The following is a 60948-nucleotide window of genomic DNA, read 5'->3' as shown; positions in this document are numbered from 1 at the left end:
TTTCATTCCCTAAACCCTTGGGGTATTAGGGTAACCTGAAAATTCAGGCCCACAGGTAAGCCAAACTTATTCTATCTATTACATCCACTACACCCATACCTTTCCACCGAAAACTTCTCTCACAAGAAGTCCTAAAATTGAGGTTTTTGCATCACTTTTCCTATACCTGCCTCCTGTTTCATGTTTCTGGGCTACAAGGGAAACACTGAAAATCTGCAGAAGTACGCAAAGGAGCCAGAAAGGAACAAATCATAAACTAAATGTGTGATTTATCCCCAACATAGATCGCAGAGCAAGTAGAATTCAGAATAAGCTAAAGACAGAAGTTTAGCATTGCTTCCATGGTTGGTTGGTCTCTTCTTCTTCCAGCATCTCTGTTCATGCTCTTCAGTGAGGCTCCATCCATCTACCTATTTATCCATCACCAATCCATCAATCCCAACCAGCAATGCATCATTGCATCCATGGAAAGTACATCCCCCTCCCTTTGTTTAGAATGTGATGGGTGCTGTGGAAGCAAAAACTCACACACAAGACTCAAGGACTCCTGGTTTAATCCCCGTAAGAAAACCAAGCTCAGATTCTCAAGAGAACAAAAAACAGTTTGACCGGAAGACGACTTATTCATGGATGACTTGGAAGCCACAAACACCTCATTCCTGCCCTCAGAATTCAGAGGAGACAGAGAGAGAATACTGAGGGCTGTTGAGGGAGGAAGGAGAACTTGGCTATCTCTGTCATCATGGCATCCACCACAGGGCTCCCAGAACATGTCTGCCCAGGAGGAACACCGGGAGAAGGGAGGTTCAGAATGGAAGGACAGTGGGATGTGTGTAAGTAAGCAGGAGTGCGTTCCAGGACTGCGTAGAGCAGCAGCCAATGCTGCGAGTGCCAGCTGTTCCCAGGAGGCCAGCCCACCAACGTCTCAGCCCCGGTCCATGGTGGAGAGTGCACGTAGCCTCTGCAGCCACCTGCACCAGTTGAACACCACAGAAAGCTGGAGGGTGCCTCCAGTTTCCAGACCTATGTGTCGCAAATATTTCCCACAGAGCGTTGCATTCAACAGAACTCAAGGATGACACACAAAATGAATTGAAAAGCTGTAGACACCTTAATTGAACTCCCTGAAAATGATGAGCACTTTGAGCCAATCCCCACCCTCTGATACCTGAGTCCGCACAGTCTCCAAATAGCTCCTCTCTTGCCTCACATACATGACCTTGTCCCAGAACTCTCCTTTGGGTTCTTACTCTCTATTTCCTCAACTTCCCTCACTCAGATGATTAAGACAAGGTTGAATTTGCCACTCTGGGCTTCACTTAACTTTCATCCCCACTATGATCATACTTGGACGTGTGCACGTGTGCTAATGTGCGGCCCATCTTGAGGAATTTTCTTTTATCCCCATCCTACTGGGTTTGGATGCCAGATGCACGCCTATGATGGACTGAATCCAATATTTCTCTAGGCCTCACTTTACTCATCTGTATAGTGCGCAGAATAATACCTGCCACCTGGGGTTGACGGGGAGGGGTCTTCAATGAGACAAAGTAAATAAATATTAAGTAGGATGTAACACATAGTAAATGTTGAATGAATGTTAGCCCTTGTTTTTATTATTATTGTCCACTTTCTGACAGAGCAGCAAGACCCTCCACTTATTACCACCAACCTGATGACATGGACTCCACACCTTTAGTAAGAACAATGTGTGAGGGGCAGGGCACAACTTGGGGACAAGGACAAGGACCAATTGTGTAGACCAAAGCATCTGAGGGGTGTTCATAGGCGGAAATGACATTTCATCCAGGGCCTAATCACCCCATTGGGTGGTTGCCCTTTTCTTCCACAATCTTCCCTTTTGTAACACCTGCCCACGATGATTCCTGCTCTTGAGGCAATCCTGGGTAGCTCGGGCCCACAGTCAATTTTCCCTATCAATGTACACAGCCATCCATGTCTTTTGGATGCAGACCATGCTCCTTGGAGGAGGCACATAAGCTGAGGAGCATGGAGAGGGCACAGCGTGTGCCAAGGGCTCACAGACACACACACACACATTTATCTTTACATTCATATTTCCCTGTGTATTTACGTGTTTTGTGTGGAGTTTTATATGCTCATTTATCCTTACAACAACCGTAGGAAATGTACAGAGAAGTTAAGTAACTTGCTCAAAGTCACAACGCTGGTTAATTTTTGACACAGGACTCTGAACCCAGGAAATCCTGAACTGGATTCCACCGTTTCTGTAGTGGCTGGATATTACTTTTTGTTCTCTTTACCCATGTCTTTGCTCTTCCCTCTTTCCTTCTCTCTCCTCTCTCACTCTCTCTCTCTCTCTCTGTCTCTCGTTCTGTCTCAGCTTTCTTACATCTTTCTTTGTTTACTTCTACTTCTCTCCCTTTCTCATCTCATTTATCCCTTATTTCTCTTTTCCCTTTTTCCTTCCTTCCTTCCATATTTCTTTGTCTCAAAAACTACCTTGCAATGGCTTAGAAAATGTAGATACAATTTATACTGACACACCTCATTGCACACACACACACATACCAAAATATTGCTGCCCCTCACCTCAGCAATACTGTCCTCCTCCCCAGTACTGCTGCCCCCCACCAAAGAAGTGCAAGACGCCCCTCAGCACACCAAGCAGCCTTGTCAGCCTCCACCCAAGTGCAAGGTGCACTGTGTCCCCAAGTGCCAACACAAGTGCCCACGCCCTCCGCAAGGCCAGAAGTCCAAGCAGAAGTCATCCCTGGCCATGGACTTGAGGCCAAGTTCCCTGGAGACTTAAGACCATGAAGCTCACTGCCCTCTCTCAGCCAGCGAGTTGTCAGCGCCACTCACCCCCAGCTTTTCGAGGCAGCCACGCTTCGGGAAAAGCAGCACCAGGATGGCTGCTTCCTGGATCAAGATTTTGTATTAATTAGCAGCTGCAAGTTCCATCTCAGAATAGGATCTGGTTCTAAACCGTCTAACCTTCTTTGCTGCCTTGTATCAACTTCGCCCTGTCGGCTTCTTGGAAACTTAAACAGCGTGGCCGGACATCCTTTCCAGCACCCTTCGTTTCTACTCCAGTTTTCCAAACTATTAAACAGAATTCCTTTGGCATGAATGTGTCTGTGGATTATTTTGTTATCTTGCAGTTGTTAATTCCTGCAGATATTCTACCCTACTCCTCAACCCAGAGCCCATGGAGGTCTGGGCATGAGGGTTCAGGTAGAGGACAAGGCATTGGGAGATGCACTTCGGAGCTGAGGGACATTCTCCATCGACCTGCCAGGATGAGGAAAGGATGGGCCCTTCTCCCTCATGGGGCTCAAACCTACATCCCTGGAAAATGAGAACAGCCCTTGGAGAAAGGGGGAGATGATGCCCGTCTAGAAAACGTAGGCACAGAAAGAGTAAGGGAAACCCAGCCAGGAGCTAAAGAGTAAAGTAGAGGCAAATAAATGGAAATTCAGAGAACACTCCACGGGCATGTGGTCAAAATGAATTGAGGACCGGGCCTGAAAAACTCTCCCAATGGTACAAGAAAAGACCAGAGTTTCTTCAAGCTAACCAAATGTGTAAGTAGGAGACAGTCTATGTAAAAATCATACATCATACATACACACATTTCCACTGTCAATATTTTATTAAAGTCAGAGCCCCCGTTGTTTCTCCAGCTTAGGGTTCTCCTGGGCAATATTTCTCTCACTGCCCTCTTACTTTCCATTCCCTAAATCCTTGGGGCATTAGGGCAACATGAAACTTCAGGCCCAAAGGTAAGTCAAACTGCTTCTTTCTATTACATCCACTACACACATCCCTTTCGACCAAATCCTTCGCTCACAACATAGTGCACAAAATGAGGGCTTTGCTTCTCTTTTCCTACACCTGCCTCCGGGCTACAAGGGAATCACTGAAAACCCACAGAAGTACTCCAAAGGAGCCAGAACGGAACATCACATAAACTAAAAGTGTGAATTATCCCCAACATAGATAGAAGCCCCTGTAGAATGGAGAATTAGCTAAAGAGAGAAGTTTTAGTGTTGCTTACCTGCTTGGCTGGTCTCTTCCTCCATCATCACTGTTCATGCCTTTCAGCAAGCCTCCATCCGTCTATCTATTTATCCATCACCGATCCATCCATCCCAACCAGCAATGCATCATTGCATGCTTGGTGAGTACCTCCCCTCCCTTTGCTTAGAATGTGACGGGTGTTGTGGAAGCACAGACTCACACACAGGGCTCCCGAACTCTTGTTTCAATATCCATAAGAAGACCAAGCTGAGACCCTCAAGACAACAAAGAACAATTTGTCCAGATGTCGTCTAATTCATTGATTACTTGGAAGCTACAGATACATCATTCCTTTTGGCCAGAATTCAGAGGAGACAGAGAGAGAACACTTAGGGCTGTTGAAGGGAGGAAGGAGAACGTGGCCATCTGTGTCATCATGGCACCCACCACGGGGTTCCCAGAACATGTCTGTCTAGGAGGAACACCGGGATAAGGGGGGTTCAGAATGAAAGGACAGTGGGATGTGTGTAAGTAAGCAGGAGTGCGTTCCAGGACTGCGTAGAGCAGCAGCCAATGCTGCGAGTGCCAGCTGTTCCCAGGAGGCCAGCCCTCCAACGTCTCAGCCCCGGTCCACGGTGTACACCGCACGTAGCCTCTGCAGCCACCTGCACCAGGTGAACACTACAGAAAGCTGGAGGGCGCCTCCAGTTGCCTGACCTATGTGTCGTAATTATTTCCCACAGAGTGTTGCATTCACCAGAACTCAAGGATGACACACCAAATGTATTGAAAAGCTGTAGACACCTTAAGTGAACTCCCTGAAAATGATGAGCACTTTGAGCCAATCCCCACCCTCTGATTCCTGAGTCTGCACAGTCTCCAAATAGCTCCTCTCTTGCCTCACATACATGACCTTCCCCAAGAACTCCCCTTTGGGTGCTTACTCTCTGTTTCCTCACCCTCCCTCACTCAGCAGATTAACAGAAGGTTGAATTTTGCCTCTCTGGGCTTCACTTAATTTGCTCCCCCACTAATAATCATACTTAGGGTGTGTGCACATGTGCTTATGTGCGGACCATCATGCGCAACTTTCTTTATCCCCATCCTATTGGGTTTAGATCCAGATTCACCCCTATGATGCACTGAATCCCATACTTCCCTAGGCCTCACTTTTCTCATCTGTATAGTGCGCAGAATAAATCCTGCCACCCGGGGTTGATGGGGAGGTGTCTTCAATGAGACGATGTAAATAAATATTAAGTAGGATGTAACACATAGTAAATGTTGAATGAATGTTAGCTCTTGCTTTTATTATTATTCCCCACTTTCTGACAGAGCAGCAAGACCCTCCACTTATTGCCTACAACCTGAGGACATGGGCTCCACACCTTTATTAAGAAAAAGGTGTGAGGCGCTGGGCACATCTTCGGGACAAGGACAAGGTCCAGTTGTGTAGAGCAAAGCCTCTGAGTGGTGTTCAGAGGGGGAAGCGACATTTCGTCCAGGACATAATCACGCCATTGTGTTGTTACCCTTGTTTCCAGAAACTTCCGTGTTGTAACACCTGCCCACGATGGATCCTTCTCTTGAGGCATTCTTGGGCAGTTCTGGCCCACAGTGACTTTTCCCTATCAGTGTACACAGCCAGCCATGTCTTTTGGAGGCAGACCGTGCTCCCTGGGGGAGGCTCATAAGCTGAGGAAACATGGAGAGGGCACGGCGTGTGACAAGCGCTCACACACACCGACACCACCCCATTGAAGCATGTCTTTCTCTTCCCTTGAGAGGTACAGCTGAGGTGCAGCAAAGCTCCTTATGTGCTCACAGTACCAACAACTTACACGTGCTGGAGGTGAGATTCGAACTCTTGTCCATAGTCTTTGCAACGTGGCAAGTGCTCTGACCGTCTTAGTGGCTGGAAGAAGCATAAATCCTGGACCCCGCCTTTCCAGAACTTAAAACCCAGTGATCCGTTGGGAAGGTAAAGGCAACACGTTCACACAGTCTCACACTCACACGTGTTTATACAGGGGTACATGCTCATATCAATGACACACACGGGGTTGTTATTCAGCGTAAATTCTGCAAGTGCGGAGACTTCCACTGACCACTGAGAAAAGAAGTTGGAGCAGCGTCCCAGAGGCCCCCGCTGGGACAGGCGTCGGCCTCCCAGCTTCTCCATGCTGTAGGACTGAGTTGGCTGCCTGTCAGGGTGGGCGCAGGCACGCAGGCGGGCAGGGCACAGAGCCTAGGAGCCACCTGTTACAGAAGTTCTTTGAACATTTTAACGATGGAGTCAGCAACACCTGTGCATACCTCTTGACTCTCAGCTCTGTGCACACTCACTCTCGCACACACAAGTTCCTATTCCAACATAGATTCATTCATGAGCCCTCACATGAGGCCACCACACAACACACACTGACACACCATCACATGCTGTCAATCACCCTGAAATACGTCTTCACACACCCACACACACTCACACACACACAGGCACCAATGCACATACTCACATTCTCATTCCTGCTCATGGGCATGGCCCCAGAACATACAGTCCAGACTCTTCGCCAGGCTTCTGGAACATTCCAGCAGATTATCCGCCCATTGACCTTGAGGATATTTGCAAGCACAGAGATCCCTAGATGAATGGCATGATGTTGAGGCCTTCCAAAGAAGTGTGCCTTCCTCAGGGAAGAATATATTTACATCTTCCGAACAAAGAAATTTCCTAGAAGGTAGTATGGCGCAAGATAGAGAACACATACCCATCCTGGAGCCCGGCAGAACTGGGTTCAAAACCTCTCTTCCCTACTTTTTACTTAAGTAACCTTAGCCAACATAAACTTTCTAAGCTATAAAATGAGAATAGCTCATACTTCAAGGACTGAAGTAGAAACTCGAACAGAGACTCTGACAGGCAGGGGAGGCCTGTCCTCCCTCATCCCCCAACGACAAGCACCCTGGGAAAGTGAGGGCATCTCGCACCGACCCAGAGGCTGGGCACATATCGTGCCGTGCCCCAGAGGATCCCCAGAGGGTGATGGATTTCAGCAGAGAGGCTCTAGCTCCAACCACCAGCAGTCCTTTGTCCGGAGCCCTGTCTGTTGATGCGGCCGGCCCCAGAGGGTCAGCTCAGCCTTCCCCTGCATATGTGTGCATGGGCCCCGGCCTGGTGTTCCATCACAGATGCCTGGCACAGAAGATACAGTGGGCTTAGCCTGTGCCCAGGTCTGCTGAGACCTCCTTGGTCCCAATTGTCCCTTTTACCTTAGTGTGTGTGTGTGTGTGTGTGTGTGCGGGTGTGTGTGTTTGTGTGTACATGAGAGATAGAGCTTTCGTGAAAGAGAAAGAGCGATGCTAACGGAAGTCAGGGAACGGTACCATTCCCAATGCCCAGGATAGGTGTTTAGTTGTACCTGTGGCTTCTAGAGGACATGTTCCTTCTCTCCTCTGGTGGTAGAAGCAATACTATGTAATGCATGCTTGAGATAGCAGATTCCACACCCAAAAAAATCTGTTCAGGGTAGTGAGTGCTTCGGCCAGAAAAGATGGACAGGATGTAACACCAAAACTCATGGATCTTCAGATATTCACATTTTCTCTAGTTACGCAGGCATTGCTACTGCCACAACTGGGTTTGAGTTCTTCAGCTAATCCAAGCCAAACCATTGAAAAGTATCTACAGAGTTGGAAGGAGTAGGTGGAGAAGAGGACGTGAAGACGTTTAGGGACCACCGAGGCTCTGGCCCTCCTTGCTGAACACCGTTCCCAGCGCCTGGTGCATTGTGTGAGCTCACTACGTCTTGATGAATTATTAGTCATCGCAGGTAAACTGCCGCATGTGGTCTTGCTTCTCTACTACTAGGGACCTGAGCTGAAGTCCCTCTTCAAGCCTATCAGGGTTGCTTCTGTCAGAGTGACAACAGGCGGAAGGGTTTCTTCTCCTGGGAAGGCTTGGGATACTCTGGGTTTCCCTCGGGGCCAAGCCCATGCATAGCCTGCCCTTCCGGTGAGTCCCAGAGGAGACACCATTGATTTCCGAGGCTGGGTTCTCATGCTGCAGTGTGAATTCCCAAGATCTAAGGATACTGTAGGGCTTTCAGCTGAGCTGTGGCTAAATTCCAGGTGTGAGAAGCAAACGTGCCATCCTCAGGAGTAGCTTGCCGATTTCCATTTCTGTCAGTCAAGGTCTTAGGACACTGGTAGCAAGTGCCACCACTTGCCTTCAAATGTGGACAACGACCTACTCCCTACTTCTAAGAGTGTGCTTTGCCCCGGCTTTCAGAGCCCGACTCCACGGAGCACCCAACCATCGTTGAGCCCTTATTCTCTGCCCAACAGTGTGCACATACTTACACATGTTGTCCAAAATAAGCCTTTCAGCTGACGTGCAGAATGGCGTTATCCTGTTTAGCAGATGAGGAAACTGAGGCTCAAAGATGTTAAGTGCCCAAGGTCACCCAGCTGGTGAAGATCAGAGCCCCAGTCAGAACACTAATTGAGGAATTATTTAAGATATGTTTCATCCTTTGACGGATGTTGTTTCAACCTTTTCAACCTACTCCCTGCCCTGTGGCATCCCTCTTCGTTCTGGAATCTCTAAGCGGAAGGGGAAGGAGGCATCAGGCCAGAAGCCCTGGGAGATCAGATTCCAGGAGCCAGACCGGGTGACTCGTCCAGCAGCTCATGACAGGTCAAAGTTTCGTAGCTCCCCAACCTCTCCACCTCATGATAATCATTTCCCTGGGAGGCCTGCAGTCTGGGTGACTTATACACCTGTAAGCGAGATACGTACTGTCAACTGTAACCGCCCAGTTTCTGTGAATGAAGACTAATGTTTTGCTCACCAAGAGGCAGGACAGAGAGCTGTAGCCCCCATTTTTTGTTTATATTACAACAGGTGAAAAATCAAAGCGGCTTGCCCAGGTTTGTTTCCAGTTCAGGCTGAATGTGGCTCTGAGTCTAGGTTAAGTCAAGGTCCCAAACTTGCTGAGTTTACAGGGTCTCCCAAAGAGCCACTCACCGCTCAGTAGTCGTTTCTCTTACAACAAGGCTCGCTGTGTACGCTGATCGGCCCACCCCTTCCCTAACCAACCGGAATATCCTGGAACATTACTCTCACCGCTCCCACACCCAGCAGTGTCCTGAATGCTTGCTTAGCACCATCCCAGATGTCAAGGTTCTAGGGCAAACGTCAGGAGTGGGTTTGGAAACCCGGGTAAGCCAGGCCTCGTAAAGTGATGGGGAAATGGGGCCAGGGCTCGAGTGGAGGCACTGTCATCCCCAAGCGCCATCAAACCGAGAAGCAGTTTGCCAGCCCAGGAGATGAGTAAAACCTGAAGTTTGAGGAAGGACAGGTGCATCCTATTGTGACAAGGGCCTAGCACGCCCCAATCGTAGGCCACCTCATGGCTTCCAAGAGGGATATGAGATGTATAAAAGGTGTGCAGTCTCAGAGCATCCCCAAAGCCTCAGCATCTCCACATTCCAGCCCCTGGTGAAGTAGGGTAAGTTGGGCAAAGGAATGCCTCTCCTCGAAGCCTGGTTCTACCTGGACCCAAACTCTGTGGGGAGCTGGGGCTGGAGCACTTGGTGGTTGTTCAGCAAGAAAGACCTCGTGTGGGCATCTCTCTCCTCCGTACCATTTGGGACCCACCTCTCTTTTGCCGCAAGTCAACATCTGAAGTGTGTGGGGCGGGGGCTGAGATGGGAGTCCAGGGTGTGCCCGCAGTCCAGTGTTGAATCTCCTGCTGGCGTGTGTGGTGGAGCTGCTGTGCATGGCCAGGAGCTGAGAGGGGCTGGTTAGGAGAGTGTGGCAGCAACTCTGGGGCAGGGCTGCCCTGAAGGGCAAGGCCCATGCAGGGAGGCAGGAGAGCTCCTCAGGGAGCAGTGGACAGAGGCCCAGGGAGCTCAGAGCAACAAGGACAAGAGGAGGTGGTACAGTGGCCAGGTCCTGCTCTGGGAGCCGGGGACCATTGTTCCACCCCCGTGTGCTCAGTGCCTGGGAAACCATGACTTCCCTCTCTAAGATTTGCTTTCTCACCTAGAAGTTAGAATCAATCTAAACAGTCCTTTTGTCTCTAGATGCCTCTTTTCTATGAATTCTCTTAGAGAGGGGTTAAGATGCTCTTTTAAAATGGGTAGAAATTAAATTAAATTAAATTAAATTAAATTAAATTAAATTAAAATGGGTAAAATGGCTAGAAATTTTCACTGCAAAGTAAAGGAGCTGTTACAGTGGAGGATTACTGGGCTGAATGTCAATATTATGACATAGTATGAGTGTGTTTTGTGATTGGTAATTGCAGTCATTGTTGCTTTTGTTGTGGTCATCCATTTACAATGCTTGGTGTCAGTCTATTTATCTCTTGCAAAAATAAAAAAAAAAAAAAAGAAAGGACTAGAAAAAAAAAAAAGAAAAGAAGCTTAACGCTGAGAAAAAAGTGATTTAGCCTAAGACCTATCAGAAATACTCAGGGATGAGGGCACATAGAAGCTAGACACACATTTATTTGTGTATTAAGGTCTCTGCAGTCAAAATGCATAGTTGCCAAAACATTGGGCTGTGAAAAATAAGTACTTAATGAATCTATAAGATGACAGGTTGTATCAGAGTTTATGTGCATTTTTCATCATTGCTTACATGGTTCATGGATAAGTGTATGAAAAAAATTTCTCTGGGTAGAAAATATTCAATCATGTAACAAGTAAGTGATAAGATTTTGTTGCTGTTGTCATTATAAAGAACGAATCAGAAAACGATGAGTGATAGGGAATGTCTTTTTGAGCATGAATCCTGCTGGGAAGTAGCCTCCCTCCTGGGGAAAACACCGCTGTAATCTTGAGAAAGCCTCTCTGGCCACAGCAGTAGAGGGAGGGAAGATTTCCCTGAAGAATCTGTAGCAGGCAATTTTTCAATGCTTTTCTGAACGTAGTGATCACCTTCACATTCCAGCACTGCTCAGAGTCACATGGTCCAAGAAAATAGTAATCAGATTAATAAAGAGCTCTGGAGATCTTGTGAATCAATGATGTCTGAATACTAAGAAAGTGCTTGCAAGTGCACTTCTATCATTAATGTGTCAGAAATGATACAAGGCATTGATTGGTTTAATGAGAATTAATGTGAATAAACTTGAAGTATAGAACATGGCATTTTGAAGAGACATGAAGAATGATTAAGAGCAGACACTCAAAGAAGAAATGAATCCATAAAAAACCAGCACAGTGACCTTTACCCAAGCTACAACTGGTCTATATGTTCATTAATTTCCCAGAATATAAAGCATGAAGTTAACATGGTTTTGATATGCTTTTCTTTAATGACTAATAATGTTGAGCATCTTTTCACAGGCTTATTAACCATTTGTATATTTTCTTTGAATAACTATCATTCAGATCTTCTGTCCACTTTTTAATTATAGGGGTTTTTTTATACTTGAGTTGTAAGAGTTCTTAAAATATTCTGATTACAAGTTCCTTTGGGGATATTGGAATTGCAAATATATTCTCCCATCCTATTAAAAAAAATGGGTAGAAATTTATTTTAAAAGTCGAAATCTTTACAAGAGTACTCAATATGTTTTGGTTCTCATGTGTGTGTGTGAGTGTGTGACCACGTGAGCACACACACACACGTATATCTTTCCACTCATATTTACCTGTGTATTTACATGTGTTTGTGCGGAGTTTTATGTGCTCATTTGATCCTTACAACAACTTTCAGAAGAGTACAGAGAAGTTAAGTAACTTGCTCAAAATCCCATAGCTTGTTAATTTTTGAGACAGGACTGAGATCAAAGAAAATTATGTTCTAAATTCCACAGTATCTCCTGTGGCAGGATATTACTTTTTGTTCTCATTACCCCTGTCCTTCCTTCTTACTCTTTCCTTCTCTCTCTCTTTCTTTATTTGTCTCAATCAAAACCTTGCTATGGCTTACAAACTGTAGCTACAATTTATACTGACGCAACTCATTACACACACACACACCTTTAATCGGTGAAGCCACCAAGTCAAGGTTGAAATGAGACAGTTTGGAACGAGGCAGGAGGTTCTCCTGGGTTGAGTGTCTCTAAAGCTCCAGACTTCCTCACTTGTGTGTCTTTCCCATTGCAGTGCACATCCAGACCAGAATGTATCATCAAAAGCAGAAACTGTGCTGCCCGCTACCAAAGTATTGCTGCCCTCCATCCCAGCAATGCTGCCCCCCACCAAAGTATTGCTGCCCCCCACCAAAGTATTACTGCCTCCCACCAAAGTATTGCTGCCTCCCACCTCAGCAGTACTGTCCCCCTCTGCAGCAATGCTGCCCCCCAGCAAGGTACTGCTGCCCCTCACCGAAGCAGTTCTAAACTCCACCTCAGCACACCAAGCAGCCTTGCCAGCCTCCACCCAAGGGCAAGGAGCCCTCTGTCCCAAAGTGCCCACCCCCTCAGCAGTGCCAGAAGTCCAAGCAGAAGTAAACCCCAGGCATGGGCCAGAGGCCAAGCTCCCTGCAGAACAGAGAACATGAAGCCCACTCCCCTGTCTCAGCCAGCCAGCTGTCAGCACCACTCACCCCCGGCTTCTGGAAGCAGCCACACTTGTGGAAAAGGCAGCAGCAGGATGGGAGCTTCCTGGATCAACATTTCTTATTAATTAGCAGCTGCAATTTCCATTTAGAAAAGGATCTGGTTCTAAACCGTCTCATCTTCTTTGCTGAGTTGTATACTTTGCCCTGTTGGCTGCTTGGAAACTTAAGCAGCGTGCCCGACCACCCTTTCCTAGCAAACTTCGTCTCTGCTCCAGTTTTTCAAACAATTAAACACAATTCTGCTGGCATGAATGTGTCGGTTTGATTATTTCATCATCTTACAGTTGTTAACTCCTGCAGAGTTTGTATCCTGCTGCCTAAACAAGAGCCCTGGGAGGGCTGGGCATGTGGGTGCAGGTAGAGGAGAAGGCATGGGGAGATGCACCTCTGAGCTGAAGGACATTTTCCATGGTCCTGCCAGGGTGAGGAGGAGAGATGGGCACTTCAGCCGCATGGAGACACATCCCCACATCCCTGGAAAATGAGAACAGCCTTTGGACACGGCGGAGATGATGCCTGTCTCGATAACGGAGGCACAGAAAGAGTAAGGGAAACCCAGCCAGGAGCTAAAGAGTAGAGTAGAGGCAAATAAATGGAAATTCAGAGAACACTCCAAGGCCGGGTGGGTCAAAATGAATTGAGGACCGGGCCTGAAAAACTCTCCCAATGGTAAAAGAAAAGACCAGAGTTTCTTCAAGCTAACAAAATGTGTAAGTTGGAGACAGTCTATGGAAAAATCATACATCCATCACACACACATATCCACTGCCAATATTTTATTAAAGTCAGAGCACCCATTGATTCTGCAGCTTAGGGTTTCTCCTGGGCTATATTTCTCCCACTGCCGTCTTACTTTCCATTCCCTAAATCCTGGGAGCATTAGGGTAACATGAAACTTCAGGCCCAAAGGTAAGCCAAACTGCTTCTTTCTATTACATCCACTACACACATCCCTTTCGACCAAATCCTTCGCTCACAACATAGTGCACAAAATGAGGGCTTTGCTTCTCTTTTCCTACACGTGCCTCCGGGCTACAAGGGAATCACTGAAAACCCACAGAAGTACCCAAAAGGAGCCAGAACGGAATGTCACATAAACTAAAAGTGTGAATTATCCCCAACATAGATCGCAGCCCCTGTAGAATGGAGAATTAGCTAAAGAGAGAAGTTTTAGCGTTGCTTACCTGCTTGGCTGGTCTCTTCCTCCATCATCTCTGTTCACGCCTTTCAGCAAGCCTCCATCCGTCTATCTATTTATCCATCACCGATCCATCCATCCCAACCAGCAATGCATCATTGCATGCTTGGTGAGTACCTCCCCTCCCTTTGCTTAGAATGTGACGGGTGTTGTGGAAGCACAGACTCACACACAGGGCTCCCGAACTCTTGGTTCAATATCCATAAGAAGACCAAGCTGAGACGCTCAAGACAATAAAGAACAATTTGCCCAGATGCCGTCTAATTCATGGATTACTTGGAAGCTACAGATACATCATTCCTTTCAGTCAGAATTCAGAGGAGACAGAGAGAGAACACTTAGGGCTGTTGAAGGGAGGAAGGAGAACGTGGCCATCTGTATCATCATGGCACCCACCACGGGGCTCCCAGAGCATGTCTGTCCAGGAGGAACACCGGGAGAAGGGGGGTTCAGAATGGAAGGACAGTGGGATGTGTGTAAGTAAGCAGGAGTGCGTTCCAGGACTGCGTAGAGCAGCAGCCAATGCTGCGAGTGCCAGCTGTTCCCAGGAGGCCAGCCCTCCAACGTCTCAGCCCCGGTCCACGGTGGAGAGCGCACGTAGCCTCTGCAGCCACCTGCACCAGGTGAACACTACAGAAAGCTGGAGGGCGCCTCCAGTTGCCTGACCTATGTGTCATAATTATTTCCCACAGAGTGTTGCATTCAGCAAAACTCAAGGATGACACACCAAATGTATTGAAAAGCTGTAGACACCTTAAGTGAACTCCCTGAAAATGATGAGCACTTTGAGCCAATCCCCACCCTCTGATTCCTGAGTCCGCACAGTCTCCAAATAGCTCCTCTCTTGCCTCACATACATGACCTTCCCCAAGAACTCCCCTTTGGGTGCTTACTCTCTCTTTCCTCACCCTCCCTCACTCAGCGGATTAACAGAAGGTTGAATTTTGCCTCTCTGGGCTTCACTTAATTTGCTCCCCCATTAATAATCATACTTAGGGTGTGTGCATATGTGTTTATGTGCGGACCATCATGCGCAACTTTCTTTATCCCCATCCTATTGGGTTTAGATCCAGATTCACCCCTATGATGCACTGAATCCCATACTTCCCTAGGCCTCGCTTTTCTCATCTGTATAGTGCGCAGAATAAATCCTGCCACCTGGGGTTGATGGGGAGGTGTCTTCAATGAGACGATGTAAATAAATATTAAGTAGGATGTAACACATAGAAAATGTTGAATGAATGTTAGCTCTTGCTTTTATTATTATTCCCCACTTTCTGACAGAGCAGCAAGACCCTCCATTTATTGCCTACAACCTGAGGACATGGGCTCCACGCCTTTATTAAGAAAAAGGTGTGAGGCGCTGGGCACATCTTCGGGACAAGGACAAGGTCCAGTTGTGTAGAGCAAAGCCTCTGAGTGGTGTTCAGAGGGGGAAGCGACATTTCGTCCAGGACATAATCATGCCATTGTGTTGTTACCCTTGTTTCCAGAAACTTCCGTGTTGTAACACCTGCTCACGATGGATCCTGCTCTTGAGGCATTCTTGGGCAGTTCTGGCCCACAGTGACTTTTCCCTATCAGTGTACACAGCCAGCCATGTCTTTTGGAGGCAGACCGTGCTCCCTGGTGGAGGCTCATAAGCTGAGGAGACATGGAGAGGGCACGGCGTGTGACAAGCGCTCACACACACAGACACCACCCTATTGAAGCATGTCTTTCTCTTCCCTTGAGAGGTACAGCTGAGGTGCAGCAAAGCTCCTTATGTGCTCACAGTACCAACAACTTACACGTGCTGGAGGTGAGATTCGAACTCTTGTCCATAGTCTTTGCAACGTGGCAAGTGCTCTGACCGTCTTAGTGGCTGGAAGAAGCATAAAGCCTGGACCCCATCTTTCCAGAACTTACAACCCACTGATCCGTTGGGAAGGCAAAGGCAGCACGTTCACACAATCTCACACTCACACGTGTTTATACAGAGGTACATGTTCATATCAATGACAAACACGGGTTCGTTATTCAGCGTAAATTCTGCAAGTGTGGAGACTTCCACTGACCACTGAGAAAAGAAGTTGTAGCAGCGTCCCAGAGGCCCCTGCTGGGACAAGCGTCGGCCTCCCAGCTTCTCTATGCTGTAGGAGTGAGCTGGCTGCCTGTCAGGGTGGGCGCAGGGACGCAGGCGGGCAGGGCACAGAGCCTAGGAGCCACCTGTTATAGAAGTTCTTTGAACATTTTAACGATGGAGTCAGCAACACCTGTGCATACCTCTTGACTCTCAGCCCTGTGCACACTCACTCTCGCACACTCAAGTTCATATTCCCACACAGATTCATTCATGAGCCTTCACAGGAGGCCACCACACAACACACACTGACACACCATCACATGCTGTCCATCACCCTGAAATACGTGTTCACACACCCACACACACTCATACACACACAGGCACCAACGCACGTGCTCACATTCTCATTCCTGCTCATGGGCATGGCCCCAGAACATACAGTCCAGACCCTTCGCCAGGTTTCTGCAGCATTCCAGGAGATTATCCGCCCATGGACCTTGAGGATATTTGCAAGCACAAAGATCCCCAGATGAAGGGCATGATGCTGAGGACTTCCAAAGAAGTGTTCCTTCCTCAGGGAAGAATATACTTACATCTTCCGAACATAGAAATTTCCTAGAAGGTAGTGTGGGGCAAGATAGAGAACACATACCCATCCTGGAGCCTGGCAGAGCTGGGTTCAAAACCTCTCTTCCCTACTTTTTACTTAAGTAACCTTAGCCAACATAAACTTTCTAAGCTGTAACATGAGAATAGCTCACACTTCAAGGCCTGAAGTAGAAACTCGAACAGAGATTATGACAGGCAGTGGAGGCCTGCCCTCCCTCATCCCCCAACCACAAGCACCTTGGGAAAGTGAGGGCATCTCTCACCGACCCAGAGGCTGGGTACACAACATGCCATGCCCCAGAGGATCCCCAGAGGGTGATGGATTTCAGCAGAGAGGCTCTAGCTCCCACCACCAGCAGTCCTTTGTCCGGAGCCCTGTCTGTTGATGCGGCCGGCCCCAGAGGGTCAGCTCAGCCTTCCCCTGCATATGTGTGCATGGGCCCCGGCCTGGTGTTCCATCACAGATGCCTGGCACAGAAGATACAGTGGGCTTAGCTTGTGCCCAGGTCTGCTGAGACCTCCTTGGTCCCAATTGTGCCTTCTACTTTAGTGTGTGTGTGTGTGTGTGTGTGTGTGTGTGTGTACATGAGAGATAGAGCTTTGGCGAAAGAGAAAGAGCGATGCTAATGAAAGTCAGGGAACGGTACCATTCCCAATGCCCAGGATAGGTGTTTAGTTGTACCTGTGGCTTCTAGAGGACATGTTCCTCCTGTCCTCTGGTGGTAGAAGCAATACTATGTAATGCATGCTTGAGATAGCAGATTCCACACCCAAAAAAATCTGTTCAGGGTAGTGAGTGCTTCGTCCAGAAAAGATGGACAGGATGTAACACCGAAACTCATGGATCTTCAGATGTCCACATTTTCTCTAGTTACGCAGGCATTGCTACTGCCACAGCTGGGTTTGAGTTCTTCAGCTAATCCAAGCCAAACCATTGAAAAGTATCTACGGAGTTGGAAGGAGTAGGCGGAGAAGAGGATGTGAAGAAGTTTAGGGACCAGGGAGGCTCTGGCCCTCCTTGCTGACCACCGTTCCCAGCGCCTGGTGCATTGTGTGAGCTCACTATATCTTGATGAATTATTAGTTATCTCAGGTAACCTGCCCCACGTGGCCTTGCTTCTCTGCTATTAGGGATCTGAGCTGAAATCCCTCTCCAAGCCTATCAGGGTTGCTTCTGTCAGAGTGACAACAGGCGGAAGGGGTTCTTCTCCCGGGAAGGCCTGGGATCCTCTGGGTTTCCCTCGTGGCCGAGCCCATGCACAGCCTGCCCTTCCAGTGAGTCCCAGAGGAGACACCATTGATTTCTAAGGCTGTCTTCTCGTGCTGCAGTGTGAATTCCCAAGATCTAGTGATACTGTAGGGCTTTCAGCTGAGCTGTGGCTAAATTCCAGGTGTGAGAATGAAACGTGCCGTCCTCAGGACTAGCTTGCCGATTTCCATTTCTGTCAGTCAAGGTCTTAGGACACTGGAAGCAAGTGCCACTACTTGCCTTCAAATGTGGCAACGACCTACTCCCTACTTCTAAGAGGGTGCTTTGCCCCAGCTTTCACAGCCTGACTTCACGGAGCACCCAACCATCGTTGAGCCCTTATTCTCTGCCCAACAGTGTGCACATACTTACACATGTTGTCCAAAATAAGCCTTTCAGCTGACGTGCAGAAGGGCGTTATCCTGTTCAGCAGATGAGGAAACTGAGGCTCAAAGATGTAGAGTGCCCAAAGTCACCCAGCTGGTGAAGACCAGAGCCCCAGTCGGAACACTAATTGGGGAATTATTTAAGATATGTTTCATCCTTTGACGGATGTTGTTTCAACCTTTTCATCCTAGTCCCTGCCCAGTGGCATCCCTCTTCGTTCTGGAATCTCTAAGTGGAAGGGGAAGGACGCATCAGGCCTGAAGCCCTGGGAGATCAGATTCCAGGAGCCAGACCGGGTGACTCGTCCAACAGCTCATGACAGGTCAAAGTTTCGTAGCTCCCCAGCCTCTCCACCTTATGATAATCATTTCCCTGGGAAGCCTGCAGTGTGTGTGACTTATACACCTGTAAGAGAGATACGTACTGTCAACTGTATCCGCGCAGTTTCTGAGAATGAAGACTAAAGTTTTGCTCACCAAGAGGCAGGACAGAGAGCTGCAGCCCCCATTTTTTGTTTATATTACAACAGGTGAAAAATCAAAGCGGCTTGCCCAGGTTTGTTTCCAGTTCAGACTGAATGTGGCTCTGAGTCCAGGTTAAGTGAAGGTCCAAACTTGGCTGAGTTTACTGGGTCTCCCAAAGAGCCACTCACCGCTCAGTAGTCATTTCTCTTACAACAAGGCTCGCTGTGTACGCTGATCGGCCCACGCCTTCCCCCACCAACCGGAATATCCTGGAACATTACCCTCAGCCCTCCCACACCCAGCAGTGTCCTGAATGCTTGCTTAGCACCATCCCAGATGTCAAGGTTCTAGGGCAAACGTCACGAGTGGGTTTGGAAACCCGAGGAAGCCAGGGCTCGTAAAGTGATGGGGAAATGGGGCCAGGGCTCGAGTGAAGGCACTGTCATCCCCAAGCGCCATCAAACCGAGAAGCAGTTTGCCAGCCCAGGAGATGAGTAAAACCTGAAGTTTGAGGAAGGGCAGATGCATCCTACTGTGACTAGGGCCTAGCACGCCCCAATCGTAGGCCACCTCATGGCTTCCAAGGGGATTTGAGATGTATAAAAGGTGTGCAGTCTCAGAGCATCCCAAAAGCCTCAGCATCTCCACGTTCCAGCCCCTGGTGAACTAAGGTATGTTGGGCAAAGGAACGCCTCTCCTGGAAGCCTGGCTCTACCTGGTCCCAAACTCTGCGGGCAGCTGGGGCTGGAGCACTTGGTGGTTGGTCCCAAAGAAAGGCCTCGTGTGGGCAGCTCTCTCCTCCGTACCATTTGGGACCCACCTCTCTTGGGCTGCAAGTCAACATCTGAAGTGTGTGGGGCGGGGGCTGAGATGGGGGTCCAGGGTGTGCGCAGAGTCCGGTGTTGAGGCTCCTGCTGGCTTGTGTGGCGGCGCTGCTGTGCGTGGCCAGGAGCTGAGCGGGGCTGGTTAGGAGAGGGTGGCAGCAACTCTGGGGCAGGGCTGCCCTGAAGGGCAAGGCCCATGCAGGGAGGCAGGAGAGCTCCTCACGGAGCAGGGGGCAGAGGCCCAAGAGCTCAGAGCAGCAAGGACAAGAGAAGGCGGTACAGTGGCCAGGTCTTGCTCTGGGAGTCGGGGACCAGTGTTCCACCCCCGTGTGCTCAGTGCCTGGGGAACCATGACTTCCCTCTCTAAGATTTGCTTTCTCACGTAGAACTTAGAATCAATCTAAACGGTCCTTTTGTCTCTAGATGCCTCTTTTCTATGAATTCTCTTAGAGAGTGGTTAAGATGCTCCTTAAAAATTGGTAGAAATCTTATTAAAAAGTCGAAATCCTTAGAAGAGTATGCAACATATTTTGGTTCTCCCGTGTGTGTGTGTATGTGTATGTGTGTGTGTGTGTGCACGTGCACACACACACACACATATCTTTACATTCCTATTTCCCTGTGTATTTACGTGTTTTTGTGTGGACTTTATATGCTCATTTATCCTTACAACAACCGTAGGAAATGGACAGACAAGTTAAGTAACTGGCTCAAAGTCACAACGCTGGTTAAGTTTTTTTTTTTTTTTTTAAAGTTCCACATTATTTATTTATTTATTTATTTATGGCTGTGTTGGGTCTTCGTTTCTGTGCGAGGGCTTTCTCTAGTTGTGGCAAGCGGGGGCCACTCTTCATCGCGGTGCGTGGGCCTCTTACTATCGCGGCCTCTCTTATTGCGGAGCACAGGCTCCAGACGCGCAAGCTCAGTAATTGTGGCTCACGAACCCGTGTCCCCTGCATTAGCAGGCAGATTCTCAACCACTGCGCCACCAGGGAAGCCCAACGCTGGTTAATTTTTGACACAGGTCTCTGAACCCGGGAAATCCTGATCTGGATTCCACCGTTTCTGCTGTGGCTGGATATTACTTTTTGTTCTCTTTACCCATGTCTTTGCTCCTTCCTCTTTCCTTCTCTCTCCTCTCTCTCTCCCTGTCTGTTTCTCCCTGTGTCTCAGCTTTTTTACACCTTTCTTTGTTTTCTTCTACTTCTCTCCCTTTCTCCTCTCATTTCCCCTTTTTTTCTCTCCTCCTTCTTTCCTTCCTTCCTTCCTTCCATATTTCTTTGTCTCAAAAAATACCTTGCAATGGCTTAGAAAATGTAGATACAGTTTATACTGACACACCTCATTGCACACACACACACCTTAAATCGGTGAAGCAACCAGGCCAAGGGTGAAACGGGGCAGGTTTGAAGGAGGCAGAAGGTTCTCCTGGGTCGAGAGTCTCTAAGGCTCCAGACTTCCTCACTTGTGTGTCTTTCCCCTTGCAGTGCACATCCAGACCAGAATGTATCATCAAAAGCAGAAGCTGTGCTGCCCCGTACCAAAGCCTTGCTGCCCTCCATGCCAGCAATGCTGCCCCCCACCAAAGTATTGCTGCCCCGCACCCCAGCCATGCTGCCCACTCCCAAAGTATTGCTGCCCCGGACCTCAGCAATACTGTCTCCCTCCCCAGTGTTGCTGCCCCCCACCAAAGCAGTGCTAGACCCCCCTCAGCACACCAAGCAGCCTTGCCAGCCTCCACCCAAGTGCAAGGGGCACTGTGTCCCCCAGTGCCAACACAAGTGCCCACGTCCTCCGCAATGCCAGAAGTCCAAGCAGAGGTCATCCATGGCCATGGAACCTGAGGCCAAGCTCCGTGGAGACCAGAGACCATGAAGCCCACTGCCCTCTCTCAGCCAGCCAGCTGTCAGCGCCACTCACCCCCAGCTTCTGGAGGCAGCCACACTTCGGGAAAAGCAGCACCAGGATGGCAGCTTCCTGGAGCAAGATTTCGTATTAATTAGCAGCTGCAAGTTCCATCTCAGAAAAGGATCTGGTTCTAAACCGTCCAATATTCTTTGCTGCCTTGTATCGACTTTGCCCTGTCGGCTTCTTGGAAACTTAAGAAGCGTGGCTGGACATCCTTTCCTAGCACCCTTCGTTTCTACTCCAGTTTTCCCTACTATTAAACGCAATTCCTTTGGCATGAATGTGTCTGTGGATTATTTTGTCATCTTGCGGTTGTTAATTCCTGCAGATTTTGTATCCTGCTCATCAACCCAGAGCCCTTGGAGGTCTGGGCATGAGGGTTCAGGCAGAGGAGAAGGCATTGGGAGATGCACTTCGGAGCTGAGGGACATTCTCCATCGACCTGCCAGGGTGAGGAAAGAGATGGGCACTTCTCCCTCATGGGGCTCATCCCCACATCCCTGGAAAATGAGAACAGCCCTTGGAGAAAGGGGGAGATGATGCCTGTCTAGAAAACGTAGGCACAGAAAGAGTAAGGGAAACCCAGCCAGGAGCTAAAGAGTAGAGTAGAGGCAAATAAATGGAAATTCAGACAACACTCCAAGGGCGAGTGGTCAAAATGAATTGAGGGCCGGGCCTGAAAAACTCTCCCAATGGTACAAGAAAGGACCAGAGTTTCTTCAAGCTAACCAAATATGTTAGTAGGAGCCAGCCTATGTAAATGTCATACATCCAACGCTCACACATTTCCACTGTCAATATTTTATTAAAGTCAGAGCCCCCGTTGTTTCTGCAGCTTAGGGTTCTCCTGGACAATATTTCTCCCACTGCCCTCTTACTTTCCATTCCCTAAATCCTTGGGGCATTAGGGTAACATGAAACTTCAGGCCCAAAGGTAAGCCAAACTGCTTCTTTCTATTACATCCACTACACACATCCCTTTCGACCAAATCCTTCTCTCACAACATAGTGCACAAATGAGGTCTTTGCTTCTCTTTTCCTACACGTGCCTCCGGGCTACAAGGGAATCACTGAAAACCCACAGAAGTACCCAAAAGGAGCCAGAACGGAACATCACATAAACTGAAAGTGTGAATTATCCCCAACATAGATCGCAGCCCCTGTAGAATGGAGAATTAGCTAAAGAGAGAAGTTTTAGCGTTGCTTACCTGCTTGGCTGGTCTCTTCCTCCATCATCTCTGTTCATGCCTTTCAGCAAGCCTCCATCCGTCTATCTATTTATCCATCACCGATCCATCCATCCCAACCAGCAATGCATCATTGCATGCTTGGTGAGTACCTCCCCTCCCTTTGCTTAGAATGTGACGGGTGTTGCGGAAGCACAGACTCACACACAGGGCTCCCGACCTCTTGGTTTAATATCCATAAGAAGACCAAGCTGAGACGCTCAAGACAATAAAGAACAATTTGCCCAGATGCCGTCTAATTCATGGATTACTTGGAAGCTACACATACCTCATTCCTTTCGGTCAGAATTCAGAGGAGACAGAGAGAGAACACTTAGGGCTGTTGAAGGGAGGAAGGAGAACGTGGCCATCTGTATCATCATGGTACCCACCACGGGGCTCCCAGAGCATGTCTGTCCAGGAGGAACACCGGGAGAAGGGGGGTTCAGAATGGAAGGACAGTGGGATGTGTGTAAGTAAGCAGGAGTGCGTTCCAGGACTGCGTAGAGCAGCAGCCACTGCTGCGAGTGCCAGCTGTTCCCAGGAGGCCAGCCCTCCAACGTCTCAGCCCCGGTCCACGGTGGACACCGCACGTAGCCTCTGCAGCCGCCTGCACCAGGTGAACACTACAGAAAGCTGGAGGGCGCCTCCAGTTGCCTGACCTATGTGTCTTAATTATTTCCCACAGAGTGTTGCATTCACCAGAACTCAAGGATGACACACCAAATGTATTGAAAAGCTGTAGACACCTTAAGTGAACTCCTTGAAAATGATGAGCACTTTGAGCCAATCCCCACCCTCTGGTACCTGAGTCCGCACAGTCTCCAAATAGCTCCTCTCTTGCCCCACATACATGACCTTCCCCAAGAACTTCCCTTTGGGTTCTTACTCTCTCTTTCCTCACCCTCCCTCACTCAGCAGATTAACAGAAGGTTGAATTTTGCCTCTCTGGGCTTCACTTAATTTTCTCCCCCACTAATAATCATACTTAGGGTGTGTGCACATGTGCTTATGTGCGGACCATCATGCGCAATTTTCTTTTATCCCCATCCTATTGGGTTTAGATCCAGATTCACCCCTATGATGCACTGAATCCCATACTTCCCTAGGCCTCGCTCTTCTCATCTGTATAGTGCGCAGAATAAATCCTGCCACCTGGGGTTGATGGGGAGGTGTCTTCAATGAGACGATGTAAATAAATATTAAGTGGGATGTAACACATAGTAAATGTTGAACGAATGTTAGCTCTTGCTTTTATTATTATTCCCCACTTTCTGACAGAGCAGCAAGACCCTCCACGTATTGCCACCAACCTGAGGACATGGGCTCCACACCTTTATTAAGAAAAAGGTGTGAGGCGCTGGGCACATCTTCGGGCCAAGGACAAGGTGCAGTTGCGTAGAGCAAAGCCTCTGAGTGGTGTTCAGAGGCGGAAGCGACATATCGTCCAGGACATAATCACGCCATTGTGTTGTTACCCTTGTTTCCAGAAACTTCCGTGTTGTAACACTTGCTCACGATGAATCCTGCTCTTGAGGCATTCTTGGGCAGCTCTGGCCCACAGTGACTTTTCCCTATCAGTGTACACAGCCAGCCATGTCTTTTGGAGGCAGACCGTGCTCCCTGGGGGAGGCTCAAAAGCTGAGGAAGCATGGAGAGGGCATGGCGTGTGACAAGCGCTCACACACACGGACACCACCCCATTGAAGCATGTCTTTCTCTTCCCTTGAGAGGTACAGCTGAGGTGCAGCAAAGCTCCTTATGTGCTCACAGTACCAACAACTTACACGTGCTGGAGGTGAGATTCGAACCCTTGTCCGTAGTCTTTGCAACGTGGCAAGTGCTCTGACCGTCTTAGTGGCTGGAAGAAGCATAAATCCTGGACCCCGCCTTTCCAGAACTTACAACCCAGTGATCCGTTGGGAAGGCAAAGGCAGCACGTTCACACAGTCTCACACTCACACGTGTTTATACAGGGGTACATGCTCAGATCAATGACACACACGGGGTTGTTATTCAGCATAAATTCTGCAAGTGTGGAGACTTCCACTGACCACTGAGAAAAGAAGTTGGAGCAGCATCCCAGAGGCCCCTGCTGGGACAGGCGTCGGCCTCCCAGCTTCTCCATGCTGTAGGGTTGAGCTGGCTGCCTGTCAGGTTGGGTGCAGGCATGCAGGCGGGCAGGGCACAGAGCCTAGGAGCCACATGTTACAGAAGTTCTTTGAACACTTTAACGATGGAGTCAGCAACACCTGTGCATACCTCTTGACTCTCAGCCCTGTTCACACTCACTCTCTCACACTCAAGTTCATATTCCCACATAGATTCATTCATGAGCCCTCACATGAGGCCACCACACAACACACACTGACACACCATCACATGCTGTCAATCACCCTGAAGTACGTCTTCACACACCCACACACGCTCACACGCACACAGGCACCAATGCACATGCTCACATTCTCATTCCTGCTCATGGGCATGGCCCCAGAACATATAGTCCAGACCCTTCACCAGCCTTCGCCAGGCTTCTGCAACATTCCAGGAGATTATCTGCCCGTTTCCTTGAGGATATTTGCAAGCACAAAGATCCCCAGATGAAGGGCATGATGCTGAGGCCTTCCAAAGAAGTGTGCCTTCCTCAGGGAAGAATATACTTCCATCTTCCGAACAAAGCAATTTCCTAGAAGGTAGTATGGCGCAAGATAGAGAACACATACCCATCCTGGAGCCTGGCAGAGCTGGGTTCAAAACCTCTCTTCCCTACGTTTTACTTAAGTAACCTTAGCCAACATAAACTTTCTAAGCTGTAACATGAGAATAGCTCACACTTCAAGGCCTGAAGTAGAAACTCGAACAGAGATTATGACAGGCAGTGGAGGCCTGCCCTCCCTCATCCCCCAACCACAAGCACCTTGGGAAAGTGAGGGCATCTCTCACCGACCCAGAGGCTGGGCACACATCGTGCCATGCCCCAGAGGATCCCCAGATGGCGATGGATTTCAACAGAGAGGCTCTAGCTCCCACCACCAGCAGTCCTTTGTCCGGAGCCCTGTCTGTTGATGCGGCTGGCCCCAGAGGGTCAGCTCAGCCTTCCCCTGCATATGTGTGCATGGGCCCCGGCCTGGTGTTCCATCACAGATGCCTGGCACAGAAGATACAGTGGGCTTAGCTTGTGCCCAGGTCTGCTGAGACCTCCTTGGTCCCAATTGTCCCTTTTACTTTAGTGTGTTTGTGTGTGTGTGTGTGTGTGTGTGTGTGTGTGTGTGTGTACATGAGAGATAGAGCTTTGGCGAAAGAGAAAGAGCGATGCTAATGAAAGTCAGGGAACGGTACCATTCCCAATGCCCAGGATAGGTGTTTAGTTGTACCTGTGGCTTCTAGAGGACATGTTCCTTCTCTCCTCTGGTGGTAGAAGCAATACTATGTAATGCATGCTTGAGATAGCAGATTCCACACCCAAAAAAATCTGTTCAGGGTAGTGAGTGCTTCGGCCAGAAAAGATGGACAGGATGTAACACCGAAACTCATGGATCTTCAGATGTCCACATTTTCTCTAGTTACTCAGGCATTGCTACTGCCACAGCTGGGTTTGAGTTCTTCAGCTAATCCAAGCCAAACCATTGAAAAGTATCTACGGAGTTGGAAGGAGTAGGCAGAGAAGAGGATGTGAAGAAGTTTAGGGACCAGGGAGGCTCTGGCCCTCCTTGCTGACCACCGTTCCCAGCGGCTGGTGCATTGTGTGAGCTCACTATATCTTGATGAATTATTAGTTATCTCAGGTAACCTGCCCCACGTGGCCTTGCTTCTCTGCTATTAGGGATCTGAGCTGAAATCCCTCTCCAAGCCTATCAGGGTTGCTTCTGTCAGAGTGACAACAGGCGGAAGGGGTTCTTCTCCCGGGAAGGCCTGGGATCCTCTGGGTTTCCCTCGTGGCCGAGCCCATGCACAGCCTGCCCTTCCAGTGAGTCCCAGAGGAGACACCATTGATTTCTAAGGCTGTCTTCTCGTGCTGCAGTGTGAATTCCCAAGATCTAGTGATACTGTAGGGCTTTCAGCTGAGCTGTGGCTAAATTCCAGGTGTGAGAATGAAACGTGCCGTCCTCAGGACTAGCTTGCCGATTTCCATTTCTGTCAGTCAAGGTCTTAGGACACTGGAAGCAAGTGCCACTACTTGCCTTCAAATGTGGCAACGAGCTACTCCCTACTTCTAAGAGGGTGCTTTGCCCCAGCTTTCACAGCCTGACTTCACGGAGCACCCAACCATCGTTGAGCCCTTATTCTCTGCCCAACAGTGTGCACATACTTACACATGTTGTCCAAAATAAGCCTTTCAGCTGACGTGCAGAAGGGCGTTATCCTGTTCAGCAGATGAGGAAACTGAAGCTCAAAGATGTAGAGTGCCCAAAGTCACCCAGCTGGTGAAGACCAGAGCCCCAGTCGGAACACTAATTGGGGAATTATTTAAGATATGTTTCATCCTTTGACGGATGTTGTTTCAAGCTTTTCATCCTAGTCCCTGCCCAGTGGCATCCCTCTTCGTTCTGGAATCTCTAAGTGGAAGGGGAAGGACCCATCAGGCCTGAAGCCCTGGGAGATCAGATTCCAGGAGCCAGACCGGGTGACTCGTCCAGCAGCTCATGACAGGTCAAAGTTTCATAGCTCCCCAGCCTCTCCACCTTATGATAATCATTTCCCTGGGAAGCCTGCAGTGTGTGTGACTTATACACCTGTAAGAGAGATACGTACTGTCAACTGTATCCGCGCAGTTTCTGAGAATGAAGACTAAAGTTTTGCTCACCAAGAGGCAGGACAGAGAGCTGCAGCCCCCATTTTTTGTTTATATTACAACAGGTGAAAAATCAAAGCGGCTTGCCCAGGTTTGTTTCCAGTTCAGGCTGAATGTGGCTCTGAGTCCAGGTTAAGTGACGGTCCAAACTTTGCTGAGTTTACTGGGTCTCCCAAAGATCCACTCACCGCTCAGTAGTCATTTCTCTTACAACAAGGCTCGCTGTGTACGCTGATCGGCCCACGCCTTCCCCCACCAACTGGAATATCCTGGAACATTTCCCTCAGCCCTCCCACACCCAGCAGTGTCCTGAATGCTTGCTTAGCACCATCCCAGATGTCAAGGTTCTAGGGCAAACGTCACGAGTGGGTTTGGAAACCCGAGGAAGCCAGGGCTCGTAAAGTGATGGGGAAATGGGGCCAGGGCTCGAGTGAAGGCACTGTCATCCCCAAGCGCCATCAAACCGAGAAGCAGTTTGCCAGCCCAGGAGATGAGTAAAACCTGAAGTTTGAGGAAGGGCAGATGCATCCTACTGTGACTAGGGCCTAGCACGCCCCAATCGTAGGCCACCTCATGGCTTCCAAGGGGATTTGAGACGTATAAAAGGTGTGCAGTCTCAGAGCATCCCAAAAGCCTCAGTATCTCCACGTTCCAGCCCCTGGTGAACTAAGGTATGTTGGGCAAAGGAACGCCTCTCCTGGAAGCCTGGCTCTACCTGGTCCCAAACTCTGCGGGCAGCTGGGGCTGGAGCACTTGGTGGTTGGTCCCAAAGAAAGGCCTCGTGTGGGCAGCTCTCTCCTCCGTACCATTTGGGACCCACCTCTCTTGGGCTGCAAGTCAACATCTGAAGTGTGTGGGGCGGGGGCTGAGATGGGGGTCCAGGGTGTGCGCAGAGTCCGGTGTTGAGGCTCCTGCTGGCTTGTGTGGCGGCGCTGCTGTGCGTGGCCAGGAGCTGAGCGGGGCTGGTTAGGAGAGGGTGGCAGCAACTCTTGGGCAGGGCTGCCCTGAAGGGCAAGGCCCATGCAGGGAGGCAGGAGAGCTCCTCACGGAGCAGGAGGCAGAGGCCCAAGAGCTCAGAGCAGCAAGGACAAGAGAAGGTGGTACAGCGGCCAGGTCTTGCTCTGGGAATCCGGGACCAGTGTTCCACCCCCGTGTGCTCAGTGCCTGGGGAACCATGACTTCCCTCTCTAAGATTTGCTTTCTCACATAGAACTTAGAATCAATCTAAACGGTCCTTTTGTCTCTAGATGCCTCTTTTCTATGAATTCTCTTAGAGAGTGGTTAAGATGCTCCTTAAAAATTGGTAGAAATCTTATTAAAAAGTCGAAATCCTTAGAAGAGTATGCAACATATTTTGGTTCTCCCGTGTGTGTGTGTATGTGTATGTGTGTGTGTGTGTGCACGTGCACACACACACACACATATCTTTACATTCCTATTTCCCTGTGTATTTACGTGTTTTTGTGTGGACTTTATATGCTCATTTATCCTTACAACAACCGTAGGAAATGGACAGACAAGTTAAGTAACTGGCTCAAAGTCACAACGCTGGTTAAGTTTTTTTTTTTTTTTTAAAGTTCCACATTATTTATTTATTTATTTATTTATGGCTGTGTTGGGTCTTCGTTTCTGTGCGAGGGCTTTCTCTAGTTGTGGCAAGCGGGGGCCACTCTTCATCGCGGTGCGTGGGCCTCTTACTATCGCGGCCTCTCTTATTGCGGAGCACAGGCTCCAGACGCGCAAGCTCAGTAATTGTGGCTCACGAACCCGTGTCCACTGCATTAGCAGGCAGATTCTCAACCACTGCGCCACCAGGGAAGCCCAACGCTGGTTAATTTTTGACACAGGTCTCTGAACCCAGGAAATCCTGATCTGGATTCCACCGTTTCTGCTGTGGCTGGATATTACTTTTTGTTCTCTTTACCCATGTCTTTGCTCCTTCCTCTTTCCTTTTCTCTCCTCTGTCTCTCCCTGTCTGTTTCTCCCTGTGTCTCAGCTTTTTTACACCTTTCTTTGTTTTCTTCTACTTCTCTCCCTTTCTCCTCTCATTTCCCCTTTTTTTCTCTCCTCCTTCTTTCCTTCCTTCCTTCCTTCCATATTTCTTTGTCTCAAAAAATACCTTGCAATGGCTTAGAAAATGTAGATACAGTTTATACTGACACACCTCATTGCACACACACACACCTTAAATCGGTGAAGCAACCAGGCCAAGGGTGAAACGGGGCAGGTTTGAAGGAGGCAGAAGGTTCTCCTGGGTCGAGAGTCTCTAAGGCTCCAGACTTCCTCACTTGTGTGTCTTTCCCCTTGCAGTGCACATCCAGACCAGAATGTATCATCAAAAGCAGAAGCTGTGCTGCCCCGTACCAAAGCCTTGCTGCCCTCCATGCCAGCAATGCTGCCCCCCACCAAAGTATTGCTGCCCCGCACCCCAGCCATGCTGCCCACTCCCAAAGTATTGCTGCCCTGGACCTCAGCAATACTGTCTCCCTCCCCAGTGTTGCTGCCCCCCACCAAAGCAGTGCTAGACCCCCCTCAGCACACCAAGCAGCCTTGCCAGCCTCCACCCAAGTGCAAGGTGCACTGTGTCCCCCAGTGCCAACACAAGTGCCCACGTCCTCCGCAATGCCAGAAGTCCAAGCAGAAGTCATCCATGGCCATGGAACCTGAGGCCAAGCTCCGTGGAGACCAGAGACCATGAAGCCCACTGCCCTCTCTCAGCCAGCCAGCTGTCAGCGCCACTCACCCCCAGCTTCTGGAGGCAGCCACACTTCGGGAAAAGCAGCACCAGGATGGCAGCTTCCTGGAGCAAGATTTCGTATTAATTAGCAGCTGGAAGTTCCATCTCAGAAAAGGATCTGGTTCTAAACCGTCCAATATTCTTTGCTGCCTTGTATCGACTTTGCCCTGTCGGCTTCTTGGAAACTTAAGAAGCGTGGCTGGACATCCTTTCCTAGCACCCTTCGTTTCTACTCCAGTTTTCCCTACTATTAAACGCAATTCCTTTGGCATGAATGTGTCTGTGGATTATTTCGTCATCTTGCGGTTGTTAATTCCTGCAGATTTTGTATCCTGCTCATCAACCCAGAGCCCTTGGAGGTCTGGGCATGAGGGTTCAGGCAGAGGAGAAGGCATTGGGAGATGCACTTCGGAGCTGAGGGACATTCTCCATCGACCTGCCAGGGTGAGGAAAGAGATGGGCACTTCTCCCTCATGGGGCTCATCCCCACATCCCTGGAAAATGAGAACAGCCCTTGGAGAAAGTGGGAGATGATGCCTGTCTAGAAAACGTAGGCACAGAAAGAGTAAGGGAAACCCAGCCAGGAGCTAAAGAGTAGAGTAGAGGCAAATAAATGGAAATTCAGACAACACTCCAAGGGCGAGTGGTCAAAATGAATTGAGGGCCGGGCCTGAAAAACTCTCCCAATGGTACAAGAAAAGACCAGAGTTTCTTCAAGCTAACCAAATATGTTAGTAGGAGCCAGCCTATGTAAATGTCATACATCCAACGCTCACACATTTCCACTGTCAATATTTTATTAAAGTCAGAGCCCCCGTTGTTTCTGCAGCTTAGGGTTCTCCTGGACAATATTTCTCCCACTGCCCTCTTACTTTCCATTCCCTAAATCCTTGGGGCATTAGGGTAACATGAAACTTCAGGCCCAAAGGTAAGCCAAACTGCTTCTTTCTATTACATCCACTACACACATCCCTTTCGACCAAATCCTTCTCTCACAACATAGTGCACAAATGAGGTCTTTGCTTCTCTTTTCCTACACGTGCCTCCGGGCTACAAGGGAATCACTGAAAACCCACAGAAGTACCCAAAAGGAGCCAGAACGGAACATCACATAAACTGAAAGTGTGAATTATCCCCAACATAGATCGCAGCCCCTGTAGAATGGAGAATTAGCTAAAGAGAGAAGTTTTAGCGTTGCTTACCTGCTTGGCTGGTCTCTTCCTCCATCATCTCTGTTCATGCCTTTCAGCAAGCCTCCATCCGTCTATCTATTTATCCATCACCGATCCATCCATCCCAACCAGCAATGCATCATTGCATGCTTGGTGAGTACCTCCCCTCCCTTTGCTTAGAATGTGACGGGTGTTGCGGAAGCACAGACTCACACACAGGGCTCCCGAACTCTTGGTTTAATATCCATAAGAAGACCAAGCTGAGACGCTCAAGACAATAAAGAACAATTTGCCCAGATGCCGTCTAATTCATGGATTACTTGGAAGCTACACATACCTCATTCCTTTCGGTCAGAATTCAGAGGAGACAGAGAGAGAACACTTAGGGCTGTTGAAGGGAGGAAGGAGAACGTGGCCATCTGTATCATCATGGTACCCACCACGGGGCTCCCAGAGCATGTCTGTCCAGGAGGAACACCGGGAGAAGGGGGGTTCAGAATGGAAGGACAGTGGGATGTGTGTAAGTAAGCAGGAGTGCGTTCCAGGACTGCGTAGAGCAGCAGCCACTGCTGCGAGTGCCAGCTGTTCCCAGGAGGCCAGCCCTCCAACGTCTCAGCCCCGGTCCACGGTGGACACCGCACGTAGCCTCTGCAGCCGCCTGCACCAGGTGAACACTACAGAAAGCTGGAGGGCGCCTCCAGTTGCCTGACCTATGTGTCTTAATTATTTCCCACAGAGTGTTGCATTCACCAGAACTCAAGGATGACACACCAAATGTATTGAAAAGCTGTAGACACCTTAAGTGAACTCCCTGAAAATGATGAGCACTTTGAGCCAATCCCCACCCTCTGGTACCTGAGTCCGCACAGTCTCCAAATAGCTCCTCTCTTGCCCCACATACATGACCTTCCCCAAGAACTCCCCTTTGGGTTCTTACTCTCTCTTTCCTCACCCTCCCTCACTCAGCAGATTAACAGAAGGTTGAATTTTGCCTCTCTGGGCTTCACTTAATTTTCTCCCCCACTAATAATCATACTTAGGGTGTGTGCACATGTGCTTATGTGCGGACCATCATGCGCAATTTTCTTTTATCCCCATCCTATTGGGTTTAGATCCAGATTCACCCCTATGATGCACTGAATCCCATACTTCCCTAGGCCTCGCTTTTCTCATCTGTATAGTGCGCAGAATAAATCCTGCCACCTGGGGTTGATGGGGAGGTGTCTTCAATGAGACGATGTAAATAAATATTAAGTGGGATGTAACACATAGTAAATGTTGAACGAATGTTAGCTCTTGCTTTTATTATTATTCCCCACTTTCTGACAGAGCAGCAAGACCCTCCACGTATTGCCACCAACCTGAGGACATGGGCTCCACACCTTAATTAAGAAAAAGGTGTGAGGCGCTGGGCACATCTTCGGGCCAAGGACAAGGTGCAGTTGCGTAGAGCAAAGCCTCTGAGTGGTGTTCAGAGGCGGAAGCGACATATCGTCCAGGACATAATCACGCCATTGTGTTGTTACCCTTGTTTCCAGAAACTTCCGTGTTGTAACACTTGCTCACGATGAATCCTGCTCTTGAGGCATTCTTGGGCAGCTCTGGCCCACAGTGACTTTTCCCTATCAGTGTACACAGCCAGCCATGTCTTTTGGAGGCAGACCGTGCTCCCTGGGGGAGGCTCAAAAGCTGAGGAAGCATGGAGAGGGCATGGCGTGTGACAAGCGCTCACACACACGGACACCACCCCATTGAAGCATGTCTTTCTCTTCCCTTGAGAGGTACAGCTGAGGTGCAGCAAAGCTCCTTATGTGCTCACAGTACCAACAACTTACACGTGCTGGAGGTGAGATTCGAACCCTTGTCCGTAGTCTTTGCAACGTGGCAAGTGCTCTGACCGTCTTAGTGGCTGGAAGAAGCATAAATCCTGGACCCCGCCTTTCCAGAACTTACAACCCAGTGATCCGTTGGGAAGGCAAAGGCAGCACGTTCACACAGTCTCACACTCACACGTGTTTATACAGGGGTACATGCTCAGATCAATGACACACACGGGGTTGTTATTCAGCATAAATTCTGCAAGTGTGGAGACTTCCACTGACCACTGAGAAAAGAAGTTGGAGCAGCATCCCAGAGGCCCCTGCTGGGACAGGCGTCGGCCTCCCAGCTTCTCCATGCTGTAGGGTTGAGCTGGCTGCCTGTCAGGTTGGGTGCAGGCATGCAGGCGGGCAGGGCACAGAGCCTAGGAGCCACATGTTACAGAAGTTCTTTGAACACTTTAACGATGGAGTCAGCAACACCTGTGCATACCTCTTGACTCTCAGCCCTGTTCACACTCACTCTCTCACACTCAAGTTCATATTCCCACATAGATTCATTCATGAGCCCTCACATGAGGCCACCACACAACACACACTGACACACCATCACATGCTGTCAATCACCCTGAAGTACGTCTTCACACACCCACACACGCTCACACGCACACAGGCACCAATGCACATGCTCACATTCTCATTCCTGCTCATGGGCATGGCCCCAGAACATATAGTCCAGACCCTTCACCAGCCTTCGCCAGGCTTCTGCAACATTCCAGGAGATTATCTGCCCGTTGACCTTGAGGATATTTGCAAGCACAAAGATCCCCAGATGAAGGGCATGATGCTGAGGCCTTCCAAAGAAGTGTGCCTTCCTCAGGGAAGAATATACTTCCATCTTCCGAACAAAGCAATTTCCTAGAAGGTAGTATGGCGCAAGATAGAGAACACATACCCATCCTGGAGCCTGGCAGAGCTGGGTTCAAAACCTCTCTTCCCTACTTTTTACTTAAGTAACCTTAGCCAACATAAACTTTCTAAGCTGTAACATGAGAATAGCTCACACTTCAAGGCCTGAAGTAGAAACTCGAACAGAGATTATGACAGGCAGTGGAGGCCTGCCCTCCCTCATCCCTCAACCACAAGCACCTTGGGAAAGTGAGGGCATCTCTCACCGACCCAGAGGCTGGGCACACATCGTGCCATGCCCCAGAGGATCCCCAGATGGCGATGGATTTCAACAGAGAGGCTCTAGCTCCCACCACCAGCAGTCCTTTGTCCGGAGCCCTGTCTGTTGATGCGGCCGGCCCCAGAGGGTCAGCTCAGCCTTCCCCTGCATATGTGTGCATGGGCCCCGGCCTGGTGTTCCATCACAGATGCCTGGCACAGAAGATACAGTGGGCTTAGCTTGTGCCCAGGTCTGCTGAGACCTCCTTGGTCCCAATTGTCCCTTTTACTTTAGTGTGTTTGTGTGTGTGTGTGTGTGTGTGTGTGTGTGTGTGTGTGTGTGTGTGTACATGAGAGATAGAGCTTTGGCGAAAGAGAAAGAGCGATGCTAATGAAAGTCAGGGAACGGTACCATTCCCAATGCCCAGGATAGGTGTTTAGTTGTACCTGTGGCTTCTAGAGGACATGTTCCTCCTGTCCTCTGGTGGTAGAAGCAATACTATGTAATGCATGCTTGAGATAGCAGATTCCACACCCAAAAAAATCTGTTCAGGGTAGTGAGTGCTTCGTCCAGAAAAGATGGACAGGATGTAACACCGAAACTCATGGATCTTCAGATGTCCACATTTTCTCTAGTTACGCAGGCATTGCTACTGCCACAGCTGGGTTTGAGTTCTTCAGCTAATCCAAGCCAAACCATTGAAAAGTATCTACGGAGTTGGAAGGAGTAGGCAGAGAAGAGGATGTGAAGAAGTTTAGGGACCAGGGAGGCTCTGGCCCTCCTTGCTGACCACCGTTCCCAGCGCCTGGTGCATTGTGTGAGCTCACTATATCTTGATGAATTATTAGTTATCTCAGGTAACCTGCCCCACGTGGCCTTGCTTCTCTGCTATTAGGGATCTGAGCTGAAATCCCTCTCCAAGCCTATCAGGGTTGCTTCTGTCAGAGTGACAACAGGCGGAAGGGGTTCTTCTCCCGGGAAGGCCTGGGATCCTCTGGGTTTCCCTCGTGGCCGAGCCCATGCACAGCCTGCCCTTCCAGTGAGTCCCAGAGGAGACACCATTGATTTCTAAGGCTGTCTTCTCATGCTGCAGTGTGAATTCCCAAGATCTAGTGATACTGTAGGGCTTTCAGCTGAGCTGTGGCTAAATTCCAGGTGTGAGAATGAAACGTGCCGTCCTCAGGACTAGCTTGCCGATTTCCATTTCTGTCAGTCAAGGTCTTAGGACACTGGAAGCAAGTGCCACTACTTGCCTTCAAATGTGGCAACGACCTACTCCCTACTTCTAAGAGGGTGCTTTGCCCCAGCTTTCACAGCCTGACTTCACGGAGCACCCAACCATCGTTGAGCCCTTATTCTCTGCCCAACAGTATGCACATACTTACACATTTTGTCCAAAATAAGCCTTTCAGCTGACGTGCAGAAGGGCGTTATCCTGTTCAGCAGATGAGGAAACTGAGGCTCAAAGATGTAGAGTGCCCAAAGTCACCCAGCTGGTGAAGACCAGAGCCCCAGTCGGAACACTAATTGGGGAATTATTTAAGATATGTTTCATCCTTTGACGGATGTTGTTTCAACCTTTTCATCCTAGTCCCTGCCCAGTGGCATCCCTCTTCGTTCTGGAATCTCTAAGTGGAAGGGGAAGGACGCATCAGGCCTGAAGCCCTGGGAGATCAGATTCCAGGAGCCACACCGGGTGACTCGTCCAGCAGCTCATGACAGGTCAAAGTTTCGTAGCTCCTCAGCCTCTCCACCTTATGATAATCATTTCCCTGGGAAGCCTGCAGTGTGTGTGACTTATACACCTGTAAGAGAGATACGTACTGTCAACTGTATCCGCGCAGTTTCTGAGAATGAAGACTAAAGTTTTGCTCACCAAGAGGCAGGACAGAGAGCTGCAGCCCCCATTTTTTGTTTATATTACAACAGGTGAAAACTCAAAGCGGCTTGCCCAGGTTTGTTTCCAGTTCAGGCTGAATGTGGCTCTGAGTCCAGGTTAAGTGACGGTCCAAACTTTGCTGAGTTTACTGGGTCTCCCAAAGAGCCACTCACCGCTCAGTAGTCATTTCTCTTACAACAAGGCTCGCTGTGTACGCTGATCGGCCCACGCCTTCCCCCACCAACCGGAATATCCTGGAACATTTCCCTCAGCCCTCCCACACCCAGCAGTGTCCTGAATGCTTGCTTAGCACCATCCCAGATGTCAAGGTTCTAGGGCAAACGTCACGAGTGGGTTTGGAATCCCGAGGAAGCCAGGGCTCGTAAAGTGATGGGGAAATGGGGACAGGGCTCGAGTGAAGGCACTGTCATCCCCAAGCGCCATCAAACCGAGAAGCAGTTTGCCAGCCCAGGAGATGAGTAAAACCTGAAGTTTGAGGAAGGGCAGATGCATCCTACTGTGACTAGTGCCTAGCACGCCCCAATCGTAGGCCACCTCATGGCTTCCAAGGGGATTTGAGACGTATAAAAGGTGTGCAGTCTCAGAGCATCCCAAAAGCCTCAGCATCTCCACGTTCCAGCCCCTGGTGAACTAAGGTATGTTGGGCAAAGGAACGCCTCTCCTGGAAGCCTGGCTCTACCTGGTCCAAAACTCTTCCGGTAGCTGGGGCTGGAGCACTTGGTGGTTGGTCCCAAAGAAAGGCCTCGTGTGGGCAGCTCTCTCCTCCGTACCATTTGGGACCCACCTCTCTTGGGCTGCAAGTCAACATCTGAAGTGTGTGGGCCGGGGGCTGAGATGGGGGTCCAGGGTGTGCACAGAGTCCGGTGTTGAGGCTCCTGCTGGCTTGTGTGGCGGCGCTGCTGTGCATGGCCAGGAGCTGAGCGGGGCTGGTTAGGAGAGGGTGGCAGCAACTCTGGGGCAGGGCTGCCCTGAAGGGCAAGGCCCATGCAGGGAGGCAGGAGAGCTCCTCACGGAGCAGGGGGCAGAGGCCCAAGAGCTCAGAGCAGCAAGGACAAGAGAAGGTGGTACAGTGGCCAGGTCTTGCTCTGGGAGTCGGGGACCAGTGTTCCACCCCCGTGTGCTCAGTGCCTGGGGAACCATGACTTCCCTCTCTAAGATTTGCTTTCTCACATAGAACTTAGAATCAATCTAAACGGTCCTTTTGTCTCTAGATGCCTCTTTTCTATGAATTCTCTTAGAGAGTGGTTAAGATGCTCCTTAAAAATTGGTAGAAATCTTATTAAAAAGTCGAAATCCTTACAAGAGTATGCAACATATTTTGGTTCTCCCGTGTGTGTGTGTATGTGTATGTGTGTGTGTGTGTGTGCACGTGCACACACACACACACATATCTTTACATTCCTATTTCCCTGTGTATTTACGTGTTTTTGTGTGGAGTTTATATGCTCATTTATCCTTACAACAACCGTAGGAAATGGACAGACAAGTTAAGTAACTGGCTCAAAGTCACAACGCTGGTTAAGTTTTTTTTTTTTTTTAAAGTTCCACATTATTTATTTATTTATTTATTTATGGCTGTGTTGGGTCTTCGTTTCTGTGCGAGGGCTTTCTCTAGTTGTGGCAAGCGGGGGCCACTCTTCATCGCGGTGCGTGGGCCTCTTACTATCGCGGCCTCTCTTATTGCGGAGCACAGGCTCCAGACGCGCAAGCTCAGTAATTGTGGCTCACGAACCCGTGTCCCCTGCATTAGCAGGCAGATTCTCAACCACTGCGCCACCAGGGAAGCCCAACGCTGGTTAATTTTTGACACAGGTCTCTGAACCCAGGAAATCCTGATCTGGATTCCACCGTTTCTGCTGTGGCTGGATATTACTTTTTGTTCTCTTTACCCATGTCTTTGCTCCTTCCTCTTTCCTTCTCTCTCCTCTGTCTCTCCCTGTCTGTTTCTCCCTGTGTCTCAGCTTTTTTACACCTTTCTTTGTTTTCTTCTACTTCTCTCCCTTTCTCCTCTCATTTCCCCTTTTTTTCTCTCCTCCTTCTTTCCTTCCTTCCTTCCTTCCATATTTCTTTGTCTCAAAAAATACCTTGCAATGGCTTAGAAAATGTAGATACAGTTTATACTGACACACCTCATTGCACACACACACACCTTAAATCGGTGAAGCAACCAGGCCAAGGGTGAAACGGGGCAGGTTTGAAGGAGGCAGAAGGTTCTCCTGGGTCGAGAGTCTCTAAGGCTCCAGACTTCCTCACTTGTGTGTCTTTCCCCTTGCAGTGCACATCCAGACCAGAATGTATCATCAAAAGCAGAAGCTGTGCTGCCCCGTACCAAAGCCTTGCTGCCCTCCATGCCAGCAATGCTGCCCCCCACCAAAGTATTGCTGCCCCGCACCCCAGCCATGCTGCCCACTCCCAAAGTATTGCTGCCCCGGACCTCAGCAATACTGTCTCCCTCCCCAGTGTTGCTGCCCCCCACCAAAGCAGTGCTAGACCCCCCTCAGCACACCAAGCAGCCTTGCCAGCCTCCACCCAAGTGCAAGGTGCACTGTGTCCCCCAGTGCCAACACAAGTGCCCACGTCCTCCGCAATGCCAGAAGTCCAAGCAGAAGTCATCCATGGCCATGGAACCTGAGGCCAAGCTCCGTGGAGACCAGAGACCATGAAGCCCACTGCCCTCTCTCAGCCAGCCAGCTGTCAGCGCCACTCACCCCCAGCTTCTGGAGGCAGCCACACTTCGGGAAAAGCAGCACCAGGATGGCAGCTTCCTGGAGCAAGATTTCGTATTAATTAGCAGCTGCAAGTTCCATCTCAGAAAAGGATCTGGTTCTAAACCGTCCAATATTCTTTGCTGCCTTGTATCGACTTTGCCCTGTCGGCTTCTTGGAAACTTAAGAAGCGTGGCTGGACATCCTTTCCTAGCACCCTTCGTTTCTACTCCAGTTTTCCCTACTATTAAACGCAATTCCTTTGGCATGAATGTGTCCGTGGATTATTTCGTCATCTTGCGGTTGTTAATTCCTGCAGATTTTGTATCCTGCTCATCAACCCAGAGCCCTTGGAGGTCTGGGCATGAGGGTTCAGGCAGAGGAGAAGGCATTGGGAGATGCACTTCGGAGCTGAGGGACATTCTCCATCGACCTGCCAGGTTGAGGAAAGAGATGGGCACTTCTCCCTCATGGGGCTCATCCCCACATCCCTGGAAAATGAGAACAGCCCTTGGAGAAAGGGGGAGATGATGCCTGTCTAGAAAAACGTAGGCACAGAAAGAGTAAGGGAAACCCAGCCAGGAGCTAAAGAGTAGAGTAGAGGCAAATAAATGGAAATTCAGACAACACTCCAAGGGCGAGTGGTCAAAATGAATTGAGGGCCGGGCCTGAAAAACTCTCCCAATGGTACAAGAAAAGACCAGAGTTTCTTCAAGCTAACCAAATATGTTAGTAGGAGCCAGCCTATGTAAATGTCATACATCCAACGCTCACACATTTCCACTGTCAATATTTTATTAAAGTCAGAGCCCCCGTTGTTTCTGCAGCTTAGGGTTCTCCTGGACAATATTTCTCCCACTGCCCTCTTACTTTCCATTCCCTAAATCCTTGGGGCATTAGGGTAACATGAAACTTCAGGCCCAAAGGTAAGCCAAACTGCTTCTTTCTATTACATCCACTACACACATCCCTTTCGACCAAATCCTTCTCTCACAACATAGTGCACAAATGAGGTCTTTGCTTCTCTTTTCCTACACGTGCCTCCGGGCTACAAGGGAATCACTGAAAACCCACAGAAGTACCCAAAAGGAGCCAGAACGGAACATCACATAAACTGAAAGTGTGAATTATCCCCAACATAGATCGCAGCCCCTGTAGAATGGAGAATTAGCTAAAGAGAGAAGTTTTAGCGTTGCTTACCTGCTTGGCTGGTCTCTTCCTCCATCATCTCTGTTCATGCCTTTCAGCAAGCCTCCATCCGTCTATCTATTTATCCATCACTGATCCATCCATCCCAACCAGCAATGCATCATTGCATGCTTGGTGAGTACCTCCCCTCCCTTTGCTTAGAATGTGACGGGTGTTGCGGAAGCACAGACTCACACACAGGGCTCCCGACCTCTTGGTTTAATATCCATAAGAAGACCAAGCTGAGACGCTCAAGACAATAAAGAACAATTTGCCCAGATGCCGTCTAATTCATGGATTACTTGGAAGCTACACATACCTCATTCCTTTCGGTCAGAATTCAGAGGAGACAGAGAGAGAACACTTAGGGCTGTTGAAGGGAGGAAGGAGAACGTGGCCATCTGTATCATCATGGTACCCACCACGGGGCTCCCAGAGCATGTCTGTCCAGGAGGAACACCGGGAGAAGGGGGGTTCAGAATGGAAGGACAGTGGGATGTGTGTAAGTAAGCAGGAGTGCGTTCCAGGACTGCGTAGAGCAGCAGCCACTGCTGCGAGTGCCAGCTGTTCCCAGGAGGCCAGCCCTCCAACGTCTCAGCCCCGGTCCACGGTGGACACCGCACGTAGCCTCTGCAGCCGCCTGCACCAGGTGAACACTACAGAAAGCTGGAGGGCGCCTCCAGTTGCCTGACCTATGTGTCTTAATTATTTCCCACAGAGTGTTGCATTCACCAGAACTCAAGGATGACACACCAAATGTATTGAAAAGCTGTAGACACCTTAAGTGAACTCCCTGAAAATGATGAGCACTTTGAGCCAATCCCCACCCTCTGGTACCTGAGTCCGCACAGTCTCCAAATAGCTCCTCTCTTGCCCCACATACATGACCTTCCCCAAGAACTCCCCTTTGGGTTCTTACTCTCTCTTTCCTCACCCTCCCTCACTCAGCAGATTAACAGAAGGTTGAATTTTGCCTCTCTGGGCTTCACTTAATTTTCTCCCCCACTAATAATCATACTTAGGGTGTGTGCACATGTGCTTATGTGCGGACCATCATGCGCAATTTTCTTTTATCCCCATCCTATTGGGTTTAGATCCAGATTCACCCCTATGATGCACTGAATCCCATACTTCCCTAGGCCTCGCTTTTCTCATCTGTATAGTGCGCAGAATAAATCCTGCCACCTGGGGTTGATGGGGAGGTGTCTTCAATGAGACGATGTAAATAAATATTAAGTGGGATGTAACACATAGTAAATGTTGAACGAATGTTAGCTCTTGCTTTTATTATTATTCCCCACTTTCTGACAGAGCAGCAAGACCCTCCACGTATTGCCACCAACCTGAGGACATGGGCTCCACACCTTTATTAAGAAAAAGGTGTGAGGCGCTGGGCACATCTTCGGGCCAAGGACAAGGTGCAGTTGCGTAGAGCAAAGCCTCTGAGTGGTGTTCAGAGGCGGAAGCGACATATCGTCCAGGACATAATCACGCCATTGTGTTGTTACCCTTGTTTCCAGAAACTTCCGTGTTGTAACACTTGCTCACGATGAATCCTGCTCTTGAGGCATTCTTGGGCAGCTCTGGCCCACAGTGACTTTTCCCTATCAGTGTACACAGCCAGCCATGTCTTTTGGAGGCAGACCGTGCTCCCTGGGGGAGGCTCAAAAGCTGAGGAAGCATGGAGAGGGCATGGCGTGTGACAAGCGCTCACACACACGGACACCACCCCATTGAAGCATGTCTTTCTCTTCCCTTGAGAGGTACAGCTGAGGTGCAGCAAAGCTCCTTATGTGCTCACAGTACCAACAACTTACACGTGCTGGAGGTGAGATTCGAACCCTTGTCCGTAGTCTTTGCAACGTGGCAAGTGCTCTGACCGTCTTAGTGGCTGGAAGAAGCATAAATCCTGGACCCCGCCTTTCCAGAACTTACAACCCAGTGATCCGTTGGGAAGGCAAAGGCAGCACGTTCACACAGTCTCACACTCACACGTGTTTATACAGGGGTACATGCTCAGATCAATGACACACACGGGGTTGTTATTCAGCATAAATTCTGCAAGTGTGGAGACTTCCACTGACCACTGAGAAAAGAAGTTGGAGCAGCATCCCAGAGGCCCCCGCTGGGACAGGCGTCAGCCTCCCAGCTTCTCCATGCTGTAGGGTTGAGCTGGCTGCCTGTCAGGTTGGGTGCAGGCACGCAGGCGGGCAGGGCACAGAGCCTAGGAGCCACATGCTACAGAAGTTCTTTGAACACTTTAACGATGGAGTCAGCAACACCTGTGCATACCTCTTGACTCTCAGCCCTGTTCACACTCACTCTCTCACACTCAAGTTCATATTCCCACATAGATTCATTCATGAGCCCTCACATGAGGCCACCACACAACACACACTGACACACCATCACATGCTGTCAATCACCCTGAAGTACGTCTTCACACACCCACACACGCTCACACGCACACAGGCACCAATGCACATGCTCACATTCTCATTCCTGCTCATGGGCATGGCCCCAGAACATATAGTCCAGACCCTTCACCAGCCTTCGCCAGGCTTCTGCAACATTCCAGGAGATTATCCGCCCGTTGACCTTGAGGATATTTGCAAGCACAAAGATCCCCAGATGAAGGGCATGATGCTGAGGCCTTCCAAAGAAGTGTGCCTTCCTCAGGGAAGAATATACTTCCATCTTCCGAACAAAGCAATTTCCTAGAAGGTAGTATGGCGCAAGATAGAGAACACATACCCATCCTGGAGCCTGGCAGAGCTGGGTTCAAAACCTCTCTTCCCTACTTTTTACTTAAGTAACCTTAGCCAACATAAACTTTCTAAGCTGTAACATGAGAATAGCTCACACTTCAAGGCCTGAAGTAGAAACTCGAACAGAGATTATGACAGGCAGTGGAGGCCTGCCCTCCCTCATCCCCCAACCACAAGCAACTTGGGAAAGTGAGGGCATCTCTCACCGACCCAGAGGCTGGGAACACATCGTGCCATGCCCCAGAGGATCCCCAGATGGCGATGGATTTCAGCAGAGAGGCTCTAGCTCCCACCACCAGCAGTCCTTTGTCCGGAGCCCTGTCTGTTGATGCGGCCGGCCCCAGAGGGTCAGCTCAGCCTTCCCCTGAATATGTGTGCATGGGCCCCGGCCTGGTGTTCCATCACAGATGCCTGGCACAGAAGATACAGTGGGCTTAGCTTGTGCCCAGGTCTGCTGAGACCTCCTTGGTCCCAATTGTCCCTTTTACTTTAGTGTGTGTGTGTGTGTGTGTGTGTGTGTGTGTGTGTATATGAGAGATAGAGCTTTGGCGAAAGAGAAAGAGCGATGCTAATGAAAGTCAGGGAACGGTACCATTCCCAATGCCCAGGATAGGTGTTTAGTTGTACCTGTGGCTTCTAGAGGACATGTTCCTTCTCTCCTCTGGTGGTAGAAGCAATACTATGTAATGCATGCTTGAGATAGCAGATTCCACACCCAAAAAAATCTGTTCAGGGTAGTGAGTGCTTCGTCCAGAAAAGATGGACAGGATGTAACACCGAAACTCATGGATCTTCAGATGTTCACATTTTCTCTAGTTACGCAGGCATTGCTACTGCCACAGCTGGGTTTGAGTTCTTCAGCTAATCCAAGCCAAACCATTGAAAAGTATCTACGGAGTTGGAAGGAGTAGGCGGAGAAGAGGATGTGAAGAAGTTTAGGGACCAGGGAGGCTCTGGCCCTCCTTGCTGACCACCGTTCCCAGCGGCTGGTGCATTGTGTGAGCTCACTATATCTTGATGAATTATTAGTTATCTCAGGTAACCTGCCCCACGTGGCCTTGCTTCTCTGCTATTAGGGATCTGAGCTGAAATCCCTCTCCAAGCCTATCAGGGTTGCTTCTGTCAGAGTGACAACAGGCGGAAGGGGTTCTTCTCCCGGGAAGGCCTGGGATCCTCTGGGTTTCCCTCGTGGCCGAGCCCATGCACAGCCTGCCCTTCCAGTGAGTCCCAGAGGAGACACCATTGATTTCTAAGGCTGTCTTCTCGTGCTGCAGTGTGAATTCCCAAGATCTAGTGATACTGTAGGGCTTTCAGCTGAGCTGTGGCTACATTCCAGGTGTGAGAATGAAACGTGCCGTCCTCAGGACTAGCTAGCCGATTTCCGTTTCTGTCAGTTAAGGTCTTAGGACACTGGAAGCAAGTGCCACTACTTGCCTTCAAGTGTGGCAACGACCTACTCCCTACTTCTAAGAGGGTGCTTTGCCCCAGCTTTCACAGCCTGACTTCACGGAGCACCCAACCATCGTTGAGCCCTTATTCTCTGCCCAACAGTGTGCACATACTTACACATGTTGTCCAAAATAAGCCTTTCAGCTGACGTGCAGAATGGCGTTATCCTGTTTAGCAGATGAGGAAACTGAGGCTCAAAGATGTAGAGTGCCCAAAGTCACCCAGCTGGTGAAGACCAGAGCCCCAGTCGGAACACTAATTGGGGAATTATTTAAGATATGTTTCATCCTTTGACGGATGTTGTTTCAACCTTTTCATCCTAGTCCCTGCCCAGTGGCATCCCTCTTCGTTCTGGAATCTCTAAGTGGAAGGGGAAGGACGCATCAGGCCTGAAGCCCTGGGAGATCAGATTCCAGGAGCCACACCGGGTGACTCGTCCAGCAGCTCATGACAGGTCAAAGTTTCGTAGCTCCCCAGCCTCTCCACCTTATGATAATCATTTCCCTGGGAATCCTGCAGTGTGTGTGACTTATACACCTGTAAGAGAGATACGTACTGTCAACTGTATCCGCACAGTTTCTGAGAATGAAGACTAAAGTTTTGCTCACCAAGAGGCAGGACAGAAGCTGCAGCCCCCATTTTTTGTTTATATTACAACAGGTGAAAAATCAAAGTGGCTTGCCCAAGTTTGTTTCCAGTTCAGGCTGAATGTGGCTCTGAGTCCAGGTTAAGTGAAGGTCCAAACTTTGCTGAGTTTACTGGGTCTCCCAAAGAGCCACTCACCGCTCAGTAGTCATTTCTCTTACAACAAGGCTCGCTGTGTACGCTGATCGGCCCACGCCTTCCCCCACCAACCGGAATATCCTGGAACATTACCCTCAGCCCTCCCACACCCAGCAGTGTCCTGAATGCTTGCTTAGCACCATCCCAGATGTCAAGGTTCTAGGGCAAACGTCACGAGTGGGTTTGGAAACCCGAGGAAGCCAGGGCTCGTAAAGTGATGGGGAAATGGGGCCAGGGCTCGAGTGAAGGCACTGTCATCCCCAAGCGCCATCAAACCGAGAAGCAGTTTGCCAGCCCAGGAGATGAGTAAAACCTGAAGTTTGAGGAAGGGCAGATGCATCCTATTGTGACTAGGGCCTAGCACGCCCCAATCGTAGGCCACCTCATGGCTTCCAAGGGGATTTGAGACGTATAAAAGGTGTGCAGTCTCAGAGCAACCCCAAAGCCTCAGCATCTCCACCTTCCAGCCCCTGGTGTACTAAGGTATGTTGGGCAAAGGAACGCCTCTCCTGGAAGCCTGGCTCTACCTGGTCCCAAACTCTGCGGGCAGCTGGGGCTGGAGCACTTGGTGGTTGGTCCCAAAGAAAGGCCTCGTGTGGGCAGCTCTCTCCTCTGTACCATTTGGGACCCACCTCTCTTGGGCTGCAAGTCAACATCTGAAGTGTGTGGGGCGGGGGCTGAGATGGGGGTCCAGGGTGTGCGCAGAGTCCGGTGTTGAGGCTCCTGCTGGCTTGTGTGGCGGCGCTGCTGTGCGTGGCCAGGAGCTGAGCGGGGCTGGTTAGGAGAGCGTGGCAGCAACTCTGGGGCAGGGCTGCCCTGAAGGGCAAGGCCCATGCAGGGAGGCAGGAGAGCTCCTCACGGAGCAGGGGGCAGAGGCCCAAGAGCTCAGAGCAGCAAGGACAAGAGAAGGCGGTACAGTGGCCAGGTCTTGCTCTGGGAGTCGGGGACCAGTGTTCCACCCCCGTGTGCTCAGTGCCTGGGGAACCATGACTTCCCTCTCTAAGATTTGCTTTCTCACGTAGAACTTAGAATCAATCTAAACGGTCCTTTTGTCTCTAGATGCCTCTTTTCTATGAATTCTCTTAGAGAGTGGTTAAGATGCTCCTTAAAAATTGGTAGAAATCTTATTAAAAAGTCGAAATCCTTACAAGAGTATGCAACATATTTTGGTTCTCCCGTGTGTGTGTGTATGTGTATGTGTGTGTGTGTGTGCACGTGCACACACACACACACATATTTTTACATTCCTATTTCCCTGTGTATTTACGTGTTTTTGTGTGGAGTTTATATGCTCATTTATCCTTACAACAACCGTAGGAAATGGACAGACAAGTTAAGTAACTGGCTCAAAGTCACAACGCTGGTTAAGTTTTTTTTTTTTTTTTAAAGTTCCACATTATTTATTTATTTATTTATTTATGGCTGTGTTGGGTCTTCGTTTCTGTGCGAGGGCTTTCTCTAGTTGTGGCAAGCGGGGGCCACTCTTCATCGCGGTGCGTGGGCCTCTTACTATCGCGGCCTCTCTTATTGCGGAGCACAGGCTCCAGACGCGCAAGCTCAGTAATTGTGGCTCACGAACCCGTGTCCCCTGCATTAGCAGGCAGATTCTCAACCACTGAGCCACCAGGGAAGCCCAACGCTGGTTAATTTTTGACACAGGTCTCTGAACCCAGGAAATCCTGATCTGGATTCCACCGTTTCTGCTGTGGCTGGATATTACTTTTTGTTCTCTTTACCCATGTCTTTGCTCCTTCCTCTTTCCTTCTCTCTCCTCTCTCTCTCCCTGTCTGTTTCTCCCTGTGTCTCAGCTTTTTTACACCTTTCTTTGTTTTCTTCTACTTCTCTCCCTTTCTCATCTCATTTCCCCTTTTTTTCTCTCCTCCTTCTTTCCTTCCTTCCTTCCTTCCACATTTCTTTGTCTCAAAAAATACCTTGCAATGGCTTAGAAAATGTAGATACAGTTTATACTGACACACCTCATTGCACACACACACACCTTAAATCGGTGAAGCAACCAGGCCAAGGGTGAAACGGGGCAGGTTTGAAGGAGGCAGAAGGTTCTCCTGGGTCGAGAGTCTCTAAGGCTCCAGACTTCCTCACTTGTGTGTCTTTCCCCTTGCAGTGCACATCCAGACCAGAATGTATCATCAAAAGCAGAAGCTGTGCTGCCCCGTACCAAAGCCTTGCTGCCCTCCATGCCAGCAATGCTGCCCCCCACCAAAGTATTGCTGCCCCGCACCCCAGCCATGCTGCCCACTCCCAAAGTATTGCTGCCCCGGACCTCAGCAATACTGTCTCCCTCCCCAGTGTTGCTGCCCCACACCAAAGCAGTGCTAGACCCCCCTCAGCACACCAAGCAGCCTTGCCAGCCTCCACCCAAGTGCAAGGTGCACTGTGTCCCCCAGTGCCAACACAAGTGCCCACGTCCTCCGCAATGCCAGAAGTCCAAGCAGAAGTCATCCATGGCCATGGAACCTGAGGCCAAGCTCCGTGGAGACCAGAGACCATGAAGCCCACTGCCCTCTCTCAGCCAGCCAGCTGTCAGCGCCACTCACCCCCAGCTTCTGGAGGCAGCCACACTTCGGGAAAAGCAGCACCAGGATGGCAGCTTCCTGGAGCAAGATTTCGTATTAATTAGCAGCTGGAAGTTCCATCTCAGAAAAGGATCTGGTTCTAAACCGTCCAATATTCTTTGCTGCCTTGTATCGACTTTGCCCTGTCGGCTTCTTGGAAACTTAAGAAGCGTGGCCGGACATCCTTTCCTAGCACCCTTCGTTTCTACTCCAGTTTTCCCTACTATTAAACGCAATTCCTTTGGCATGAATGTGTCTGTGGATTATTTCGTCATCTTGCGGTTGTTAATTCCTGCAGATTTTGTATCCTGCTCATCAACCCAGAGCCCTTGAAGGTCTGGGCATGAGGGTTGAGGCAGAGGAGAAGGCATTGGGAGATGCACTTTGGAGCTGAGGGACATTCTCCATCGACCTGCCAGGGTGAGGAAAGAGATGGGCACTTCTCCCTCATGGGGCTCATCCCCACATCCCTGGAAAATGAGAACAGCCCTTGGAGAAAGGGGGAGATGATGCCTGTCTAGAAAACGTAGGCACAGAAAGAGTAAGGGAAACCCAGCCAGGAGCTAAAGAGTAGAGTAGAGGCAAATAAATGGAAATTCAGACAACACTCCAAGGGCGAGTGGTCAAAATGAATTGAGGACCGGGCCTGAAAAACTCTCCCAATGGTACAAGAAAAGACCAGAGTTTCTTCAAGCTAACCAAATATGTTAGTAGGAGCCAGCCTATGTAAATGTCATACATCCAACGCTCACACATTTCCACTGTCAATATTTTATTAAAGTCAGAGCCCCCGTTGTTTCTGCAGCTTAGGGTTCTCCTGGACAATATTTCTCCCACTGCCCTCTTACTTTCCATTCCCTAAATCCTTGGGGCATTAGGGTAACATGAAACTTCAGGCCCAAAGGTAAGCCAAACTGCTTCTTTCTATTACATCCACTACACACATCCCTTTCGACCAAATCCTTCTCTCACAACATAGTGCACAAATGAGGTCTTTGCTTCTCTTTTCCTACACGTGCCTCCGGGCTACAAGGGAATCACTGAAAACCCACAGAAGTACCCAAAAGGAGCCAGAACGGAACATCACATAAACTGAAAGTGTGAATTATCCCCAACATAGATCGCAGCCCCTGTAGAATGGAGAATTAGCTAAAGAGAGAAGTTTTAGCGTTGCTTACCTGCTTGGCTGGTCTCTTCCTCCATCATCTCTGTTCATGCCTTTCAGCAAGCCTCCATCCGTCTATCTATTTATCCATCACTGATCCATCCATCCCAACCAGCAATGCATCATTGCATGCTTGGTGAGTACCTCCCCTCCCTTTGCTTAGAATGTGACGGGTGTTGCGGAAGCACAGACTCACACACAGGGCTCCCGACCTCTTGGTTTAATATCCATAAGAAGACCAAGCTGAGACGCTCAAGACAATAAAGAACAATTTGCCCAGATGCCGTCTAATTCATGGATTACTTGGAAGCTACACATACCTCATTCCTTTCGGTCAGAATTCAGAGGAGACAGAGAGAGAACACTTAGGGCTGTTGAAGGGAGGAAGGAGAACGTGGCCATCTGTATCATCATGGTACCCACCACGGGGCTCCCAGAGCATGTCTGTCCAGGAGGAACACCGGGAGAAGGGGGGTTCAGAATGGAAGGACAGTGGGATGTGTGTAAGTAAGCAGGAGTGCGTTCCAGGACTGCGTAGAGCAGCAGCCACTGCTGCGAGTGCCAGCTGTTCCCAGGAGGCCAGCCCTCCAACGTCTCAGCCCCGGTCCACGGTGGACACCGCACGTAGCCTCTGCAGCCGCCTGCACCAGGTGAACACTACAGAAAGCTGGAGGGCGCCTCCAGTTGCCTGACCTATGTGTCTTAATTATTTCCCACAGAGTGTTGCATTCACCAGAACTCAAGGATGACACACCAAATGTATTGAAAAGCTGTAGACACCTTAAGTGAACTCCCTGAAAATGATGAGCACTTTGAGCCAATCCCCACCCTCTGGTACCTGAGTCCGCACAGTCTCCAGATAGCTCCTCTCTTGCCCCACATACATGACCTTCCCCAAGAACTCCCCTTTGGGTTCTTACTCTCTCTTTCCTCACCCTCCCTCACTCAGCAGATTAACAGAAGGTTGAATTTTGCCTCTCTGGGCTTCACTTAATTTTCTCCCCCACTAATAATCATACTTAGGGTGTGTGCACATGTGCTTATGTGCGGACCATCATGCGCAATTTTCTTTTATCCCCATCCTATTGGGTTTAGATCCAGATTCACCCCTATGATGCACTGAATCCCATACTTCCCTAGGCCTCGCTTTTCTCATCTGTATAGTGCGCAGAATAAATCCTGCCACCTGGGGTTGATGGGGAGGTGTCTTCAATGAGACGATGTAAATAAATATTAAGTGGGATGTAACACATAGTAAATGTTGAACGAATGTTAGCTCTTGCTTTTATTATTATTCCCCACTTTCTGACAGAGCAGCAAGACCCTCCACGTATTGCCACCAACCTGAGGACATGGGCTCCACACCTTAATTAAGAAAAAGGTGTGAGGCGCTGGGCACATCTTCGGGCCAAGGACAAGGTGCAGTTGCGTAGAGCAAAGCCTCTGAGTGGTGTTCAGAGGCGGAAGCGACATATCGTCCAGGACATAATCACGCCATTGTGTTGTTACCCTTGTTTCCAGAAACTTCCGTGTTGTAACACTTGCTCACGATGAATCCTGCTCTTGAGGCATTCTTGGGCAGCTCTGGCCCACAGTGACTTTTCCCTATCAGTGTACACAGCCAGCCATGTCTTTTGGAGGCAGACCGTGCTCCCTGGGGGAGGCTCAAAAGCTGAGGAAGCATGGAGAGGGCATGGCGTGTGACAAGCGCTCACACACACGGACACCACCCCATTGAAGCATGTCTTTCTCTTCCCTTGAGAGGTACAGCTGAGGTGCAGCAAAGCTCCTTATGTGCTCACAGTACCAACAACTTACACGTGCTGGAGGTGAGATTCGAACTCTTGTCCGTAGTCTTTGCAACGTGGCAAGTGCTCTGACCGTCTTAGTGGCTGGAAGAAGCATAAATCCTGGACCCCGCCTTTCCAGAACTTACAACCCAGTGATCCGTTGGGAAGGCAAAGGCAGCACGTTCACACAGTCTCACACTCACACGTGTTTATACAGGGGTACATGCTCAGATCAATGACACACACGGGGTTGTTATTCAGCATAAATTCTGCAAGTGTGGAGACTTCCACTGACCACTGAGAAAAGAAGTTGGAGCAGCATCCCAGAGGCCCCCGCTGGGACAGGCGTCGGCCTCCCAGCTTCTCCATGCTGTAGGGTTGAGCTGGCTGCCTGTCAGGTTGGGTGCAGGCATGCAGGCGGGCAGGGCACAGAGCCTAGGAGCCACATGTTACAGAAGTTCTTTGAACACTTTAACGATGAAGTCAGCAACACCTGTGCATACCTCTTGACTCTCAGCCCTGTTCACACTCACTCTCTCACACTCAAGTTCATATTCCCACATGGATTCATTCATGAGCCCTCACATGAGGCCACCACACAACACACACTGACACACCATCACATGCTGTCAATCACCCTGAAATACGTCTTCACACACCCACACACGCTCACACACACACAGGCACCAATGCACATGCTCACATTCTCATTCCTGCTCATGGGCATGGCCCCAGAACATATAGTCCAGACCCTTCAGCAGCCTTCGCCAGGCTTCTGCAACATTCCAGGAGATTATCTGCCCGTTGACCTTGAGGATATTTGCAAGCACAAAGATCCCCAGATGAAGGGCATGATGCTGAGGCCTTCCAAAGAAGTGTGCCTTCCTCAGGGAAGAATATACTTCCATCTTCCGAACAAAGCAATTTCCTAGAAGGTAGTATGGCGCAAGATAGAGAACACATACCCATCCTGGAGCCTGGCAGAGCTGGGTTCAAAACCTCTCTTCCCTACTTTTTACTTAAGTAACCTTAGCCAACATAAACTTTCTAAGCTGTAACATGAGAATAGCTCACACTTCAAGGCCTGAAGTAGAAACTCAAACAGAGATTATGACAGGCAGTGGAGGCCTGCCCTCCCTCATCCCCCAACCACAAGCACCTTGGGAAAGTGAGGGCATCTCTCACCGACCCAGAGGCTGGGCACACATCGTGCCATGCCCCAGAGGATCCCCAGATGGCGATGGATTTCAGCAGAGAGGCTCTAGCTCCCACCACCAGCAGTCCTTTGTCCGGAGCCCTGTCTGTTGATGCGGCCGGCCCCAGAGGGTCAGCTCAGCCTTCCCCTGCATATGTGTGCATGGGCCCCGGCCTGGTGTTCCATCACAGATGCCTGGCACAGAAGATACAGTGGGCTTAGCTTGTGCCCAGGTCTGCTGAGACCTCCTTGGTCCCAATTGTCCCTTTTACTTTAGTGTGTTTGTGTGTGTGTGTGTGTGTGTGTGTGTGTGTGTGTGTGTACATGAGAGATAGAGCTTTGGCGAAAGAGAAAGAGCGATGCTAATGAAAGTCAGGGAACGGTACCATTCCCAATGCCCAGGATAGGTGTTTAGTTGTACCTGTGGCTTCTAGAGGACATGTTCCTTCTCTCCTCTGGTGGTAGAAGCAATACTATGTAATGCATGCTTGAGATAGCAGATTCCACACCCAAAAAAATCTGTTCAGGGTAGTGAGTGCTTCGGCCAGAAAAGATGGACAGGATGTAACACCGAAACTCATGGATCTTCAGATGTTCACATTTTCTCTAGTTACGCAGGCATTGCTACTGCCACAACTGGGTTTGAGTTCTTCAGCTAATCCAAGCCAAACCATTGAAAAGTATCTACGGAGTTGGAAGGAGTAGGCGGAGAAGAGGATGTGAAGAAGTTTAGGGACCAGGGAGGCTCTGGCCCTCCTTGCTGACCACCGTTCCCAGCGGCTGGTGCATTGTGTGAGCTCACTATATCTTGATGAATTATTAGTTATCTCAGGTAACCTGCCCCACGTGGCCTTGCTTCTCTGCTATTAGGGATCTGAGCTGAAATCCCTCTCCAAGCCTATCAGGGTTGCTTCTGTCAGAGTGACAACAGGCGGAAGGGGTTCTTCTCCCGGGAAGGCCTGGGATCCTCTGGGTTTCCCTCGTGGCCGAGCCCATGCACAGCCTGCCCTTCCAGTGAGTCCCAGAGGAGACACCATTGATTTCTAAGGCTGTCTTCTCGTGCTGCAGTGTGAATTCCCAAGATCTAGTGATACTGTAGGGCTTTCAGCTGAGCTGTGGCTACATTCCAGGTGTGAGAATGAAACGTGCCGTCCTCAGGACTAGCTAGCCGATTTCCGTTTCTGTCAGTCAAGGTCTTAGGACACTGGAAGCAAGTGCCACTACTTGCCTTCAAGTGTGGCAACGACCTACTCCCTACTTCTAAGAGGGTGCTTTGCCCCAGCTTTCACAGCCTGACTTCACGGAGCACCCAACCATCGTTGAGCCCTTATTCTCTGCCCAACAGTGTGCACATACTTACACATGTTGTCCAAAATAAGCCTTTCAGCTGACATGCAGAATGGCGTTATCCTGTTTAGCAGATGAGGAAACTGAGGCTCAAAGATGTAGAGTGCCCAAAGTCACCCAGCTGGTGAAGACCAGAGCCCCAGTCGGAACACTAATTGGGGAATTATTTAAGATATGTTTCATCCTTTGACGGATGTTGTTTCAACCTTTTCATCCTAGTCCCTGCCCAGTGGCATCCCTCTTCGTTCTGGAATCTCTAAGTGGAAGGGGAAGGACGCATCAGGCCTGAAGCCCTGGGAGATCAGATTCCAGGAGCCACACCGGGTGACTCGTCCAGCAGCTCATGACAGGTCAAAGTTTCGTAGCTCCAGAGCCTCTCCACCTTATGATAATCATTTCCCTGGGAATCCTGCAGTGTGTGTGACTTATACACCTGTAAGAGAGATACGTACTGTCAACTGTATCCGCACAGTTTCTGAGAATGAAGACTAAAGTTTTGCTCACCAAGAGGCAGGACAGAAGCTGCAGCCCCCATTTTTTGTTTATATTACAACAGGTGAAAAATCAAAGCGGCTTGCCCAAGTTTGTTTCCAGTTCAGGCTGAATGTGGCTCTGAGTCCAGGTTAAGTGAAGGTCCAAACTTTGCTGAGTTTACTGGGTCTCCCAAAGAGCCACTCACCGCTCAGTAGTCATTTCTCTTACAACAAGGCTCGCTGTGTACGCTGATCGGCCCACGCCTTCCCCCACCAACTGGAATATCCTGGAACATTTCCCTCAGCCCTCCCACACCCAGCAGTGTCCTGAATGCTTGCTTAGCACCATCCCAGATGTCAAGGTTCTAGGGCAAACGTCACGAGTGGGTTTGGAAACCCGAGGAAGCCAGGGCTCGTAAAGTGATGGGGAAATGGGGCCAGGGCTCGAGTGAAGGCACTGTCATCCCCAAGCGCCATCAAACCGAGAAGCAGTTTGCCAGCCCAGGATATGAGTAAAACCTGAAGTTTGAGGAAGGGCAGATGCATCCTACTGTGACTAGGGCCTAGCACGCCCCAATCGTAGGCCACCTCATGGCTTCCAAGGGGATTTGAGACGTATAAAAGGTGTGCAGTCTCAGAGCATCCCAAAAGCCTCAGCATCTCCACGTTCCAGCCCCTGGTGAACTAAGGTATGTTGGGCAAAGGAACGCCTCTCCTGGAAGCCTGGCTCTACCTGGTCCCAAACTCTGCGGGCAGCTGGGGCTGGAGCACTTGGTGGTTGGTCCCAAAGAAAGGCCTCGTGTGGGCAGCTCTCTCCTCCGTACCATTTGGGACCCACCTCTCTTGGGCTGCAAGTCAACATCTGAAGTGTGTGGGGCGGGGGCTGAGATGGGGGTCCAGGGTGTGCGCAGAGTCCGGTGTTGAGGCTCCTGCTGGCTTGTGTGGCGGCGCTGCTGAGCGTAGCCAGGAGCTGAGCGGGGCTGGTTAGGAGAGGGTGGCAGCAACTCTGGGGCAGGGCTGCCCTGAAGGGCAAGGCCCATGCAGGGAGGCAGGAGAGCTCCTCATGGAGCAGGGGGCAGACGCCCAAGAGCTCAGAGCAGCAAGGACAAGAGAAGGTGGTACAGTGGCCAGGTCTTGCTCTGGGAGTCGGGGACCAGTGTTCCACCCCCGTGTGCTCAGTGCCTGGGGAACCATGACTTCCCTCTCTAAGATTTGCTTTCTCACGTAGAACTTAGAATCAATCTAAACGGTCCTTTTGTCTCTAGATGCCTCTTTTCTATGAATTCTCTTAGAGAGTGGTTAAGATGCTCCTTAAAAATTGGTAGAAATCTTATTAAAAAGTCGAAATCCTTACAAGAGTATGCAACATATTTTGGTTCTCCCGTGTGTGTGTGTATGTGTATGTGTGTGTGTGTGTGCACGTGCACACACACACACACACATATCTTTACATTCCTATTTCCCTGTGTATTTACGTGTTTTTGTGTGGAGTTTATATGCTCATTTATCCTTACAACAACCGTAGGAAATGGACAGACAAGTTAAGTAACTGGCTCAAAGTCACAACGCTGGTTAAGTTTTTTTTTTTTTTTAAAGTTCCACATTATTTATTTATTTATTTATTTATGGCTGTGTTGGGTCTTCGTTTCTGTGCGAGGGCTTTCTCTAGTTGCGGCAAGCGGGGGCCACTCTTCATCGCGGTGCGTGGGCCTCTTACTATCGCGGCCTCTCTTATTGCGGAGCACAGGCTCCAGACGCGCAAGCTCAGTAATTGTGGCTCACGAACCCGTGTCCCCTGCATTAGCAGGCAGATTCTCAACCACTGTGCCACCAGGGAAGCCCAACGCTGGTTAATTTTTGACACAGGTCTCTGAACCCAGGAAATCCTGATCTGGATTCCACCGTTTCTGCTGTGGCTGGATATTACTTTTTGTTCTCTTTACCCATGTCTTTGCTCCTTCCTCTTTCCTTCTCTCTCCTCTCTCTCTCCCTGTCTGTTTCTCCCTGTGTCTCAGCTTTTTTACACCTTTCTTTGTTTTCTTCTACTTCTCTCCCTTTCTCATCTCATTTCCCCTTTTTTTCTCTCCTCCTTCTTTCCTTCCTTCCTTCCTTCCACATTTCTTTGTCTCAAAAAATACCTTGCAATGGCTTAGAAAATGTAGATACAGTTTATACTGACACACCTCATTGCACACACACACACCTTAAATCGGTGAAGCAACCAGGCCAAGGGTGAAACGGGGCAGGTTTGAAGGAGGCAGAAGGTTCTCCTGGGTCGAGAGTCTCTAAGGCTCCAGACTTCCTCACTTGTGTGTCTTTCCCCTTGCAGTGCACATCCAGACCAGAATGTATCATCAAAAGCAGAAGCTGTGCTGCCCCGTACCAAAGCCTTGCTGCCCTCCATGCCAGCAATGCTGCCCCCCACCAAAGTATTGCTGCCCCGCACCCCAGCCATGCTGCCCACTCCCAAAGTATTGCTGCCCCGGACCTCAGCAACACTGTCTCCCTCCCCAGTGTTGCTGCCCCCCACCAAAGCAGTGCTAGACCCCCCTCAGCACACCAAGCAGCCTTGCCAGCCTCCACCGAAGTGCAAGGTGCACTGTGTCCCCCAGTGCCAACACAAGTGCCCACGTCCTCCGCAATGCCAGAAGTCCAAGCAGAAGTCATCCATGGCCATGGAACCTGAGGCCAAGCTCCGTGGAGACCAGAGACCATGAAGCCCACTGCCCTCTCTCAGCCAGCCAGCTGTCAGCGCCACTCACCCCCAGCTTCTGGAGGCAGCCACACTTCGGGAAAAGCAGCACCAGGATGGCAGCTTCCTGGAGCAAGATTTCGTATTAATTAGCAGCTGCAAGTTCCATCTCAGAAAAGGATCTGGTTCTAAACCGTCCAATATTCTTTGCTGCCTTGTATCTACTTTGCCCTCTTGGCTTTTGGAAACTTAAGCAGCGTGGCCGGACATCCTTTCCTAGCACCCTTCATTTCTACTCCAGTTTTCCCAACTATTAAACACAATTCCTTTGGCATGAATGTGTCTGTGGATTATTTCGTCATCTTGCGGTTGTTAATTCCTGCAGATTTTGTATCCTGCTCCTCAACCCAGAGCCCTTGGAGGTCTGGGCATGAGGGTTCAGGTAGAGGAGAAGGCATTGGGAGACGCACTTTGGAGCTGAGGGACATTCTCCATCGACCTGCCAGGGTGAGGAAAGAGATGGGCACTTCTCCCTCATGGGGCTCATCCCCACATCCCCGGAAAATGAGAACAGCCCTTGGAGAAAGGGGGAGATGACGCCCGTCTAGAAAACGTAGGCACAGAAAGAGTAAGGGAAACCCAGCCAGGAGCTAAAGAGTAGAGTAGAGGCAAATAAATGGAAATTCAGACAACACTCCACGGGCGTGTGGTCAAAATGAATTGAGGACCGGGCCTGAAAAGCTCTCCCAATGGTCCAAAAAAGCCAGAGTTTCTTCAAGCTAACCAAATGTGTAAGTAGGAGCCAGCCTATGTAAATATCATACATCCAACGCACACACATTTCCACTGTCAATATTTTATTAAAGTCAGAGCCCCCGTTGTTTCTCCAGCTTAGGGTTCTCCTGGGCAATATTTCTCTCACTGCCCTCTTACTTTCCATTCCCTAAATCCTTGGGGCATTAGGGTAACATGAAACTTCAGGCCCAAAGGTAAGCCAAGCTGCTTCTTTCTATTACATCCACTACACACATCCCTTTCGACCAAATCCTTCTCTCACAACATAGTGCACAAAATGAGGTCTTTGCTTCTCTTTTCCTACACGTGCCTCCGGGCTACAAGGGAATCACTGAAAACCCACAGAAGAACCCAAAAGGAGCCAGAACATCACATAAACTAAAAGTGTGAATTATCCCCAACATAGATCGCAGACACTGTAGAATTCAGAACTAGCCAAAGACAGAGGTTTTAGTGTTGCTTCCCTTTTGGCTGGCCTCTCCTTCCTCCATCATCTATGTTCATGCCTTTCAGCTAGGCTCTATCCACCTATCTATGTATCCATCACCGATCCATCCATCCCCAACAGCAATGCATCATTGCATCCTTGGTAAGTACATTCCCCTCCCTTTGCTTAGAATGTGATGTGTGCTGGGGAAGCACAGACTCACACACAGGGCTCCTGATCTCCTGGTTTAATCCCCGTAAAAAGACCAAGCTGAGACCCTCAAGACAACAAAGGACAATTTTGCCAGATGACGTCTACTTCATGGATGACTTGGAAGATACAGATACTTCATTCCTTTCCCTCAGAATTCAGAGGAGACAGAGAGAGAACACTGAGGGCTGTTGAAGGGAGGAAGGAGAACGTGGCCATCTGTGTCATCATGGCACCCACCACGGGGCTCCCAGAACATGTCTGTCCAGGAGGAAGACCGGGAGAGGGGGGTTCAGAATGGACGGACAGTGGGATGTGTGTAAGTAAGCAGGAGTGCGTTCCAGGATTGCGTAGAGCAGCAGCCAATGCTGCGAGTGCCAGCTGTTCCCAGGAGGCCAGCCCTCCAAAGTCTCAGCCCCGATTCATGGTGGAGAGCGCACGTAGCCTCTGCAGCCACCTGCACCAGGTGAACACTACAGAAAGCTGGAGGGCGCCTCCAGTTGCCTGACCTATGTGTCGTAAATATTTCCCACAGAGTGTTGCATTCACCAGAACTCAAGGATGACACACCAAATGTATTGAAAAGCTGTAGACACCTTAAGTGAACTCCCTGAAAATGATGAGCACTTTGAGCCAATGCCCACCCTCTGATACCTGAGTCCACACAGTCTCCAGATAGCTCCTCTCTTGCCTCACATACATGACCTTCTCCAAAAACTCCCCTTTGGGTTCTTACTCTCTCTTTCATCACCCTCCCTCACTCAGCAGATTAACAGAAGGTTGAATTTTGCCTCTCTGGGCTTCACTTAATTTTCTCCCCCACTAATAATCATACTTAGGGTGTGTGCACATGTGCTTATGTGCGGACCATCATGCGCAATTTTCTTTTATCCCCATCCTATTGGGTTTAGATCCAGATTCACCCCTATGATGCACTGAATCCCATACTTCCCTAGGCCTCGCTCTTCTCATCTGTATAGTGTGAAGAATAAATCCTGCCAACTGGGGTTGATGGGGAGGTGTCTTCAATGAGACGATGTAAATAAATTTTAAGTAAGTTGTAACACATAGTAAATGTTGAATGAATGTTAGCTCTTGCTTTTATTATTATTCCCCACTTTCTGACAGAGCAGCAAGACCCTCCACGTATTGCCACCAACCTGAGGACATGGGCTCCACACCTTTATTAAGAAAAAGGTGTGAGGCGCTGGGCACATCTTTGGGATAAGGACAAGGTGCAGTTGCGTAGAGCAAAGCCTCTGAGTGGTGTTCAGAGGCGCAAGCGACATGTCGTCCAGGACATAGTCACGCCATTGTGTTGTTACCCATGTTTCCAGAAACTTCCGTGTTGTAACACCTGCCCACGATGGATCCTGCTCTTGAGGCATTCTTGGGCAGCTCTGGCCCACAGTGACTTTTCCCTATCAGTGTACACAGCCAGCCATGCCTTTTGGAGGCAGACCGTGCTCCCTGGGGGAGGCTCATAAGCTGAGGAAGCATGGAGAGGGCATGGCGTGTGACAAGCGCTCACACACATGGACACCACCCCATTGAAGCATGTCTTTCTCTTCCCTTGAGAGGTACAGTTGAGGTGCAGCAAAGCTCCTTATGTGCTCACAGTACCAACAACTTACACGTGCTGGAGGTGAGATTCGAACCCTTGTCCGTAGTCTTTGCAACGTGGCAAGTGCTCTCACCATCTTTGTCCTGGAAGAAGCATAAAGCCTGGACCCCATCTTTCCAGAACGTACAACCCACTGATCTGTTGGGAAGGCAAAGGCAGCACGTTCACACAGTCTCACACTCACACGTGTTTATACAGGGGTACATGCTCATATCAATGACACACACGGGGTTGTTATTCAGCGTAAATTCTGCAAGTGTGGAGATTTCCACTGACCACTGAGAAAAGAAGTTGAAGCAGCGTCCCAGATGCCCCCGCTGGGACAGGCATCTTCCTCTCAGCTTCTCCATGCTGAAGGACTGAGCAGGCTGCCTGTCAGGGTGGGTGCAGGCATGCAGGAGGGCAGAGCACAGAGCCTAGGAGCCACCTGTTACAGAAGTTCTTTGAACCTTTTAACGATGGAGTCAGCAACACCTGTGCATACCCCTTGACTCTCAGCCCTGTGCAGACTCACTCTCGCACACTCAAGTTCATATTCCCACATAGATTCATTCATGAGCCTTCACATGAGGCCACCACACAACACACACTGACACACCATCACATGCTGTCAATCACCCTGAAGTACGTCTTCACACACCCACACACGCTCACACGCACACAGGCACCAATGCACATGCTCACATTCTCATTCCTGCTCATGGGCATGGCCCCAGAACATATAGTCCAGACCCTTCACCAGCCTTCGCCAGGCTTCTGCAACATTCCAGGAGATTATCTGCCCGTTGACCTTGAGGATATTTGCAAGCACAAAGATCCCCAGATGAAGGGCATGATGCTGAGGCCTTCCAAAGAAGTGTGCCTTCCTCAGGGAAGAATATACTTCCATCTTCCGAACAAAGCAATTTCCTAGAAGGTAGTATGGCGCAAGATAGAGAACACATACCCATCCTGGAGCCTGGCAGAGCTGGGTTCAAAACCTCTCTTCCCTACTTTTTACTTAAGTAACCTTAGCCAACATAAACTTTCTAAGCTGTAACATGAGAATAGCTCACACTTCAAGGCCTGAAGTAGAAACTCGAAAAGAGATTATGACAGGCAGTGGAGGCCTGCCCTCCCTCATCCCCCAACCACAAGCACCTTGGGAAAGTGAGGGCATCTCTCACCGACCCAGAGGCTGGGCACACATCGTGCCATGCCCCAGAGGATCCCCAGATGGCGATGGATTTCAACAGAGAGGCTCTAGCTCCCACCACCAGCAGTCCTTTGTCCGGAGCCCTGTCTGTTGATGCGGCCGGCCCCAGAGGGTCAGCTCAGCCTTCCCCTGCATATGTGTGCATGGGCCCCGGCCTGGTGTTCCATCACAGATGCCTGGCACAGAAGATACAGTGGGCTTAGCTTGTGCCCAGGTCTGCTGAGACCTCCTTGGTCCCAATTGTGCCTTCTACTTTAGTGTGTGTGTGTGTGTGTGTGTGTGTGTGTGTGTGTGTGTACATGAGAGATAGAGCTTTGGAGAAGAGAAAGAGCGATGCTAATGAAAGTCAGGGAACGGTACCATTCCCAATGCCCAGGATAGGTGTTTAGTTGTACCTGTGGCTTCTAGAGGACATGTTCCTTCTCTCCTCTGGTGGTAGAAGCAATACTATGTAATGCATGCTTGAGATA

General features: G+C 49.7%; 1 protein-coding gene across 1 annotated transcript; it reads left to right on the top strand.

Annotated features, from left to right (window-relative positions):
• The first annotated feature begins 3747 nt into the window (after positions 1 to 3747).
• Positions 3748 to 30003, top strand: LOC133087065 (putative small proline-rich protein 5). The gene is made up of 2 exons (XM_061183828.1): positions 3748 to 3767; positions 29616 to 30003. The coding sequence occupies exons 1-2, from the start codon at positions 3748 to 3750 to the stop codon at positions 30001 to 30003; spliced, it is 408 nt and encodes a 135-aa protein (XP_061039811.1).
• Positions 30004 to 60948: the final 30945 nt, after the last annotated feature.

The sequence above is a fragment of the Eubalaena glacialis genome, chromosome 3, assembly GCF_028564815.1.
Source record: "Eubalaena glacialis isolate mEubGla1 chromosome 3, mEubGla1.1.hap2.+ XY, whole genome shotgun sequence".
NCBI lineage: Eukaryota > Metazoa > Chordata > Mammalia > Artiodactyla > Balaenidae > Eubalaena > Eubalaena glacialis.
This window is presented reverse-complemented; position numbering and strand designations above follow the sequence as displayed.

Coding starts and splice junctions, on each gene's coding strand:
- LOC133087065 (XM_061183828.1), top strand. CDS start 3,748: ATGAAACTTCAGGCCCAAAG. Junction 3,768..29,615: donor ATGAAACTTCAGGCCCAAAG/GTAAGTCAAACT, acceptor TTCCCCTTGCAG/TGCACATCCAGACCAGAATG.